The 72,089-nt window shown below is 45.2% G+C and overlaps 1 protein-coding gene across 2 annotated transcripts; it reads left to right on the forward strand.

The window, feature by feature from the left end:
- Positions 1-8,710: 8,710 nt before the first annotated feature.
- On the forward strand, positions 8,711-57,601 carry NPFFR2 (neuropeptide FF receptor 2). 2 transcript variants are annotated; one of them, XM_081877045.1, is made up of 4 exons: positions 8,711-9,226; positions 51,617-51,956; positions 53,112-53,211; positions 56,222-57,601. In XM_081877045.1, exons 2-4 carry the CDS (start codon positions 51,629-51,631, stop codon positions 57,066-57,068), a joined length of 1,275 nt encoding a protein of 424 aa, XP_081733171.1. In that variant the 5' UTR covers positions 8,711-9,226; positions 51,617-51,628; the 3' UTR covers positions 57,069-57,601. The 2 variants fall into 2 exon arrangements, with proteins under 2 accessions (XP_081733171.1, XP_081733170.1); XM_081877044.1 differs by having other exon boundaries at positions 8,712-9,222; positions 51,612-51,956.
- Positions 57,602-72,089: the final 14,488 nt, after the last annotated feature.

The following is a 72,089-nucleotide window of genomic DNA, read 5'->3' on the forward strand; positions in this document are numbered from 1 at the left end:
TGATTTTTCTTAACGGGTCTCCGCTTTGCCGCAGCGGACGACCCTTTTTCGCGGAGCCCCTCTTCACAGAGTAAAGAGGACCACCATTGCCATTTTGCGCCGCCTCCGGAAGTCTCTTAACCTGAAACTGTTCTTAACCTGAAGCACCAATTTAGCTAATGGGGCTTCCCGCTGCCGCCGCGCCACCAGAGCACGATTTCTGTTCGCATCTTGAAGCAAAGTTCTTAACCCTAGGTAATATTTCTGGGTTAGCAGAGTCTGTAACCTGAAGCGTATGTAACCTGATGCGAATGTAACCCGAAGCGTATGTAACCTGAGGTACCACTGTACATTCATGTCCATACAACCTTGACTGTAGTGCAGAGATGCACATGGCTTTGATATTTTCCAAAGACCGAATCTGATCTTTTGGAAAATGGATAGCTCCCTCTGGGGGCAACATTTTGGTGGCAGCCCTGTAAGGCAGTTTTTTAACCCCTGTGCTATGACCCCTACTCACCCCCCATCTCCTGCTGCCCTCAAGGGCTGTGTGTTCTGAATATTTAGGATAGCGTTGTGCCCAGTTCTGCCCTTCAGTCTGTGGAAAGTTTCCTCCACCGTGGAAGTGGCTTCCATTTTTGTGCATCATTCCCAGGGGACTTCAGAATTCCTTCAAGGGTGGTGGGTTATTGAGCTGCCCTTATCGTTGCAAGGTGAGGCAATGTGGTGTGTGCGCTTTTTTCTTTCCTGCAACCCTTTCTGCAATCTGGAAAGGCCACAAGGAGGGACTGCCTCATGATGCCTTCCCTGGGACTTTGAGCTGAAGTGTGAGCACCCAGGAAGGCTGCAGAGTGCAGACCGCTGGTGAGTTAATGTGAAAAAATGAATGGGGGGAAAAGACACTCACAAACACCCCATGGCCACCCCAAAGGGAAACTAAGTACAACAAAACTCCAGTACTCCACCTGTAAGAATTTCACTGAAAATTACTTTCCCTATTGATCATTTTCAAATGCAATTTCTTTTCTCATTAACTGATGGGGAATTGTAAAATAAATATGGGAGAAAAGCAATTATTTAGGATACCGTGTTTATGACTTTTGTTTTGGTCCATTGAGTTTTCTTGGCAGGGATACTGCAGTGGCTTGCCGGTTCCTGCTCCAGGTGGATCACGTTTAGTCAAAACTCTCCACTATGACCTGTCCATCTTGGGTGGCCCTGCACGGCATAGCTCATAGCTTCTCTGAGTTATTCAAGCCCCTTTGCCACAACAAGGCAGTGGTCCATGAAGGAGTTTATTACTGCTTTTAACTCTCTCTCTCTCTGCTTTGACAATCTCTTTTAAAAGATATTTGTGTCCTGACTGTGCTGTGCTGTGCTGTTTTAAGACTTTTTCTTATTTCATATTTAGTGTAGCCGTTTTATTATTTCAAGCTGATTTGCTCCATAAGGTGCCTTGCTAGTTTTCAAAGTCTATGCCTCAGATGATTGGCAACTTTTCAAATGCCCTCTGTGACTGCTCTTTTAAACTTCATTAAGCACAAAGGCCATGGATTCTGAGACTTGGTGTGAGCCTACAGCAGTGTCTGTCTGTCTGTCTGTCTGTCTGTGTGTGTCTGGTAAATTTTGGTTTATGGCAAAGATTGCTGTATGATTATTTTCAGTTCACATGCAGTCCCTCAATCCCTGGCTGCTCCTGTGGTGGTGGTGGTGAGGAAATCATTGTCAGTGTGCTAGAAGGCAAAGTACAGGTCAGGTCACATTTGTGTAAATGGGAATTGATTGCATTGGGCTGGATAAGTGCTGATTAAATACAAAGTACAGGGCAGAGGAGACAGAGAACTTTAAACTCCCCAAATGGCAGCACTAGAAATTCATTGAAGGCTATAGAATGGGAGGATGTGAATGAGACAAGCATTTATAATTAAGTTACAGAGCATTAAGGGTAAAGGTAAAGGGACCCCTGACCGTTAGGTCCAGTCACGGACAACTCTGGGGTTGCGGCGCTCATCTTGTTTTACTGGCCGAGGGAGCCGGCATACAGCTTCTGGGTCATGTGGCCAGCATGACTAAGCCGCTTCTGGCGAACCAGAGCAGCGCACGGAAACGCCGTTTACCTTCCCGCCAGAGTGGTACCTGTTTATCTACTTGCACTTTGATGTGCTTTCGAACTTCTAGGTTGGCAGGAGCAGGGACCGAGCAATGGGAGCTCACCTTGTCACGGGGATTCAAACCGCCAACCTTCTGATCGGCAAGTCCTAGGCTCTGTGGTTTAGACCACAGCGCCACCTGGTTCCCTTTAAATGAGCCTTTTTAGTTTGGAGGAAAGGCAAGTAAGAGACAGCATGGTGGAAGTGGGCAAAAATCTGCACGGCATAGAGGAAGTGCATAGGGAAAAGTTTGTTTGTTTGTTTGTTTTATAATAATTTTTTATTGATTTTCCAACACAAATTAAAAACAAAACAACACACACGCATAGACAAACAAAAACATATAAACATGTATAACTTCAAAACCTCTTTTTCATAAACCTTGTTTCCCAGACTTCCCCTTACCTCCCCTTTTCTGCATCCCTGTTTTAAACTTTTTTTTAACAACCCCTCCGCCAATCAATTAATAACATCTTATTTTAGTTTCTTCTCATACTTAATCAGTTAGAGCTGTAATTCTATATTTTCCTTTCCCTTGACATTTTAGCACTCATTAATTTTACAGTTCTTAAGATATACTTTAAATTTCTTCCAGTCTTCTTCCACCGTCTCTTTTTCTTGGTCACGGATTCTGCCAGTCATCTCCGCCAATCCCATGTAGTCGATCACCTTCGTCTGCCATTCTTCCAGCGTAGGTAGTTCTTGTGTCTTCCAATACTTTGCTGAAAGAATCCTTGCTGCTGTGGTAGCATACATAAAAAAGTCCTATCCTTCCTTGGCACCAATTGGCCGACCATGCCCAGGAGAAATGCCTCTGGTTTCTTGTGAAAAGTACATTTAAATACCTTCTTAATTTCATTGTAAATCATTTCCCAGAAGGCCTTAATCCTCGGGCAAGTCCACCAAAGGTGGTAGAAGGTACCTTCAGTCGCATTACATTTCCAACATTTGTTATTGGGCAGATGATAAATTTTTGCAAGCTTGACTGGGGTCATGTACCACCTGTAAATCATTTTCATAATATTTTCTCTTAAGGCATTACATGCCGTAAATTTTATACCGGTGGTCCATAACTGTTCCCAGTCAGCAAACATAATGTCATGACCAATGTCTTGTGCCCACTTAATCATAACTGATTTAACTGTCTCATCTAGTGTGTTCCACTTCAACAGCAGGTTATACATTCTTGATAGGTTCTTAGTATTGGGTTCTAACAGTTCTGTTTCTAGTTTTGATCTCTCCATCCGGAAGCCAATTTTCCTGTCTTGTTTAAACACCTCCATTATTTGCATAGGGAAAAGTTTGTCTCCCTCTCCCATAACTCCAGAACTCATGGACATCCAATGAGGCTGAACGATGGAAGAATCAGGAATGGCAGATGCAACTGATAGACTACATGGAACTAGCGGAGATGACCGGCAGAATCCGAGACCTGGGAGAAGAGACGATAGAAGAAGACTGGAAAAAATTTAAGATTTATTTGCAAAAATATTATAAATTGTATGAATGCTAAATAGGATGCTTGATTACAATTAACTTGGCACCACTTAAATAGATGAAGTGTTGTATGAAGATAAGTTAAATTTAAGAAAAAACAAACTTTTAGATAATGATTAGGCTAAAACTAAATTTTCCTTTTAAGGATTGAAACAAATTGTTTCTAAAATTTGAGAGATAATAATGGAAAACCTGATAGAAAGAATGGAGACAAGGGGATAAATTGCTGGTTTAATGCTTATAACTTGGAACGCAGGAGCGGGAGATGCGGGGAAGTCTAAAGGAATTAAGAAAATATGTGATGACATGTAACACTTTTGTTTGTTCATTTATATTGTATTTGAAAAACCTTGAATAAATATTTTTTTTAAAAAATGAATGATGGAAGAATCAGGACAGGCAAAAAAGGGACTTCTCCACACAGTGCACAGTTAAACTATGGCACTCGCCCCCGAAGTGAAGGCCACCAACCTGGGTAGCTTTAAACGAGCTTGCCATGATGGCTAGGCTCTGCCTCCACAATCGGAGGCAGGAATGCTTCTGAATACCAGTTGCTGGAAACCAGAGGAAGGGGGAGGGCTTTAAAAAAAATATTATTTTTCTTAAAAAAGATTTTATTAAAGTTTTCTTGGTTTACAAATGTATGCGCAACGTCTCTTTTTTCACGTTACATTTTCCATAGGTCTGTTTCATTTGTTGAGACATTCGGTTTACATTAGGAAGAAAAAAGGGGAGAAGAGGTGGAGGGGGCCATGGTGGGTGGGGTTGGGAGGCAATATTTCTATTTTGCTTAATGTATGTGTGGGTTTTTGTGTCGTCGTTTGTGCAGGTTCTCTTTGCTATTCACTTGTGTTCCTTTGGTGGTGAGAGAAATTGTGGTTTGCCTAGGGTGCAGTTGCTCGTTTGTGACTGGCTGTGTTGAGCTTTATTTTCATGTGTGAGTGGGGTGTGTGTGTGTGTTTGAATCATGTTAGCCATATTGATTCACATGCTGTTGGTGGATTCTTGTTGTTGTCTTGTTGGGTTGTGTATGTGATGAAGGGGAGCCAAACCAGGGTGAAGGTATCGTCTTCTATTTGTCCCTGTGTCAGTTTCAATTTATTGGTTAATTTTTCTACTAGGGCTGTTTCCCATACTATTTGGTACCATTGGTCCATGCTTACTCTTGACAGGTCTCTCCAGTGTCTGGCTATGATGTTTCTAGTTGCTGAGAGTAGGTGGGTTATGAGTTCTTTGTGATATGAGTGGGCATTATTGTCTTGGAATATGTTTAGTAGGGCCAGTTCTGGGGTGATTTTGAATACTTAGTTATTTTACATATTTCTTGTATGGCTGTTGTCCAGAATAGTTGTACTTTGGGGCATTGCCACCACATGTGTATATATGTTCCTGTGGAGGTGCACCCTCTCCAGCATTTTGGTTTGGTTGCTGGGCATATTAGCGCTCGTTTCCTTGGTGTTAGGTACCACCTGTAGGTGAGTTTCAGAGTGAGTTCTCTCCATCTCATTGATATGGATTTAAAGAGGGGTTTAGACCACATTCTGGTCCACTGAGTGGGGTTAATCTCATAGCCTATGGCTTTTGTGCTCGGGTCCTGCTTGAGGGTCCCCCACGGGAATCTGGTTGATCACTGTGAGAACAGGATGCTGGAATAGATGGCCCATTGGCCTGACCCAGCAGGCTCTTCTTATTTTCTGATGAAAGCCATTTGCTCCTCTTTTTCTGGCGCAAACTTGCTTACATCAATAGCTGAGATGTCCCAGAGTTGAATTCAGCAAAGCTATTTCCCTTCTGGCTGTGCAATATTTATTTATGCATAGCATTTATTAATCGCTTCCCGCAGCGTATCCCAAAGCGATGTGCAGCACAATGACTTGTATAAACTAGTTAGGTATAATATGAAAGCAGTTAAAAACAACTGCATATGAAACAATCTAAAATAATGACAGCAAAGATATATAAAGAAAAGCAGTTTAAAACAATGACACATACAGAAAAGCAATTCAGATCAGGGAAGGAAAGCAAGCAGGATAAAGTTTTAGAAGGCTTGCTAAGCTGAGGAATATGTTATTGCCCCAGATCCATATTGCCCCTCCCCCAGCAACAATCCTCTAAATCTACTCTTCTCTTCTTTACCACCCACTTAACCAGTGGGAATACGACCAGCCGCCGCCTTGGAAAGCAGCCTTCTTGGGGGAAAGTACATTTCTCAGGCCACTGCAGCACCAGACAGGTAAGTGGTTGGGCTTGAATATCATTGAGATAGAGCAGGGGTCAGCAAACTTTTCAGCAGGAGGCCAGTCCACTGTCCCTCTGGCTTTGTGAGGAGCTGGATTATATTTTTTTTGGGGGGGGGGATGAATGAATTCCTATGCCCCACCAATAGCCCAGAGATGCATTTTAAATAAAAGCACACATTCTACTCATGTAAAAACTCCAGGCAGGTCCCATAAATAACCTAGAGATGCATTTTAAATAAAAGCACACATTCTACTCATGTAAAAACTCCAGGCAGGCCCCATAAATAACCTAGAGATGCATTTTAAATAAAAGCACACATTCTACTCGTGTAAAAACACACTGATTCCTGGACCATCTGCGGGCTGGATTTAGAAGGCGATTGGGCCAGATCTAGCCCCTGGACCTTAGTTTGCCTACCCCTGCTCCAGAGGAAGCAAAAACAAGCTTGTTCCCTCTTTCATGTGACAGCCCTTTAGATATTTGAAGATGGCTATCATATCTCCTCTAAGTCTCCTCTTTTCCAGGATAAACATACACAGCTCCTTCAACCATTCCTCATAAGGCTTGGTTTCCAGACCTTTGATAGAGAGGCAACCTAAGGCCCGTGGGCCGGATGCAGCCCAATCACCTTCTCAATCCGGCCCACGGACAGTCCGGGAATCAGTGTGTTTTTACATGAGTAGAATGTGTCCTTTTATTTTAAATGCATCTTTGGGTTATTTGTGGGGCCTGCCTGGTGTTTTGACATGAGTAGAATGTGTCCTTTTATTTAAAATGCATCTCTGGGTTATTTTGGGGGCATAGGAATTCATTCATTTTTTTCCTCTTCAAAATATAGTCTGGCCCACCACATGGTCTGAGGGATGGTGGACTGGCCCACGGCTGAAAAAGGTTTCTGACCCCTGAGATAGAGGGATGGTGTTTGGGAGTAGGCAGCAAGACTGAAAGGTTCTCCAGGCAGAGCGAGTGGTGGGGAAAAGAAATAATATACGGCTTGCTGGAGGCCTTCTAGTGTAACCTTCCAATGAGAACCAGTGTGGTGTAGGGCTAGGAGACTCTGGTTTTAGTCACTGCCTCTTAGCCTAACTTACTTCACAGGGTTGTTGTGGGGTTCAAATTAGGAGGGCAAGACACATGTATGTCATCTTGCACACCTTGGAGTAAAAGGTGAGATCTAAATGCAACAAAGAAACAAACAACATCCAGATCAGTGCAGAATAGCCAAAGCTACAGCATCTCCCAACAAATTACCGTCCAGCCTTTGCAGACCTTCAGTGAGGGGGTTGGATTTCTTCTCTGGCTCACATTAAAATATAATCCAGAGAAGAATCTGAGAGTCATAAGGCTCAAGTTTTAAACTATGGCTCAGAGGGGCAAGTTGCTCTTGCCAGAGGTCTGAACTGATTGCTTCCAGAGAAGGCTTTAGAAACTTTGTCAATGACTGCATTGGATATATCCAAGGTTACAGGTTGCCCAGCCCTGATATATAGTGATGGTGTTGGTGATAAATATAGGAATTCAACAAGTGAAGGTTCTAATTACTGGAGTCCACATCTGGTAAAGCAACCTCTCTATGTCTGCAGAGACACAAGATTAATCTTGGATCCAGAAAATACACAGTCCTCTGTGTTTCTTAAGGCTGCAGCCATAAACACACATTGAAAAGAGTCTCCCTTTCCATGGGATTTACTTCTGAGTAAAATGGTTAGGATGGGACAGTAATAGTGTGATGTTATCCATGGTTGCTCCGAAGCAAATCCCACTAAGTTCCATAGGGCTCATCCCTTATTCACAGCATATAGAATTGCAACAACCAGCAACCCACCTATCCTATTGAATTTTGTAGGGCCTACTTCTGAGTAAACACAGGCAGGGTTGCAAGCACCAACCCAATCTTGTGTGATGTTCACCCATTATGCTTAGCTATGCATAGGACCAGGTTTTAACAAAGCTATGCATATCTACTCATAAGAAGTTGCTACCAAAAAATGATAATCGATGGGACTTACTCCTAGGTAACTGGGTACAGGATTGCAACCTAAGTCTACAGAGCCGAGGCAAGTGAGGGAACACCGGCAGGCAGGCTGCTTACCCTTCCTTTGATCGAACTGAATTAAATCCAGTGAGATTTACAGAATCCGAGACCTGGGAGAAGAGAGGATTGAGGAAGACTGGAAGAAATTTAAGGAATTGAGGATTGAGGAAGACTGGAAGAAATTTAAGACGTATTTACAAAAACATTGTAATTTGGTTGAATGTTAAGAAGGATGCTAGATTATAAAAAATTGGCCACCACTAAATCAGATTTGAATTTGATGATAAGTGAGATTAAAGAAAACATAATTTTTTTGGAGAATTGCTAGATTATATTTAAATGAGTGGATATAAGATCGTAAACAAGTTGATAATTTGCTTGGAAAAACCTTTTAACGATGTAAATGGGAGCGGGAGACGTGAGGGAGTCCAAAGAAATGATGAAATCACGTTATGATATAAGTAAGGTTGTTTATTATTTGTGCATTTGTATTCAAAAACTTTTATATATATATATATATATATATATATATATAAAAATCCAGTGAGATTTACGTCCGAGTAAGCATGTACAGGATTGGAAGGCAATCTTACTCGGCTACGAGTGATCCCCAAAGAAGAAGACAGGATTGGGTTGCGCTCGGCACCGCGAATCCTGCGCGATCCACACACCTGATCACACAGGTGTCAAACGTTTTCTCTCTTTCCTCATAACCAAGGCAGCTGGCTACTCTTTTCAAGTAGGTTCGACGGTCTTTCGCTTTTGGATCAAGAACGCGCGCGTCTCCATCCCCCTCCGACCCGATGCAAGCCAGGCGCGTATTTGGAGAGGCGACAGCGGACCCGGGCGCTCAGATCAAGCTACCTCCGCCTCTCTTCTCCTTCGCCTTGACCCGACGATCAGGATAATAGGAGGGCGGGGCAGGGCTTCTCCTCTCCTCCTCCTGGCGTGCCTCTTCGGCTGGGGGAGGCTCCGGACTCCACCCAGACCCGCCCCTCTCACAAGATGCTAAAAAATGCCACCGAGAGTGGGCAGAGCGCAGAGCGCACAGCTGTCGCGTGGCTGACTCCGTCGTGCCGCTGAAGCCTGCTCGCTTGCAGCAGTAGGAGCCGCGGGGAAGACAGAGAGAGACGCGCCTTCGACTAAACCGCCAGGGGCAAGGAGGCCACGAGAGGCTCCGAGGTCCGGACATGGGACACGTGGAACATGAACCGCCGGAGGGCGGGGGATCTTGGCGGAACTGCGCGTCCAGCAGGGGGAACTTGGAGGACCTCTGCCTACGCAGCGTCCCGCTTCCGTAGGGAGCTTTGCCTTAACCCGGTGAGTGGATCTAAAGAAGGGTGGGAAAGTTGAGTGGTTCCCCTTTTCCGGGGTGATCCCGGGAGAGCAAACCGTTTGGAGTTGTCGTCGGATTTGGATTGGGAATTGGGATTCTGGCTTGGGTGGAGAGAGATCAGGAACCAACTCAGACCTTAATTTCTCACGCCGTTCTTGAGTTCTAAAAACGGAGAGGTTCCGGGGCTGATGGTTCCCTGTATCGCTTATCTAAACGTTTCCTCTTGTCCAGGCTCCCGCATCATAGAATTGCAGAGTTGAACGGGACTTCGGGGGTCGTGTCGTCCAACTCCCTGCAATGCAGGAATCTTTTGCCCAGCTTGGGGCTCGTGCCGTACCGACTGAGCTATCCCAGACGCCTGGTTGTGAATGGCTGTGGCTAGCGGGAAGGGAATTCTGTGCATGCACCAAAGCATTACTGTACTGTTGTTTTTATTTATTTATTTCCAGAGACTCTGTGCTGAGAGGTCAGGCTTTGAGGGTGGGGTTGTTCTATTTCAAGCATTCACACTACCCCAAACACCCTACACTCTTAAACGCTTACAAAGTAAAAATTAAAAAATCTCAATGGGGATAGTCAAAACATGATAAAGCAACAATGGAATTAGATAAAATAACAGCCTTTCCCCCTAACATACTAGATAAGCCCTGGCTTGCTTTGAAAGCCTTACCTTCTGTTTACTTGGGAGTAGGCCACACCCAGTACTCTAGGAGTTATAGTTACAGATAGGTAGCCGTGTTGGTCTGCCATAGTCAAAACAAAAAAATTCCTTCCAGTAGCACCTTAAAGACCAACTAAGTCAGTTCTTGGTATGAGCTTTCGTGTGCATGCACACTTCTTCAGATACATGTGTATCTGAAGAAGTGTGCATGCACACGAAAGCTCATACCAAGAACTGACTTAGTTGGTCTTTAAGGTGCTACTGGAAGGAATTTTTTTGTTTTGTCTAGGAGTTATAAACTTTCAAATCAAGATGGATGAGATTATCATTCCCCTATGTTTTGAGGGCATACATGGAATCCCCTTTTGAAGTACAGGGAGGGTACGATGGCAGTACAACGGTTAATAAAACTGTGTGCTCAAAAGAACGCAGAGGAAATAAACCTGACTCTGTGGAGGGAGGTCTTACAGGAGGCAAGAAGGTGTCAGATGCTGATTGAGGTGTTGAACACTTCCAATACAGCCTCAAGCAGTGGCTCCCAATTAGCTAAGTACTGCAGACACCATGTTCTGCAAAAGCGAAGCCATGGACCCCTCTGTTGAAAATTCTGGTAGTTATTGTTATGTGAATGGTGCTGCGGACCCCTAGGGGTCTTTGGACCACCAGTTGGGAACTGCTGGGCTAGAGGATGAAGGAAACCCTTTGCAAGGCTAGGATCCATGAGTTGGTGAAACCTCAAAGTTCATCGGGTTTAACCTGTTGTGTTCAATGGGACAAAACTGCTTTTGACAAAAAAGGGTTCCTGCTTAAGTAGCATGAGGACCAGGAGGTGGAGAAGATATTTCCATACTCTGCATGGATGAGCACTTTTCTCCAACCATCCCATTTTACTTGGATGAAAGTCCCACAGGTGTTTGATGGGACCTATGTGCATCTTTGGGGAAATGTGGTCCTTCAGAGGATGCTGAACTACAGCTCCCATCATTCCTGCCCATTGGCCATGCCAGGTAGGGCTGATGGGAGTTGCAGTTCAGCAACACCTGGAGGGCCAAAGCCTTCCTACTTCTGTGTTGCAGGCACAGGAGCCCTTCTTGGGGAAGGAGGTATTGAATAACCACATTTTCATTGATCGTAGGCTGTTGATATTCCTGATGCATCTGAAAATCCCCTTAACTCTGTCCCCAAATCTCCCTAGCCATTGCCAGTTACCATTGCATATGATTATGTCACCATCATTTTATGAGGTTCTTTTAAAAGCAACGTAAGAATGAAGGTGGGTCTCTGCCCCAAGGAGCCTACAAACTGAATTTCAGGTGTGGAGAAAACAAAGAGGCTGAGGAGGAAGGGAAAGGCAGGGGTGAGAAGAAGTGAGCCTGAAAAACAGAATGAATCAGAATCGATGTACACAGGCAACTCACACCATAAGGGTGTGAAATAGCTTTTCCTTTCAAAGATGCTTCTCTTTCAGTAATGGGACCCGTTTTTCTGGGGACATTTGCTGCTCGAAAGATCTCGCTTGATTTTGTTTTGTACTGAAAACATGTCCACTGAAGGTGGTTGGAAATCGAGAAAAATCTGTTTTAGGTGAAGCAAAAAAACCTCTGCTGGGTGAACCTCGGTTAGCTGTGTGAGCTTCTGAGCGATTGTTTTGGGTAAAGAGATGTGGTGTTCACAAGTTTGTGCTGCGTTATTCTAGGGAGAAAACTGGCGTAGACATGCCTAAGATTGAAGAAGGGGTGCACCTCATTGGTAGAGAAGCTTCATTCCCGCATTTAATTCTGGCATCTCCAGGCAGGATTGGAAATGTCTCCTTCCTGAAACCTTGGTGAGATGCTGCCTGTCAGTGCTGTCAGTACTGACAATACTGAGCTGGAGAGACCAATGGTCTGATTGGGTAAAGGGCAACTGGCAGAGCTGTAGCTCATTGGTAGAGCATCTGTAGAAGGTCCCATGTTCAATTCCTGGTGTCTCCAGGCAGGACTGGGACAGAACCTTGTCTGAAATCCTGGAGAGCTGCTGCCAGCCAGTGTAGACAGTATTGAGATAGATGGACTGATGGTCTCACTTGGCATAGAATCATAGAACTGTGGAGATGGCAAGGACACTGAGGGCCATCTCATTCAACCCCTGCAATGAAGGAATCTCAACTAGATCATCCATGATAGATGCCCATCCAACCTCTGCTTAAAAACCTCCAGGAAATGAGTCAACCACTCTCGTGGGAGTCTGTTCCACTGTCACACAGCTCTTACTCTCAGAAAGTTCTTCCTGATGTTTCGTTGGAACCTCCTTTCTTGAAGCCATAGGTTTGAGTCCTACCCTCTGGAGCAGGAGAAAACAATCTTGCTCTATTTTCCTTGCGACAGCCCTTTAGATGTCTGAAGATGGCTATCATATATTTTCTCAGTCTCCTCTTATTCAGGCTAAACACATCAATTCCTTCAACTGCTCCTCATAAGGCTTGTTTTCCAGACCCTTGGTCATCTTGATCGCCTTCCTCTGCACACATCCCACTTTGTCAATATCCTTCTTAAATTGTAGCTCCCAAAGCTGGGCACATTACTCAAGGTAAAACAGAGCAGGACTATTATTTTCCTTGGAACACTATACTTCTGTTGATGCAGCCTAGAATAGCATTAGCTTTTTTTGCTGCTGCATCACACTGTTGACTCATGTTACGCTAGTGACCTGCTAAGATCCCGAGATCCTTATCACATGTACTACTGGCAAGCCAGGTGTTCCCCCCATCTTATATTTGTGCAGCTAGTTTTTCCAACCTAAGTGCAAAACCTTACATTTGCCCCTATTGAAATTATTTTTTTGTTAGGTTGGACCCAGTTCTCCAATTTGTTAAGGTCCTTTTGAACCCCAATTCAATATTCCTGTGTCCCATTCCCTATTGCTTTCTTCTCTATCCAGAAAATTTGTTTTGCATTCCAGCACTCAATGCATTAAGCTAGATCTCTCCACCTGTGGTCTGAAAGATCAGTTGCTCATTTTAGACAGTGCTACTAAGCTAGATGGGCCACTGAATTGACTTGGTGTAGAAGAGCTTCCTATGTAAAATGTCAGGCAATCAGATTCCGAAGCCTGTCTGTTAGAAAACGAGTTTGTGCACATTTCCATTAGGACAGAGTTAATGTTTTCAATGCAAATAAGACATTTCCTTCATTTATAATCAGAGTTGCTCTGTGCTTGAGAGATTTAGCTGGGTTTTCATTTGTCTGAGCAGTCTAGCCTGAAAAGTGCATATGTTTTCGGAGAGAGTGTTTTACAATGGCAGTTAGTAAGCCATGAGCTAGAGAGAGAACAAGAACAACATTTGAGAGCAATGGGTTGGTTTGTATATATGTGTAAATAAACTAGATATCGCAAAGACACCACGGTCTCTGCTGTGCCTCATTTTTCTAAAAGGAAACACACACCCTGCATAAGAGCCTGGAACCTCATGCTGAATGTAATAGTATTGTATTATATTATATTCTGTATGGCTCCTTTGTGGAAAAGCTCCCTACCTATAAGTAGAAAATCCACACACCAGGAAGCAGGTTGATTTGGCCACTTCCATCTTTCAGCTTGGAGTTTGCCTTCTTTTGGACCCTTTGTGTGAGAACTTTTAAGCCTCATTCTTTGAGCTTGTAATTCCAGACAACCTGCCTCCTTCTTTCCTTTCTGCATTTGTTTTGTTGTTGCTGTTGTTTTGCACCTTTGTGTTTTGTTACTTTATACATAAGGGGAAAAATGCTTTCCTTTTTCTTTGATTGTAAGGAAACACAAACGTCTTTCTGCTTGGGTGGCACTTTTGACTTTCTTTTCCTCACCTGACACCTGAAGGGCAGGTAATACATTTTATTGCCATCAAGGGCACCACCTAGGGCACCCAATTTTCAAAGAGTGGGCTGGGCCCCCTCAAAATTTTGCAGCACACGCCCACGATGCACCAGCACATTGCACGGCATGTGTGAGTGACACCAGCACGTTGTGCAACAGGTGCACACACCATGCGGCACTGACCCCCCTCCATTGCAGGGGCAAGCCGGTGTGCTTGTTCGCCATCATCTTGGCATGCCTGGATGGGCACTTTTGGCACTTTGCCCTCAAATGCCAGCAGTGTGTGCCCAGGACATAGAGCTGGGGAGAGGTTTTCCTCCCTTTCTCATCATGTTAGAACTTGGGGGCATTCAATGAAGTTGAATGCTGGAGGCTTCCATGCGGACAAAAGAAAGTCGTCCTTGACACAGCACATAGTTAAATCCATGGAATTTGCTCCTACCAGAAGTGGGATGGCTTCAAAAGAGAATTAGGCAAAGCCATGGAGCATAAGGCTATTGCAGCCATACTTTGGGTTACAGACGCTTCAGATTGTGTTTTTTCGGGTTGCGGACCACCGAAATCCAGAAGTACCGGAACGGGTTACTTCCGGGTTTCGGAGGTCGTGCATGCGCAGAAGCACTAAATTGCACTTTGCACATGCACAGAAGTGCTAAATCATGCTTTGTGCATGCACAGAAGCCCCGAATTGCGCAGACACGGGTTATGAATGCTGCGAGTTGTGAATGTGCCTCTCGCACGGATCACATTTGCAACCTGAGCGTCCATTGTAATGCATTTTATGCACAGAATCAGTGCTATTTTCTGGGGGGACGCAGGGCAACACATTCCCTTAAAAATTTTGTGACTCTAAGTTGGGCTTCATTGAGGGCCAGTATTGAGGGGAAAATGAGAGTACCTTGGTTTACAACCATAATCTGTTCCGGAGGTCCTGTTGTAGTCCAAAACAGGTTGTAACCCAAGGCATGCTTTTGCCAATGGGGCCTCCCCCCAAAAATGGGTTGTAATCCCAGAAAAATGGGTTGTAATCCAAAAAAAGGGACATGCACTTCTGGGTTTGACATGGTTGTAATCCAAAACGGTTGTAATCCAAAGCGGTTGCAAACCAAGGTACCACTGTACCCCTAAACATTTTTTTAAAATAAAAAAGCACTGCATAGAATTATAGAATTGTAGAGTTGGAACGAACCTTGAGGATCATCTGGTCCAACCCCCTGCAGTGCAGGAATATGCAGCTGTCCCATATGGGGACGAATCCTGCAAACTTGGCATTATCAGCACCATGCTCTAGCCAGCTAGGCTAAGATCTGTTCGAGACGGTATGTCCCTGAATACCAGTTTCAGGGTAGCACTAGTGGGTCAAGAGCTGCTTGAGGGGGGCTTGTAGAAAAGGTCTTCCATATGGAATTTCCCAGAGACGTTTGGGAATTAACCACCGATTTCGGGAAATCTGCAAAATGTCTGGGATATTAAGGTTTATTGCTCAACAACATTGAGTTTCATTTCCTCAACAAAGTTTGTGTCTTGAATCTTCTAGGAATATGGCAACAGGACAACGTGGGATCACATCCATACCGTCCAACATTCCTCAGATGAAAATAGGGACATTTTCATCTGAGGAATGTTGGAGGGTATGCAGGATATCTCACCCCTCCCACAACAGACCCTCCTCAACCCCCTATTTCCCCCTGTCCAGCAAAGCATTTCCTACCAGAAGAAGGGCATGTGCCACCACAACCACAACACATCACACCACACACACCCTCCGCATCCTGAGAAAAGGCTTTACAGTACCTCGGGTTAAGTACTTAATTCGTTCCGGAGGTCTGTTCTTAACCTGAAACTGTTCTTAACCTGAAGCACCACTTTAGCTAATGGGGCCTCCTGCTGCCGCCAGAGCATGATTTCTGTTCTCATCCTGAAGCAAAGTTCTTAACCCAAGGTTCTATTTCTGGGTTAGCGGAGTCTGTAACCTGAAGTGTATGTAAACTGAAGTGTATGTAACCTGAGGTACCACTGTAATGCCCAAGCGAGGAGGCTGGCAGCAGCGGTCATGGAGAGGCAATGGGAAGTTCCTTTGCAGCAGCCACTACAGGCACTCAGAACAAGCGCTGGCTCATCCTCCTCCAGGGCTGCACTGGCAAGGGAACCAGATACATTCTGGGATCAAAGCAGAAGCCAGGATGGCTTTTGTAATGCCAGGACTGTCCCTGGAAAACCAGGACACTTGGAGGCTATTCACATTCAGACCCTTGGTCTGAGTTTCTCTACCCCTGCATTAGAAGATGTCTTTGGTTAATGATTCTCCCCAGCAACTGAAAAACTGTCTTCTCCTGCTTGAACCCCCAGAGAACCCTGGTGTTTAGGAGAGACTTGTTTCATGACTGTGAGGCGAGGAAGACAATGAAATGAGTCTGGGCTTTCTTGGTAGCAGTGCCCAGTGTTAGAAACTCAAATGTTCTCGGACGAAATCCGTTGCAGAAGCCCATTCGCCTTCCGAAACGTTTGAAAACCAAGGCGCAGCTTCCCTTTGGTTGCAACAGCTTCTTCAACTCAGCAGAAGCTGCATCACACATTCAGGTTCCAAAAAACATTTGAAAAACAGAAGCATTTACTTCCGGGTTTTCGGAGTGCGAGAACCGAAATGTACGACAACAGAGGTTTTCGGGAACCGAGGTTCCACTGTATAAGCTAATCTCCAAATGGCACCTTAAACCTAGGTTACGGTTGCCACAGTGGAATATTTAGGCACCTCCCCCCCCAATGAGATTTATTATTATTACTTCTATTCATTTTTTTAAAGAAACAAAATCTTCATAATAATAATAATAATAATAATAATAATAATAATAATAATAATAATAAATTTTATTTATACCCCACCCTCCCAGGCCAGAGCCAGGCTCAGGGCTGCTAAGACCAATAAAATCACAGTAAAAACATAATAGGGGGAAAAGAGGTGGGGGGGGGGAAGAAAAAACCCCAATATAAAATACAGGTTAAAATGCAATTTAAAATGCAGCCTCATTTTAAAGTAGCTGATAAATCATGCGGTTTTACAGCACATTAAAACATCAAATAAAACAATCCAGAATAAAACGAATTCAGTCTTCAAGGAAAATACTTCAGATTCTTCTATAAGTGACATTTTGCTTTCCCCGTATTTATTTAGCTACTTAATTTATAGAGCTTCCCCGTAGCAGAAGGACTTGAGGAAGTCAGGGTGGTGTAGTGGTTAGAGTGTTGGACTAGGACCTGGGAGATCAGGGTTCAAATCCCCACTCAGTCATGACGCTCACTGGGTGACTTTGGGCCAATTACAGCCTTTTAAGCTACCCCACAGAGTCATAGTAGGGATTAACTGAGGAAGTGGGGAACAACGCACTCCTTGAAGAAAAAGGAGTGACATGCAATAAATAAGCTCTTTTCCTTACCTGTTTTAGAAAGCTGGAGGGGCCAGTCAGATGGAGCTGTCAATTACCAACCTGTCATTCAGAGATCTCAACATGGTCACAATTGGAGTCACAAAACATGCTTGGTGGTTACCTAATTTTAAACCCTGGCAGTGCCTAGACTGAGGAACTTACTGCCCCCTAGGAGATCCATCAGCTTGCACATGCAAGAGATATCTCAGGATGGCTTTCTTAAAGCAATTTCTCTCTCTTTTATCGTCGTGTTTCTGGTTTCTTGACCTACGGCTGCTGAGCTTGTGTGTAGCTAGAGTTGCCGCTGGATCTGCCTTGACCTATCAAGTGGTTTTTCTTCAAGATATCTATTGCTTTAATATTGTTCTCCGGTTTGAAATACGGCTTTAAAGCTGTTCCGGGTGCCCTACTTGGGGCAGAAGAAGCCCGATATAAATTGTCATGATGTGTTTTGGAGGGCTCTCTCTATAGCCGGTGCCATCAGGGTGACAGGAGCCTATAAAATAATCAGCAGCTTGTGGAAATGTTGTAGCTTTGGGCTAAGTGGTTCACCTCTATCCCACTCTTCAATAAGCACAGCCTGTTGATGGTACTCACCATGGCAGCGCCACATAAGAGTGCATTAGTCTTCTCGCCACATGCTTACAAGGATATGATTGTTAGCTGCTATTATGTCCGATTTGGAGATCTAGTGTGAAAGCCTATCTTGCCAGTTGGAGGGCACATTTTGGTTCGTGTTTACGTTTGGGATGTGTGAATTAAAATGAAAACCTCACCAAATTTCTCTACCTTACCGAGGGCCATGCTTCAGATGCCATTAAATGTGACATTAGTAGAAACTGTGTCAATCTTTCTTTCTTTCTTTTTTAAAAATGTTAATAACAGGCACCGAGGGGGTGAATTTTAATTGGAAATGCAGCATGCGAAGAAGAGAGGTTTTCCCCTTCCCTCACCAGCTGTGATACCAACTAAATTCATTTCCTGCGCTGCTGCTAACCTTTGAGTGAGTGGATGACTCTCCTATTTACGGCAAAGGAGGGAAGCTCCTGGCTTTTCAGTCTCTGGCTTTTGGGGGTTCTCTGTTCCCTTCCTTGCTTAGGTGTTTGTGCTAAAAGCTGCTGCTGTGCTGCCCCACGGTCTCCAACTTCTCCCTTATGTGAAGCCAACAAAGGATGCTTAAATGGTCTTTCATCCTCCCCTACACGTTGGCTGACTCTGCTGACTCCTCCCTATTCTAGATGCAGTTATTAGATTCTTGGGTAAGGAAAGTGCTGGCTCAGGAAGGGCAGGGCTGCTCCTATCATGAAGCAGAGTGAGCCAGCTGCCTCAGGTGGCAAATTCCAAGGGGCGGAGAGCTTACAGAGATGTGTGCCACAGTCTGCTTTGCACACCCTTAGCCGGCGTTTCCCAAACTTTGGTCTCCAGGTGTTTTGGGGCTACGATTCCTGTCGTTCCCGGTCACTGGTCCTGGTATCTAGGGATGATGGGGGTTGGAGACCCAAGTTTGAGAAACCCTGCCCTAGGCTAACGTGCTGTCTCTTTTCCATATCTTAGTGGAGAAGGGCCTTCTGGCGGTTCCCTCATTGCGAGAAGTGAGGTTATAGGGAACCAGGCAGAGGGCCTTCTCAGTGGTGGCACCCACCCTGTGGAATTTCCTCCCATCAGATGTCAAGGAGATAAAGAACTGCACAACTTTTAGACAATATCTGAAGGCAGCCCTGTACAGGGAACTTTTTAATGTTTGATGTTTTATTATGTTTCTGTATGTTATGGAAGCCTCCTAGAGTGGCTGAGGCAACCCATTCAGATGGGCAGGTATAATAATAATAATAATAATAATAGAAAAATAGCTCAGTAGTACAACATCTTCCTTGCATGCAGAAGGTTCTAGGTTCAGCCACTGGCATCTCCAGGTAGTACAGGTAGTACAGGTGGTGCTGTGGTCTAAACCACTGAGCCTCTTGGGCTTGCCGAACAGCAGGTCAGTGGTTCAAATCCCCATGATGGGGTGCACTTCCATTGCTCTGTCTCAGCTGCTGCCAACCTAACAGTTCGAAAGCACACCAGTGCAAGGAGATAAATAGGTACCACTGCGGCAGGAAGCTAAACAGCATTTCCGTGCACTCTGGCTTCCTTCACGGTGTCCTGTTGTGCCAGAAGCGGTTTAGTCCTGCCAGCCACATGACCTGGAAAGCTGTCTGTGGACAAACGCCGGCTCCCTCAGCCTGAAAATGAGATGAGCGCCGCAACCCCATAGTTGCCTTTGACTGGACTTAACCATCCAGGGGTCCTTTACCTTTTACCTTACAGGAGATGTCTGAAACCTTACAGAGACCCTGCCAGCCAGCCAGCATAGACAGTGGTGTAGCGTGGGGGGTGCAGGGGGGGGCGGCTGCACCAGGCGCAACATCTTGGGGGGGGGGCGCTCGCCGCCTCCGGAGTCACCAAAGAGTCTCGGGCGCAGGCTGTAGCAGAGCCCCATGTCTCGCGGAACCGACGAGCTGTGCGTGCGTTCGGGCTGAAGGCGTCCGGCAGGCAGCGGCTCTCAGTGCTCACCGCGGTCCCCGCGCGTCAGGGCCGCGGAGGGCGCGCCAGGCAGCCCCTCCTCACAGCCCCGCCGCTGCCGCTGCAGCAGCTGCTGCTGCGGCAGCTGCTGGGCCATGTTGCATTTTCCTCGCATCTCTGCCCTCCTCCTCCGGGCAAGCGGCGTCGTTTGGGCGGCAGCGCCAGCGGCAACTCACCTCAGATCACCTGACACGGACCCGCTGCCGCCGCCGTGGCTACCTTACTGTAAATACCCCAGCCCAGGCAGCAGCAAGAAGAAGCTGGCAGTGGCGGCAGGTTAGGGGTTAGGGGCACAAATTACTTGCCATGCCCCGGGTTAGGGGGCGCAAATTACTTGCCATGCCCCGGGTTAGGGGGCGCAAATTACTTGCCTTGCCCCAGGTGCTGACAACCCACGCTACGCCGCTGAGCATAGACATGATTTAAGGCAGCTTCTTATCATTCAACGAACCTTCCTGTGTCTATCTTAACTTTTCCCCCGAGATGTCTTTGTCCCAGGTGTTCTTTGGGCAGTCTGGGGCAGGTTTTGGGACAAAGGTGCAGCTGGTGTGGGACACTCAGATTTCCCTCATGGCACCTAGATGAGACACCCCACTGAAGCTGATTCCCACAGACCTTTGGGCAGCCACCATGAGAAAAGGATGCCGGTCTAGATTGGCCATTGGCCTGATCCAGCCTCCTACTCTTATGTTTTTACTTTCTTGTGGCAAAAACATGCAAAAGTGGTGCAGGCTATAAATAGACTAATTTGTCCTTCCCCGGCCCAGAGAGGTACCACTGGGGTACCCAGATACACTGGGATTTGCAAATAAATTAAAAACTTTGACTTCCACCCCTCCCTCACCAGAAAAAAATGTTGTTTTGTGTTTTTCATCTGAAAATCTGCGATGATCATTCTACCCACATGTGCTTCATGGCTTTGAGTTTTATAAGAAACTTTACGAATATCAAATTTTGATGCACAAATGGCATCTCTTCTTGTTTCAGCACTAGCTATGATCAGTCTTGTGATGCGCATATATATACGTGTATATATATATACATATATACATATATACATATATATATACATATATATATATGCTTTCGTAGATTTTCACGGGTACAGGAATGCAGGTTTTGGTGTCCTCGGGTGTTCCAGTAACAAGAAGCCGAAAGCACCAGCCTGAAGATGACGAGTGAGACCTCGTCGAAACGTCGCCTAGACACCCGAGGACACCAAAACCTGCATATATATATATATATATATACATATATATATATGCAGGTTTTGGTGTCCTCGGGTGTCTTCCCGTGTAAAAGTTGGGGTGTCTAGGCGACGTTTCGACGAGGTCTCACTCGTCATCTTCAGGCTGGTGCTTTCGGCTTCTTGTTACTGGAACAGAGCAGGATCTCAGTGTTTGAGTTCCTATAAATACTGTAGAGGGGGTGTGGTGTATAGCCTCCAATGTTCTGGGCAGAGAGGAAGTTCCCAGGCTAGTGTGCCTTTTCTTCTTTTGTTCCTTAATTACTTGAGAGATATCTTGAGTGATTTCTTGAGTGATATCCTGAGTACCACTTAGGTGGGTCATTAGGTGTGGATTAGTTGTTAAAGTCTTTGTGTCTTGACCTCTTGAACTTTGTGAAGAGTTTTCCTGAGAAGATGGCTGTACTGTACTTAGTTGTGCTCTGGCTTGGCTTCGTGTATAGGGGCGAGCTGTGGTTTTGTGGCTTGTGTCAGCCAGATCTGTGTAGGGATTGCAGGGGGGTGCAGCATCCGGAGGTGCCACCATGGATTGGCTACTGGATGGTGTCTGTAATTCATCTGTGGAGAGGGTCTGGGTTTGGGTCTGGTGTGGTTGATTGGTGTTGGCGTTCTGTGTGCCTCTGGATCTGGTGTCAGTTTTTGTGGGGAGGGCTAATTTCCAGATGTCTGGCAAGCGGGATGTGTCGTCACGCTTGTTCATGTTGTGAGGGTGTTTCTCTATCTCGATGGCTTCCATGATTATTCTCTTGTGGTGATGTTCCGTGTTAAAGAGCAATTTGGAATCTGCAAAATTAATTTCGTGTCCTGTTTCTTTCATGTGTTGGAAAAGAGAGGAAGTTTTTTCTTCTTTTTTGACGGCATTCTTGTGTTCTGCGATACGTGCATTTATTCGTCTGTTTGTTTGTCCAATGTACGTGGCTGGGCAGACTTTGCAGGGTATTTCATAGATCCCTTGGTTTTCCAACTGGAAAACCGGATTACGAAGCTAATCCAAAAGGAAACACCCCCCAAAAACCAAGACACAGAAGAAAACAATGGCATGGCCCTCCTTCCTTATATCAAGGGCACTACAGATAAAATTAGCAAAATCCTCCATAAACACAATATCAAAACAGCCTTTTGCACCAACCAAAAAATAGCCAATATCCTCAGAAACCCCAAGGATAAAATCCAGTTGGAAATAAAATCTACAGTATTTATAGGAACTCAAACACTGAGATCCTGCTCTGTTCCAGTAACAAGAAGCCGAAAGCACCAGCCTGAAGATGACGAGTGAGACCTCGTCGAAACGTCGCCTAGACACCCCAACTTTTACACGGGAAGACACCCGAGGACACCAAAACCTGCATATATATATATATATATATATATATATATATATACACACACACACACATATATATATATATATACACACACACATACATACTGTGTGTGTGTGTATATACACACACACACACACACACACACACACACACTGGTACCTCGGGTTACAAATGCTTCAGGTTGCAAACACTTCAGGTTACAAAACTCTGCTAACCCAGAAATAATACCTCGGGTTAAGAACTTTGCTTCAGGGTGAGAACAGAAATTGTGCTCCAGTGGCGCGGCAGCAGCAGGAGGCCCCATTAGCTAAAGTGGTGCTTCAGGTTAAGAACAGTTTCAGGTTAAGAAAGGACCTCCAGAATGAATTAAGTTCTTAACCCAAGGTACCACTGTGTGTGTGTGTGTGTGTGTGTGTGTGTGTGTGTGTGTGTGTATAATAATAATAATAATTTCTGGCTGCCACACCAATGCCATAATTACATTTTAATTTAGCTGTCAGAGTATTCTGATAACAATTTGTGATAATGCCATTTTTTAAAAGGGTTGTTATCTGAAAACAGCAAAGTGGAAAGCAAATCAACAGATTGGAATATAGTGCTTGGCCTAGTTTCATATCATTAAATCAACATGAAATAAATAGAGATGTGTTTTTCTTTGACAAAATTAGATTACCTTGTCTCTCTTAATTTTAATTAAGCCTTAACATGGGCTTAATTAATTCCAACTTGTTCTAACGTAGCGCTGATAACTTTCTTAGCTGTAAATTTCGACTTAGAAGCAAAAGTCATGAATGTTGGCCGACTAATATTTTCCACATTATTAGTTTTTATGAGTCCTTTTGCAAATGACTTTATGAAATATAGAAAGGATGTAATGGTATGCTGTATCTTACAATTTTCTTGTACAGTTGTAATGCTAACCTATAATACTGACTCTTCTCACAATACCATGAGAGCATACATCAAGCTCATTCTTAGCTTTCCCCTAATTTGGGCACACGCTTTTCTGTGAGGCTGATGTTTTTTGGAAATATCTGCATAAAAACCCTGGGGGGGGAAAAAACCTTCCACCAGAGTGGCACCAATAGAGAATGCTGGTCCCTGTTTAAAAATGCCCATTATAAAGTTATTTCCGTTCCCAGGTATTTTCACGTGAAAATTATGTCCATTTCAATGAAACATAGTATACACAAAAAGTATCAGGTGTAATAACAATTATTATTTGCGTGCTGAGGTCCCCAGGACACCCCTACCCCAATAACTCACACATCACACTTATTTTTTGTTTAAGGTTTTTGGCATAATTTTGGCCACAACTTTATTATCATACAAGATTGTGAGTGGTTGCTTAGGCATTGGTTATGACTAGCTGTCCCCGCCCCCTTGGGGGACAGCACTGACTCCCGTGAGTCAGTGTGGAGGAACAAGATCAGGGATAACTGGGGCTGCGACACAGACCCTCAGCTACTCCCCGCATGCTCCTTGGGAACTTACATGGCCCGCACCCTGCTCCAAGGGTTTGGACGAGGGGATGCTAAGCCCCAGAATTCCTTTAACGGAATTCCCATGCAGCAGCAGCATTGGAGGGGTAGGCACAGCCAATCCACACCCCTCCACCAACCAATTTAACCAATGCCTAACCGCCAACCTTACAAGTTGTGACTATTTGCTACGCAGTAGGCAAAACCCAATTGGCACGCACTAATCAGCCAAAAGGAAAAATTCCTACCGGGCCCCCGCACCAATGCGAACGACCCCATGACAGGCATAGCAAGGTCAGAGCGAAGCCCAATCAAGGGAGGGCGGGCGGGTGATCCGGTGTCCACAGCGAAAGAGAAAGGAAAGAGCAGTGGACCTTACTTAAATAACCTCTGGTCCCACCCCTAAATTGGCAACATTAAATTTGCCCCGGTAACTCCAACCTCCAATCTGATTCAAGGCTCTTGAATCTATCCTGCCTGACAACTATGGGGTGTCCTGTTAGCCCCATCCGCAACCCGTGCTCTCCTTTAATGAGAACATGCTATAACAAACCAACACCACCAAAAACTGGCTTATGAATATAAAGGACAATTTTACTAGAATAGATATATAAACTCATAAACCTACTAAACAGTAAGCAAACTAAAGTGCAATGTGCATAGCCAATCCTGGAGAGACTAATAAACATAGAATGAACTAATCTCTCTCTCTTTACTATCCTGGTTGTGTATGCAGTAAGTACAGTCATACCTTGGGTTACAGACGCTTTGGGTTGTGTGATTTCGTGTTGCGCACCGCACTGAACCCGGAAGTACCGGAATGGGTGGCTTCCAGGTTTCAGCACTTGCACATGAACAGAAGCGCCGAATAGCGATCTGTGCATGTGCAGACGCGCAGGTCACAGGTTGCGAATGCTGCAGGTTGCGAACGTGCCTTCCGCATGGATCACGTTCGCAACCCGAGCGTCCACTGTATTACATTACACGACTGGAGCAAACATCTCGTTCTTCAAATAGTTGTTCACTGGAAGCACAAAGCCACTTATGTAGGAGCGGTTGCAAGAAAGCGTTCTTCAAATAGTCATTTGCTGGAAGCGCTAAGCGATATATGTATGCACGGTTGCGGAAAAACAACTCCTCATGGCTCCCACGGTGAAAATGGTGTAAATAGTCAAATGAAGCCAAATAGAGACCTGTTCTCCGGATATTATCCAGGTTTCGCAGCAAGCTTCATCAGTCAGTAGTGTTAAATAATACAAAATGGCAACACCTTCCATCTGGTTTTTATCATTTATGTACCACTTATTAGATTTAAACCACATACCTTCCTCCAAAGGAACCAAGTACAGCTCTGCACCAAAGGATTGCAGGGTAGGGCCATAGTCATACCATACATAACAGTCATGGGTTCCCCCAAAGAATTCTGGGAGTTGTAGTTTGTTAAGGGTGCTGAGAGTTGTTTAGGAGACCCCCTATTCCCACTGCAGAGCCATAGTTCCCAGAGTGGTTTAATCAGTGCTTTTTTCTGGGGGTACTAAAGGGTATGCAGTACGGGCATTTTTTTTTTTAGAAGAAGAGAAACACTGGTTTAAACTGCTACTTACTGTAGCAACTTCACGGTGTGTAATGGCACCTCTTTTTCTAGAAGAAAAGCACTGTGTTTAATTATCAGTCCCTCTTCACTGGGAGCTTTGGGAATTGTAGCTCTGTAAGGGGAACAGGGGTCTCCTAATAACACTCAGCTCCATTAACAAACTACAATTCTCAGAATTTTGGGGGGAGAAATCCATGACTATTTAAAGTAGTACCATAGTGCTTTGAATGTACGGTGTGAATGTGGTCTAGGATGCTAATATTGCTATTAATCCAAGTGCCCTTTTCTCTAGGCTTTTGTTAACTGATGGCTGAATATTTTTCCTCCATGGGAACCACTTAGTCCTGTGCCAAAACCCCATCCTCCAATTTCTCAAAAGTTTTCTTCGCCTACAAAAGATTTCTTCATTTTCTTCTGCCTCATTCTCATGGCACTTGAGAATTTTGTTGGATGTGGGGCTTTGAGCTTACTATGCCATTGCAAGGGTTAAATTATTCTAAAAATGCATGTAATTTTTCTATACAGTAAACCTTTCCTCCCTTAACTTGCAGCCTCCCTAGCTGCCTGCACCTCTGCAAAAGCCCAGCGGCAACTTCTGGATTTCGATTGCCACATAGGCACCTAGGAAGGCTGCAGAGCATGGGGCACTTTGCAAGATTGTTTGTAGAATCAAGGAAAGGACACTTGCAAACACATCTCAGCTACCTCAAAAGTAATGTTAGTGAGACAGAAGGCTGTGTAGCCTACTCATGAGAATATCACCAACATTTTTCCCTCTTCACAATTTTTAATGCAATTTATTTCTCATCAGTGGAAGGGGAAGGGTTAAAAAAGTGGGAGAAATGTTCAGCACACTGTCATCTCTAAGAGCTAGAAGATGTTTTGTTTTGGGTTGATGGCTGTAGTTGACTAGCCAGTGGGCAGAGGATAGGAGCCGAGACAGTTGCTCGCTTTCCATTTTGTGAGGCCAGGGAGAAATCGTTTGGGTTGTAGCCAGTGAATGAGATGTCTATCTGTGAGGCTGCAAGCATACGCTGTTTGCCTTTTGGAAATTGTGCTAGGTTTAAAAAACGCAGCATCAATCTGTCTAGCTGCTTTTCTGTGAACAACCTGTCCGCTTACAAATAAACACATATAGCTGAAATACTAAAAGTTGAATATTTCTTTTGGCTTCAGGAACCTGTTTACAGAAAATAATACAAAAGCTGGCTAGTTTTGATCCAAATCTTCTTCAGGCTTGATTTTCCACTGTGAAAGAAATTATGGCGGTGGGCAACTCCTGTGAAAAACTGAATTTCTTTTCTATTCTGCTTTTGGCAGTCTAGAACTGTTTACAACTGCTCTTTCCCCCACTGCATCCCACTCTGCTGTGCCCCTCCACACAGCCTCCTGTTGCATTTCCTTTGAGCTCCCCAGTTCAAGAGTTCTGGAAGTCTGTGACCTCACAACACAGTGTCAGTTGGAGATGGCTGCTATGAGATGCTGCCATCAGCAATGGCCAAATGATTCCCACTACAGATGCAGCAGGCTGGACCAAGCTCCCTATGACCCTCCCCTGCCCCTGATTGGAAAGCTGGAAGAGTGATGGTGCCCCATCCCATCCATCTTACTGACCACCACGGTCGTACCTCGGAAGTCGAACAGAATCCGTTCCAGAAGTCCATTCAACTTCCAAAACGTTGAGAAACCAAGCTCCTGTAGCCAATCAGAAGCCCGGAAGTCGCATCAACCATTTGGCTTCCAAAGAATGTTCGCAAACTGCAATGCACACTTCTGGGTTTGTGGTGTTTGGAAGGCAAAATGTTTGACTCGCAAGGCGTTCGACTTCCGAGGTATGACTGTACTGAGAAAGATCTGTGTGCCCTGAGGGAAAACAGAAGCCCCAGCCAGAGACCACAGAGCCATCAGTAGCGCAAGAGAATTATTGGGGCATCCTCTCTCCAGCAGCAGAGCATGTTTTCATGGCGCCCAGGGATGCGCACGCATGCTGGCGGTCAGGGCACATGGCATGGAGGGCCGGTCAACAATAGAAAGTCTCCTTTCATACTGCATCATGGTGTGGTATGCTGGTTTGACATCAACTGATAGGAAGTGCCTACAGAGGGTGGTGAATACAGCACAAGATATTATGGGCTGTCCCATGAATCCGCTGGATGAAATAGCAGAAGAACGTTGCCTTAGGAGAGTGAGGAAAATTCTCAGGGATGATTCACACCCTGGCCGGCACTTCATTGATCTCCTGCCCTCGGGCAGAAGATATAGAAGCATGATTAGTCGCACCAACAGGGTAAAGAACAGCTTCTATCCATGGGCTGTTAGCCTGCTGAATGAAAAGATAACAACAGGGCAACTGACTTTCGGGTTTGCTGGGTGTGCATCAGTAAACGAGGGGAATTAAGACTAAGAGAGCAGAATGGGGGGGGGGGGGCTCGTGTAATCTCACTGTATACAAGTTGTGCAAGTGACAAAGTATTTCAATTCAATTAAATGAAGTTTGAATGATCCCAGCCTCGCAAAGCAGCACAGGGCCCTGCATCTTGGGGAGGGCTGTGTGAGAAGTATACCATGCATCCTTCAATCCCAGCCTCACCCTCAAGGGGCTGGGATCAAAGGGCACATAACTGTTGCGTCCTCCTCATGCTGTTCTCCCTGAGCCAGCCCTGTGCCGCTTTGCAAGGCTGAGATCTGATCAGGGAAGGTGGTGTGAATACCGTGCCACCCCAGAAAAATGTGCCTGGGACAATCGCCCCAACAGCCCCCCTACACTACATCCCTGCCTCTCTCCCACCTCCGGCTAGGACTTCTTGAGACCCCTGCTTCCTGAGGAAAGGTGGGAGTCACTGAAGAGACCATGGGTTGGCCTGGCAGGACCATTTGTTTGTGTTAGCATTTTGAAATTGTAAATAGCCTTGGATGCCTTGGCAACCAATAAATGCAATGCAATAGTCAAGAGGCTTCGGATCATGTTGCATTTGGACCTGAGTTGTCACAAATTGCTTGTCTGGTGCTGTTATGTTCCCACTTTGTGGTCCCTGTGTCCTCTGCCAAGACTTCCCTTGTCTGCAGATGCGCCATCTGCATTCCCCTTGTATTCCATGTGTGGTTTTTGACCCTTGTGAGCCCATGCAATTTATAGGCTCTCTGGTCTGGATTTGATGAAGGGATACCAGCCAAATTTGCCCAACTTAAATGTCCGAGTGGTTGAGCAGAACAGATGGAGGGAAATTGCCAGGTGACAGATCTGGTAATGAGTTAGACTCATACAAGGCAGTGCCAGGACCATGTAACACTGGTCCTAAAGAACCTACATTGGCTCTCAGTATGTTTCTGAGCACAATTCAAAGTGTTGGTGCTAACTTTTAAAGCCCTAAACAGCTTTGGCTCTGTAGACCTGAAGGAGCATTGCCACCCCTATTGTCCAGCCCAGACACTGAGATCCAGCTCCAAGGGCCTCCTAGCAGTTCCCTCTCTGTGAGAAGTGAGCTTGCAGGGACCCGGCAGAGGGCCTTCTCGGTAGTCCTGCCCACCCTGTGAAACACTCTCTCATTAGATGTCAAGGAGATAAGAACATTTAGAAGACATCTGAAGTGAACCCTGTATAGGGAAGTTTTAAATGTTTGATGTCTTACTGTTTTAATGTGTTTGGAAGCCATGCAGAGTGGCTGGGGCAACCCAGTGAGATGGGTGGCATAGAAATTATTATTATTATTAGCCTCTATGAAAAATGACAAGCCATGCACGGAGCAGAAACAAGGGCTGGCTTAGATCATTGGATCCTTTAGTCAAGTGAGTGGCAATCACAAAATAGAAATCCTTTGTTCCTGTAAAATCACCAAAGTCAATGTCCTTTGTGTTCTCACTAAATGAAAAATGCAAGGTTGTTGGTGTACAACCATATGTCAGGAGTGTTTTGATGGTGTTTCCTGCTTGGCAGGGGGTTGGACTCGATGGCCCTTGTGGTCTCTTCCAACTCTATGATTCTATGAAGGTGGGAAACAGATTCAAAGCCTCTGGCACATTTTTTCCCCACTGACTTTCAGCGACCAAGAAGACACGAGGGCCCAGCCAGGGAGGCAAACGGTTTGGTCCGTTGCAATTTAAGTGCTCATTTGTTCTTCCGTGTGGTCCCAGGCCCTTAGGAAAGCCATTATGCATTCAGTGGTCAGGAAATCCTAGACCTTTTTTAACCTGGCCTGCAGCCTCCAGAGCTCAGCAGATATTTAAAGATCAAAGGGCAACCAGAGGATAAAGCCATCTGGAATCAAGACAGGTGGAGCAGCAGATGGGAATGAATGATAATAAAAATTGTATTTTTTAAAAAAAGCCCTTTCAGAGCTACTATTCTTTTGGGCAATGGCTTGCCACTAAGAACATAAGAGCTCTGATTGCAGTGGCATGTGGTGAAACTTTTCATGGGATTCCTGGGCTTTGAGAAGGAGGTGTCAGGGCTCTGATAGGATGTTGGGGCCCTCCTGCCTCCTTCCCTAAGCTGGGTGCATTTGGGGAAGGTGGTGGGAGAGCTCTTGGACCCATTGCAATTCCCTCCCCACGCCCAGGAAGCTTCTGCCTGGAGGGAGGCGAGATGCTCCCATATGCAATGTAAGCCCCTGGCTATCGGCCACTTGTGACCTAGTGAAGAAGCCCAGGCCCCAGGATGGTGCCTGATATCTCCACCATCTGGAGGTGCAAGCCTGGAGATCCTTGGATCGTGACTGTTTTCACACACTAGCAGCACATCCTGTAGAATTCCAGCCATGCTATTTTATCTGCACAATCAGAATGAATTTCAGGAACCAAAAAGTCATACTGAAAAATACGACTTTTGAGCTGTTTGGCCCCCAAATGGCAACTAGACATTCCGTTTCGGCACCTGGGACCCTGGTTCAAAGAAGCAATTTGGCACCTAGCTTATATATCTGAGTTTCTAACATTGGTGACCTGTATCAGTGAGGTAGCAGATTCACAATATAAGACAAAACATAGGCTTGTATCCAGAATAGTGCTAAGTTTGTGTGTGTATGTGCATGTGTATGTGCATGTGCAAGAATTTACCCTTGTGCAATGGAGCTTTCTGCCCCTCTCATCCTCTCACACATTCTGTGTCCAGGGCATCTGTTTACGAGCTCCATCTGGTATGCAGGCTGAGATCCTACTTGCCCACAGACTGTCTCGCCAGAGTGGTGCATGTTCTGGTTATCTCCTGCTTGGAGTACTGCAATGTGCTCTACATGGGGCTACCTTTGAAGGGGACCTGGAAACTGCAGCTAATCCAGAATGCGGCAGCTAGACTGGTGACTGGGGGTGGCTGGTCCTGAAAGACCTACATTGCCTCCCAGTACATTTCTGAGCACAATTCAAAGTGTTGGTGTTGACCTTTAAAACCCTAAATGGCCTCAGCCCAGGAGCGTCTCCACCGCCACTGTTCATCTCCGAGGTCCAGCTCCGAGGACCTTCTGGCGGTTCCCTTCCTGGGAGAAGTGAGGTTATCTGTTGGGAGCAGCCCAGATGGGAGGAGTATAAATTATTTATTTATTTATTTATCCCCTAAATCTGTTCTGGGGGGTTCTCCCAACTCTGAAACAGACTTGGGGAAGGTGTGAATTATGTATGGGAGGGAAAAGGGGAGGGGAGGAAGTTACATTGCACAAATCTAAATCCTTGCTCTAATGGGACATCCTTGTGCTAATGGATACTGCCCATAGCATACTTCAGTTGCCTCTTACTTATTTTCTCTATCTAATTAGCCAGCCAGCCATCTCCAAAATGAATATTTCTTGGTTACCCATTCAGTGAAAGGAACTGCACTGCTTTTTATTTTTTTAAATAATATATTCCCTTTCAAATTGTTTAGAACGAATTACCTGTTGGCTTCTCTGTCAGGCTACTGACACTACTTGGAGGCCTTAAAAAAAAAAAAATCAAAGCGAATTTTCTGTTGGCTGCTTCAGCCCTGTTAATTAGCTAAACTTGTATGGAGACTAACTACAAATAACATTGACAAATGTTTTCAATGATAAGCAAAGAAGGAACAGTGGCCTTGAATTTTGCCGTAAAATGAGTTGAATCACTATTGAAACGTGGGAAGATACGATGCACAAAGCCTTTTTTAATTAGAAGAATCAGCACAAGACACATCACTGTTTGTCTTCTTGAAGCCCTTAGAGCCACACCAACCCCGAAGGAAGCTTCAGTTCTCTCTGTTGGGGATGTATGCCTGTGTTATAATTAGTAGATGTCATATAAAGCTTGTTGGGGGAGAATGGCAGTGCAAAAAGGGAAAGTAGAAAGCTCTGCTGCCTAAGGTAGGTTTCTACAGGAAGTGCTTAAAAATGAATGTTTAATTTTAAAGTTGCCTGCCTTGCTATATCCTCTGCAGCAGAAAACAGTATTTTATGGTATAAGGTAGAAATCTTACACATCACTTGGTAAGACAGGTGAATTAATATCAGTGTACTGGATAAAGCAAAGATCCCCAGTGTTGAAGCAATGGATTTTCAACATCAACTTCATTGGACTGGTTATCTTGTTTGGATGCCTGATGATTGTTTTCCGAAGCAACGACTCTATTCCGAACTTTAAAATGGAAAGCGTAATGCTGGTGGTCAACAAAAGAGGTTTAAAGACTCTCTCAAGGCAAATCTAAAAAAATGTAGTATAAACACTGGCAACTGGGAAACACTGGCCTGTGAGCGTTCCAGTTGGAGAACAGCCATTACCAAAGGTGTCATGGGCTTTGGTATCTGAAGAAGTGTGCATGCACACGAAAGCTCATACCTAGAACTAACTTAGTTGGTCTTTAAGGTGCTACTGGAAGGAATTTTTTTTATTTTGTTTTGACTATGGCAGACCAGCACGGCTACCTATCTATAAATGGGCTTTGAAGACACTCGAACTCAGAACGCAAGGGAGAAATGTGCTAAGAGGAAGGTACGCCTGGCAAATCCACACTGTGATCAACTCCCGCCCGGGAACCAATGCCCCCGCTGTGGAAGGACGTGTGGATCCAGAATTGGCCTCCACAGTCACTTATGGACTCATTGTTAATACCGTGTTTATGGAAGACCATGTTACTCGGCTACGAGTGATCGCCAAAGAAGAAGAAGATAAGGTAGACTCAGTCAGCTAACTCCTCATGTAGCTTAGCAAGGCTCATGATGATCTGTGCTCTATAAATCAGGAGGGTGTTGGATCTTATTTGTAGAATCTCGAAAAAGAAATAATCTGTAGATTGCTGGTGATAGCTACCAAGCCAGATACAGTGGTACCTCGGGTTAAGTACTTAATTCGTTCTGGAAATCCGTTCTTAGCCTGAAACTGTTCTTAACCTGAAGCACCACTTTAGCTAATGGGGCCTCGTGCTGCCGCCGTGCAATTTCTGTTCTCATCCTGAAGCAAAATTCTTAACCTGAGGTATTATTTCTGGGTTAGCGGAGTCTGTAACCTGAAGCGTCTGTAACCTGAAGCGTATGTAATCCGAGGTACCACTGTAGTTTTAAAAGAAGGCTAGACAAATTCGTGAGGAGTGTGGCTATGTTCCACAATGGGAAATAATAAATGCTTCTGAACACCAGTTGCTTCAAACCACAGGAGGGGAGAGGGTTCTTGTGCTTCTATCCTGTTTGTGGGTTCCCCTTGCTTGCACCCCTACCCTAAAAAGAGAGCAACAATATCCCTAAAATGTGGTCAACTCCTGTAGAGAAGCCGGTGAACATTTTAGCTCAGTTCTTGTAAAAATAGGCTCTGGAAGGTGTGGCTAATGACTGGTTGCAGGCTTGGTACTGTATGTAGCTCACAGCAGCTCAATAAGCTTATCCTAAACTGGGGGGGAAACAAGCAGTTTTCCACTAATATATGCAAGCTACAAATTTTGCTGTTCTCAGCATGGAATCTGCTGATGGGTGGCTGTTGCCATGAAACACAAATTGGTGGCTCTGCTTGGATCTCAGAGCATCCTACGTGCCGGCCGGTCTCTTTCTCTGAACATTTCTCTGCCTCTTTTCTATCAACCCCTAAAAACATAAGACAAGCTTCTGTTATAAAAGAACAAAAACCCAGGTGAAATCCACCAGCAGCTTTGGTTAGGTTGAGTCGTCTAGGGGAAAATCCAGGGCACAGGTTGATGGCAGCCCTCTCATTCAGGTGTTCAAAATAATAATAAAAATAAATTTTTATTTGTACCCCACCCACTCCAGCCGGAGCCGGACTCAGGGCAGCTAACATCATAAAACTAACATAGTGTACAAAGAACATAAGAACATAAAAACAGGCAATCAATTAATTAAAATACATCTTAAAATTAGCTCAGAGCAAATTATAATTTGGACAGATGGCAGTCTACAGGTAAAATTGAGAAAGGTTCATATTCTCCAGGGCCAGCTGTCTTATAAAGGATCTGTGAGCAGGCTAGGAGGCCTCTTTAATGCTTGTTCTTATAAAGAAAGAAAAGAATCAGACTGAACCCCGACCAAAGGCCTGGCGGAGCAGCTCCATCTTGCAGGCCCTGCGGAAAGATGTCAAATCCTGCAGGGCCCTGGTCTCTTGTGAGAGAGCGTTCCACCAGGACGGGGCCATGGCCGAAAAGGCCCTGGCTCTGATCAAGGCCAGTCTAATCTCCCTGGGGCCTGGGATCGTCAAGGTGTTATTATCTGCAGACCTTAAGGTCTTCCATGGAGCATAGCAGGAGAGGCGGTCCCGTAGGTACAAGGGTCCTAGGCCGTATAGGGCTTTAAAGGTTAAAACCAGCACCTTAAACCTGCTCCTGTACTCCACTGGGAGCCAGTGCAGCTGGTATAGCAACAGATAAATGTGCTCCTGCAGCGAGGACCCCATGAGGAGTCTCGCTGCGGCATTCTGTACCCGCTGGAGTTTCTGGGTCAGTTTCAAGGGCAGCCCCATGTAGAGTGAGTTACAATAATCAAGCCTGGAGGTGACTCTCACATGGATCACAGTGGTGAGGTCAGGGCAAGAGAGAGAAGGGACCAACTGCTTAGCTTGGCGGAGATGAAAAAAATCCCGCCTTTGTTGTAGCTGTAACCTGCACCTCCATAGAAAGGGAGGCATCGAAGATTACACCGAAACTCTTGATGGAAGGTGCTGGCACTAATTGTGCCCCTGCAAGGGATGCGAGTTGTCCCCCCAATCCCATATCGTCCCGACCCAGCCAAAGGACCTCTGTCTTCGCAGGAGACAAAACAGGGGGGTAGGGGTCTGGGGTCATGAGGAGTTGAGGAATTGTTACTGTTTTTGTGGCAGGGTCCTAGTAGGGTCTTCAGCATCCTAGATATGCCCAATGAGCATGAAAGGGGAGATTTTAAGCCACTGAGAATAAGTCTTCTCACTGTTTGACCCAATCAAAGTGAAAGGAGATTAGTCAACCACTGAGGATATACTCCTGGGGTCATTCTGGAGAAGGTGTCCAGGAAGAATGCCGAGCAAGAGCTGTTCTGTATGTTCAAAAGCTAACCATCTGGGAACAATGTAAAAACAAGCTGATTCTGTTTCAAGAGAATGGTGCTCAGGTACTGTTATATTCGATGGGATTTTGGGGAAAACACAGCATACTATAAGTCCCTCCAAAATAATACATTGGAGCACTCCAAATCATCTGCCTCTGTAAATGCACAGAAAACAGTGTATATGGATAAAAAAGGAACACAGGGAGCTCTGCATTGATTGCTGCAAGGTATACCTAATTATTGGACGTGGGTGGTGCTGTGGTCTAAACCACAGAGCCTAGGACTTACCAATCAGAAGGTCAGCGGTTCTAATCCCTGCGACAGGGTGAGCTCCTGTTGCTCAGTCCCTGCTCCTGCCAACCTAGCAGTTCAAAAGCACATCAAAATGCAAGTAGATAAATAGGTACCGCTCCAGCTGGAAGGTAAACAATGTTTCCGTGCACTGCTCTGGTTTCACCAGAAGCGGCTTAGTCAAGCTGGCCACATGACCTGGAATCTGTATGCCGGCTCCCTCAGCCAATAAAGCGAGATGAGTGCCACAGCCCCAGAGTCAGTCACGACTGGACCTAATGGTCAGGGGTCGCTTTACCTTTACCTTATACCTAATTATTACTACTACTATATAATTATAAGATTATTGTATTAGAAGGTTGTGAGAGTGTGGCTGTGACTTATCATGAAGGAACTCTGCACTTCTGAATTTGCCACTACACTACTGGTTCCAAGTCAGAGTGTGAAGAGGGCAGTGAGGCACACGGGAAATGGAACTGAGGAAACAGAACAAAAAAGGAGAAATACACAGATTTTGTTTTTCTTACTTCAGGTCATGTACATATCAGAGAAACATTCAGCCAAATAGAGGAAAGACAAGGAAAAACTACCACAGAGCTACAGAGCCAATGCACTCACTACCCCACCAAACATCACGCCAACCAGCTTGGTTGCTAAGCAGCAGCACCTCCCCACACCTACTTGGTTAGTTGGCTTATTGATAACTACATTACAAACTGAATGATCTCTGCTGTTGCAGTTCCTATACAAGTGATTTCCTCCTTGTTGCTGCTTTGGCTCCTGGGAGAAGAAGGCTGTAGCCTTCAAAATTCTGGGAATGACACCAAATAACAACTTTCCAGAGGACTAGAATATGTGGATTAATTAAGAAAACTGGAGATCCGTGGAAGGAGCAACAATTTTGATGTATTTGAGTATCTAGTGAATTTATACCTGCCTCTTGAGCTTGGAAGACAGATGGTTTGACTCACCTTGGATTCATCACACATATACCTTTAATTTTTGTGCTGCTGAGGATAACCAGCCAGCTTGAAAAGAAATTGGCAGTCCCCAAAAAATGTCTGGTAGCTGAGGCTGTCATTTGTTTACAAACTGTTAGGAGTTGTACATGGATGTACATGGAGTTTTACTTGGATGTTTTTAGTAAAATGATAAAAGTGTAGCAATGTAGCACTAGAGATGCAGGCTGAATACTTTCAAGCTGTTTTCATCTTAATGACATTTTATTTCTTTATTAAATTTATATCCCACCCTTCCTCTTAAAAAAAAAGTTTATTAAAGGAGCCCAAGGTGGCAAACCCACAAGCAATAAACAACAAGAGCATCTCAAAACAGTTTGAACATAGATGCATATTAGGAAAATATCTCTAGTTAAAAAGTTTGTTGCAAGAGGAGGGTCTTCTCCTGAAGAGCCAGTGTGGTGTAGTGGTTAAGAGCGGTAGTCATGTAATCTGGTGAACCGGGTTCGCTTCCCTGCTCCTCCACCTGCAGCTGCTGGGTGACCTTGGGCCAGTCACACTTCTCTCAAGTCTCTCAGCCCCACTCACCTCACAGAGTGTTTGTTGTGGGGGAAGAAGGGAAAGGAGAATGTTAGCCGCTTTGAGACTCCTTAAAGGGAGTGAAAGGTGGGATATCAAATCCAAACTACTACTACTACTACTGCTACTTTTTCTGTTGGCACCAAGAAGAGAACAGAGACAGTGCCTGTCTAATATTCATGGGAAGAGAATTTGAAAGGGTAGGTTGGTGCCATAGTGTTAAAGGTCTAATGCAGTGCAGAAGTGACCTCCAGATAAGATGCCATGTTTAGGAGGCCCTCAGCTGCAGAACACATCGGCTGACTGGATATATAAGGGGCAAGATGATATTTCAAGTATAAAGCAATAGAATCATAGAACTGTAGAGTTGTTAGGGACGCTGAGGATCATCTAGACCAGGGATGTCCAACTGGTCTATCAGGATTGACAGGTAGATCCCTGGATGCTCCCTGTCGATTGCGGTCGATTTCGTGATCCCTCCTGATCGGTGGATGAAAAAAATCATTGGGCTGAAAGTCTCCACCCCCCACTGCCCTTGCTCGGTCCCTCCCTCATGTCTAATGGACATTCTTTTTCCATTTCTTTGACCTCCCCCCCTAAAAAAGGCCCCCCCTTGAATGTCCATGGGTAGATCACTGCCAGCTATTTTATACTGGAAGTAGACCAACTTCCTGCAATGCAGAGAGGAGGTGGGTTCTCCTTTCTTGGAGGTTTCAAAGCAGAGGTTAGATGGCCATCTGTCATGGATGCTTCAGCTAAGATTTCTGCATTGCGGGGGTAGGACTGGATGACCCTCGGGGGTTCCTTCCAACTCTACAGTTCTATGGTTCTGTGATTCTATGCAGCTATCCCATATGGAGATGAAACCCACAACCTTGGTGTTATCAGCACCATGCTCTAACCAACTGAGCTATCCACTGGCAAAATTGTATTCAGTTGATAATACATTTTAAATGAAATTTTAGTAGTATATTGTGATTTTTTTAGACTGCACTCCCATGGCCATAGGGAGGGCATCCCAAGCACCACAGGATTTAGCAAATCTTTCTGACATTGAAGATGGAGATTTGATGTCCCATTTCCTCACTTCAGGCTGCTGCAGAAACCCCTGACCCCCTGGCCTCACTGCAATCAATAGATCTGATATCAATAAGAGCAAAAATGTAAGGGTGTGCTGGGCCATATCTGCGGAAGAGCATGAAAGGCTTCTGCCCAAAAGATCTCCATTGGATATTGCTTACACTCATTTGGTTGGATCTAGAGTTACGTAAAAAGGTAAAGGACTCCTGACAGTTAAGTCCAGTTGCAAATGACTCTGGGGTTGCGGCGCTCATTTTGCTTTATTGGTCGAGGGAGCCGACGTTTGTCCACAGACAGTTTTTCTGGGTCATTTGGCCAGCATGACTAAGCTGCTTCTGGTGAACAAGAGCAGCGCATGGAAATGCCGTTTACCTTCCCGCCGGAGCGGTACCTATTTATCTACTTGCACTTTTTATGTGCTTTTGAACTGCTAGGTTGGCAGGAGCAGGGACCAAGCAACGGGAGCTCACTCCATCGTGGGGATTTGAACCGCGGACCTTCTGATCCGCAAGCCCTAGGCTCAGTGGTTTAGACCACAGCGCCACCCACGTTCACCTAGAGTTAAGTATCTTGGCCTTATTTCCCACTGAAATCAACAGAGCATGTTGGCCATGACTTAAGTCCCATTGGTTTCAATGGGAAATGAATTCAACAAAGATAACAGATGATCACAGGCAGTTTTTTTTGTTTTAGGTTTTTTGTATACATGGTGGCATGGGTGCTTTTGCCAGATACAGTTGAGTGGGACCAAGTTTGTCCATAGCTAACAAACTAAATAGAGGCAGGGAGGAAGTTTCCAGAATTATGAATGGGCAAGGGTTGTGACTTAGTGGTGGAGTCTCTGGTTTTCTTTAGTTTCAAAAGAGGGAGTGGGCAGCAGCTGATATGAAAGACCACATCTTGAGACCCCTGTCAGTGCAGATCATATTGGGCTGGATTGAGAAATGCTGTAACCTTGTCTAAGGTAGCTTTCATCTGATTCAGCAAGCATTCCACTTACAAGTATGTTGTTGTTTTTCTGCTGTGCTGAGGACCCCTGAACTTCTTCCTTGCCTGAAGAATGATGGGGAGGCATGTTGACTTCAAAGCACTTAACAATAGTACGGTCTCCTCCAGTTGCTGTAGTGATTCTTGGAAACACCTGAAAAGCCACAGGGTTTCTTGCTCCTTTCTGAGCATCTGAGGCTTAATGCAATAGTTCTCATCTCTATCCTCTGGGAGGAGAGCCGGTCAGCTCCCTAATAATAATAATAACAATAATAATAAATTTTTATTTATACCCCGCCCTTCCCGGTTCAGAAAACTGGGCTCAGGGCGGCTAACAACAAATTTAAAACACTTAATTGGTGCAACAAAAAACAGCATAAAATACAGTATAAAACATGAATAACAATAAATTCAGAATTAAAAAATCAATTTAGGGGGGAAATCCATCCAATAAACATTAGATGATCACCAGGGTTAGCTGGCTAAATTAGTCCTATTTGGGCCAGTGAGGAGACCAGGGGAGAATTAGCTGTGCGATCCCAGAGTGGGTAATCTTCATAAAAGGGGGAGGGGGAGGGAAGGAAGGGGAATAAAAGATCAGGCTAAGTTCAAATTGAAAGCCAGGCGGAATAGCTCTGTTTTACAGGCCCTGCGGAAGGAAGTTAAATCCTGCAGGGCCCTGGTCTCATGGGACAGAGCATTCCACCCTGCCACTGTGCTGCATCTTGAGGTCGGCATAACATCAGAATGCCTCCCCCCCTTCCCAATGTATAGGTGGTGGATCAGGAGAACAAATTGTGGGTTTCAACCAAGCCCTTGATAATTGGCTTCAAGAAAGGCTTGCTGATTTTTGAGCACAGTGGTGAACTGTAGAGAAATCTAGTGGTGTTGCTGCTTGTGAATAGCACATGTTTCAGTTGTATATTTATGAATGCATGTGATAAGCATTGCTTGCAGTGGTAGATGCTAGGCAAACTCTCCTCATTGGTATTTCTCATTTTTCTGGAATTAGCCACTTATTGCTGAATGAATTCTGAATTTTATATAATGTGGAGAAGGTTGTCAGGTGTCAGTGCACTGGGGGAGATGGACCTTTGAGGCATGAAGACCACCAACCAAAATGTAACAAAACATGAAAAACTTAACTTCATTGGGATAGAAAACACCCTGCTGCTTCCTTCATTGCAAATTTTGCCATCCCCAGAAAGAGACTGAGAAGTGCTGAGCAAAGTTCAAGTTAAGTGCAACAGCGATCCTTTAACACTTCAGTTTCTTTTATTCATACCATTTTTATGACTCTCTCCCTCTCATTCTGTTTCCTTGGTGTGCTATTTATAGCTCGCATTTCCTACTTCACAGAAATGATATGGATGTCCAATTTGTTTCTCTTACTCTTGACAACTTCCTTTTCATCAAAGAAGAAAGCACAGTGTTCTGAGAACCAATTAAGAGCCCTACAATCTCCAATAGTCCTAACAATTCTGGGAAACTGGTTAAGAAAAAAAGGAGACACACTCCCTGCTTTCCTTTTTCTGTAAATTCATTTCCCTCTGCAGTTGTACTAAGGCAATTGGTAAGGTCATTGGAAGAAACGATAGACTACAGGACCTTTGCCATGAGAAAACAACTCAGTTCACACTTCTCATAGAAATATCTGTGACATGCATTTGTACTATACATTTAAAATATCCTGGGAATTGTAGAACTTGTTAACAGTGTTCATATTCTTTTATTATATAATTTATTAATGGTGCCTAGAATTGTTAGGAGATCCTTATTCCCCTCACAGAGCTGTAAATCCCAGAATGGTTTAACCATCAGAGAATAAGAGAATTGTAGAGATTGGCTCCAGCAAGTTTTTATATCTGTCCCAAACTGTATATAGAGATTTTCGAATTATATGATTTAACCCCCCCATGTACTTTCATGTTATTGTAGCCTAGGTATGCATGCCACCCATATCTGTTGTCCCATCCGTCTGTGTCCAGTATATCCGTAATTTTCAGAGTCATCCATTCTTTTAGCCAACACAGACATGAGGCCTCATAATAAAGCTTTAGATCCGGCAAGGTTGCCAGATCGAGTCTTGGAGATATTTGAAGATGGCTATCATATCTCCTCTTAGTCTCCTCTTTCCCAGGCCAAACATACTCAGCTCCTTCAACCGTTCCTCATAAGGCTTGGTTTCCAGACCCTTGATCATCTTGGTCACCCCCCCTCTGCACACATTCCAACTTGTCAATATCCTTAAATCGTGGTGCCCAGAACTGGACACAGTATTCCAGGTGTGGTCTGACCAGGGCAGAATAGAGCAGAGCTGTGACTTCCCTTGGTGGCACCGTTAGCAGTTTCTCCCACTCACATCTGCCTCACTCTGAGGGACGGCACAGGGGATCCTTCCTTAGAGCAAGGCATTCTGGGTGACATGGCTGGGACAGTGTCTGCACTGCTGCTGCTGTAGTAGCTAGAAAGCTTGTTTAAAACATAGCAAAATTTTTAAAGTTACTTTGCTAAGTTTCAACAGCCTTTCTAGCCTCTGCTCTTATTGCAGCCTCATGCAGTATTCCTCATGAAAGAGAAGGGAGACTAGGAGAAGGGCTGGCTGAGAGCTGGACAGTTGAACAGCCAGTGTTGGTGGCAGGAAGGAAGCACTCCCTGGGACTGTCCGCAAGCCTCACCTTGCCTCATTATAGCACCTGTATTGATCAATCTTATGCTCTTTGAGCCAAGCTGCTCGACAACATGACGTACCAGCAAATGAAACAAATTGCACAAAGGCAGCCTTTGTGCATGTTAATACATGTAAACTGCTGCGTACAAATGTGAAAGTCTTTGGTTTGGAGGAATAATAGGGGGTGAATCACATATTTTGTTTTCCTAGTTATTCTTTATTAATTTAAAAAACACCCCCTTCTACTCACATATGCAATTTCCTCATGGAAAAAAGCAGCAGAAACAATCTGAGGGAAGATTTAACCTCTCCTCTCATACGCTGTGTTTCTTTTAGAGTGGCAAATGAAATATTTCTTAAAGCAGTGCTTTAAAACTGTATTATTATAGCCAGTTATCGTGGCTGGAAGGCTCCTAGATTCAAAGGCACTAATAGTCATGATAGCATGGTTACTTCATCTGCCTTAGTATGCAAGCACTCCAGCAATCTACGAAATGCTTCAGCCCAGGTTGCAAAGGGGCATGACTTTAGGGGCAGCTGTTACCCCTGGCTTTGTGGATGGCTTCAGGATTATGCTGAAAGTTTTCCCAAAGGCATCTGGGTGGCCACTGTCAGAACAGGATGTCGGACTAGATGGGCCTGATCCAGCAAGCTCTTCTTCTGCTTAACATGCAGCATCTTCAAGTGTTTAGTCCAAATCAGGCACTTGCCAAGCACATGGTTCTTTGATGTGGTGGTAGTTGTTTTGCACAATACAGCATCTTTTCTCTTTTGCTTGCTACTGACCTCATGCTCCAGCAGCTTCCGCACAGAGTCTAATGAGATGCAAAAGAGCTTGGCATGTAAGCCAGCTGTGCCCTGCTTGCAGACCCTCACTGTGGTCTGATAGGTAACGCTCACAGAGTAATGCTCACAGGGCTTGGTCACTGGTCAGCACTTGCACTCTACTGTCCCATCTTCTGAAGACAAAAATAAGAAATCTTTAAACATCAGAAGAACTAGTCCAGCATTGCATTTTCACAATGGCCAACCATTGTAGTCTCCTCTGTCACACGGCCTTCCTCTGGGCCCCGGCTTGCTCTCTTGGAGTGCTAGCTGCCGTGGAGAAGGCTCGGATCGGGCCTGGATTCGGCCACGTGTCCTTGCCCTCCCAGTGCTCTCCTACCTCTCCTCCTCAGCGGCAGCGGCGCGGTAAGGTCGGGGCACCCCTCTTTTTTCTCCTTCCTCTTTCTCTCTCTTCCTTCTCCCTCTCCTCTCCTCCTTCTCCCTGCATTGGCTCTGGGGTTTTTCCTGGCCCTGGAGTGCTGCTGGGCAGTCGGCTGGATGGCCAGGCACTCTCGCTCCCGGCTCGATTTGGGTGGTGGCAGCCCAGAGCCAGCCTGGTAGCGCAGTTGGCTCTGTCTGGCTTCAGGAGCTGCTCGCTGCCGTGGCACCTGCCATTTTGCCTCACCGGAAGCCCCCGTATGATGTGTCTTGTGCCATTGAACCAATCAAACATTCATTCCCTACTAATAAATCTAGGTAAAGGTAAAGGTACCCCTGCCCGTTCGGGCCAGTCTTACCAGACTCCAGGGTTGTGCGCTCATCTCACTCTAGAGGCCGGGAGCCAGCGCTGTCCGCAGACACTTCCGGGTCACATGGCCAGCGTGACAAGCTGCATCTGGCGAGCCAGCGCAGCACACGGAACGCCGTTTACCTTCCCGCTGGTAAGCGGTCCCTATTTATCTACTTGCACCCGGGGGTGCTTTCGAACTGCTAGGTTGGCAGGTGCTGGGACCAAATGATGGGAGCGCACCCCACCACGGGGATTCGAACCGCCGACCTTTCGATCGGAAGTCCTAGGCGCTGAGGTTTTACCCACAGTGCCACCCACGTCCCTCGCTAATAAATCTACAACACTTAAAATATAAATCCAGGGACATTAAATGAAATCCGGGGACATTCCGGGGACGGATTTTGTCCAGGGACAGATTTGTAAATCCGGGGACTGTCCCTGGAAAACGGGGACATCTGGTAACCATAACTTAGTTCTTTTCCCTATCTTATCCTCACAACAACCCTATGAAGTGGGTAAAGAGCAATCTCCACTCTGTGTACATTGGGCTGGGAGTGCATTGGATCAGGCAGAAGCATCCCTCTGTCCAGCTGAGGGTGAAGGTGGCCTTTTGCCAGCTACTATGCAGGTGAGCAGGATGCTATCAGCAGAATCTGTGCTGTTGCTATCCACCAGAAGGCTCCTAAATGGGGCTTTCTATAGGTGGGAGGAGCTGAGCTGGTCCAGGGTTAATCGGACCCTAGGCTGGTTTCACTGCTCTCATGCAACAGCATCAAGCCAAATTGCTGCACCAGCGCCAGACTGGAGTAGTGATATTCTGCCTCCCACCTTCCTACTTGGCCATGAGTGGCAGGACCATGAATGCAGTGGTAGTCCTGGCACTACAAACAAATTGCTTGGGGCTTTGTAAATGAGTGCAAAAATCTTAAATCTGGCTCAATAGCAGATGAGCAGTCAGTGCAGATGTTTCAACCATGTTGGCATAGGTTATTGGCTGTCTGCCCCATCTGTCACAATCTGCACCAGCTGGAACTTCTAATTACCTGAGGCCTTTAGTGTGTGCCAACTGTGGGTTATGAATAGTTATGAGTGCCCTGGATATTAACTTTTTCTATCATGAGGAAACACTGTTCTTCCCAGTAACTATCTGACGCACCTTTGATAAGTAAAAACACAGCAGGAAGAACTGTCAGAAGTGTGTCTACTTGTGGGGCAGAGGGCTCAAGTGGCTCTCCTTGCTACAAGAAGTCTTCAAAAGTTCTGGTTGCTGCAATCGCCATGGTGATTCTGCCAACCTGTTTTGGCGAGTGTGATGAGCAACGAGCCTCCCTTGCTATGTTGGAGTTGCAGAGGTGAGGTGGGGAATTGTCTTGTTAGTTGCACCATGATCCTCACCCCCTTCCATAATTCTGAGCTTGGGAGTTGTTTGGGTGCTCAGAGATGGGACAGCAAGCAGTCACCAGAACCTGGAAGCTGTCAAAACCTCACCAGCCTTTCCCATAAGGGTGGCCAGCTGGGTTCTTGAGCTTCTTAATGTCTTCAATATCTAGTTCACAGTATTGTCTTCACAGAGTGCTGTATTTACATCCCCTTTGACCAAAATGTTTTCATGTGTGTCATGGGAACAGTTTTCAAAGTCAGCATGGAGCTGCTGAATACCAAATTAGAGCTGGTCCCAAGGGATTTCCTTGTGAGAGTAGGTTTTAAATGATATCTTCTGATATTTCCTGTTCTCTGGAAAGGCTAGTGGCAACTGAGGAATTCTCACACTATGGTTCTTAATGTTATAAAACGCAAAGCTCATCTAAGATAGCTTCTTTGTATACTGCAGGGGGCGGTATATAAATCTAAAAAATCTAATAAATAATAATAATAATAGCAATCTGGACACATGACACCTACAATGCCTTACCTTGTGGTTGCTCAACCTTGTGAATCACAATTGCTGGCTTAGCCTAGAAATCCCAGCCAAAAATGGGAGATCACTGACTGTAGGAGTACGGACCCTTATTTTCATCCATTGAAACAAATGTGGAGGCTATGCAGTTCCACAAGGAAAAAGACATGAGAGCTTCATGGTTAATATTACATTCCCAGTCATTAAGTACAAGAGAGAGGTACTGTTTAGTTGCAACCCGCTATACTTTCGTGATTGTAAACACCGTTTGATATGCAGGAACACTTCTTCAGGATATAAATGGCCTGCAAAACAGGAAACCTGATTTACATTCACTTAGCGAAACAGGTCTTTATTTAATGTGATTCAAATTACCTTAATTCAAATGAGCCAACGCCTGAGCCCTTGCATGTTGTTGGTGTAGAACCGTGTTGATTTGCATCCACACAAAGCAGTGTTGCAACTTTCCTTTTCCCTCTTCTCCTCTGCCCTTGGCAGTGAATGATGAAATTCAACAGACGTCCTCATCAAAAATGCACATTACAATATGCATTTTTATCCACATCAACAAGGTTATAGATATTTATGGCATGGTTCCATTTTCCATCTCCTTCGTAACATGTGCTTTTGCGCTCTGCAACCCTGTCAGTTCTGAGTCTTGTTTTCAGCCAATATCTATCTATCATCTATCTATCTATCTATCTATCTATCTATCTATCTATCTATCTAATCATCTATCTATCATCTATCTATCTATCTATCTATCATCTATCTATCTATCCTATTAACTCTAGCAAGCATGGTCAATGGTTAGGGATGGTGAGAGTTGCTGTCCAGTAACATTTAGCAATTTAGCAATATTCATTTCTGTGCAGGAAACTCCCAATTTACATGGGGGTTACGTTCCAAGGCACCATACATTTAAGCGAAATCATGTATAACTGAAAAAAACCCCATTGATAACACCTGCAAACACCACATTCTGCCCTTGCTCCACCCTTTTTTTGTGATGTTTTAGGGTCATTTCTGGGTTCAGAGCAATGCATGTGCGCACAAACCCACATGTATCAGATGCGCCTAAAACGGTCGCTGCCTGTACTGATCTAGCAGCACCTTGAAGAACCTGGGTTCCTGATGTTCTCCTGAACTATTTATTTATTTTAATAATGCTACATAGTTTTATGGTCCATGTGCTCTCTCTGCTTTACTGTTTTTTAAATCTTGCCACATAGTGAGGAAATGACATTCTCAGGGGAAAAAACAGCAATTTGGCTCTGAAAAGAATTGTGCTTCTTTCTTTCCTTCTCCTTTCTAACCTCTACTTAGGTTACAAAATGTGCTATGTGCTTTTGACACCATATAATCAATCAGCACAGATGCACACCAAGACATCATCTTCAGATTATCCCAATACTATGCTTTTTATATTTCTCCCTCTTTTCTTTTCAACTCCCTTTTTGACCTCTGCTGACGAAAGCAAGAATGCATATTTATCTTTCTGATTCTCTCTTTCAGGGTAGAAAACACAAACAGCACAATAATTGCACTTTGGAACAAAGCATTTAGCAACTAGGGACGGACAAATCAATCGACTTCAGTTCTCTCCATTTTTCATATTTCCAAACTTAAGTTCCATTCATTGCATCAGTTTGTTTCTTTGCTTGCTTGGTTTTTTTTTTTAATCGCTCATTAAAATGTTTATTATGATAACCTTTCTTTATTAAATTTGTATACCACCCTTCATCCGAAGATCTCAGGGTGCTTCACAGCATAAAAATATGAGATAAAAACACAAAAAACCATAATAAACACAAGGAAACAATGCTCGCCTCCCACAGCACATTTAAAAGGGCATCAGATGTCAATCAGCCAAAGGCCTATTTGAAGACGAATATTTTCTCCTGGCATCTAAAGGTGCGTAATGAAAGCACCAGACGAGTCTCCCTGGGGAGAGCATTCGACAAATATGAAGCCACTGCAGAAAAGGCACAGTCTCATGTTGCCACCCTCTGGACCTCTTGTGGAGGAGGAAGGGCCTCTGAAGATGATTGCAGGATCTGGGTTTGTTCATATGAGGAGAAGCAGTTCTTGAGGTATTACAGTCCTGAGCCATTTACAGATTTTTAAGTTAAAACCAGCACTTTGAATTGGGCTCAGAAACTGGCAAGTCAGGCCAAGATCAGTGTAATATGCTCAAACCATTTTGCCCCAGTGAGCAACCAAACCGTCTTCAGAGGCAGTCCTACAAATACAGTGGTGCCCCGCAAGACGAACGCCTCGCAAGACGGAAAACCCGCTAGACGAAAGGGTTTTCCATTTTGGAGGTGCTTCACAAGACGAATTTCCCTATGGGCTTGCTTCACAAGACGAAAATGTCTTGTGAGTTTTTCTGACTTTTTTCCCCTCCCCCCCTTTTCTAAGCCGCTTATCCGCTAAGCCACTAATAGCCGCTAAGCCGCTAATACCGCTAAGCCGCTAAGCCGCTAATGGGCTTGCTTCACAAGACAAAAGAAACGCGAGGCACCACTGTAACATGTTGTAATCTAACCTAGAGGTTACCAGAGCATAGACAACAAAAGTCCCTGTTCAGATAGGAGCAAACTTGGGCCACTAGTCAAAGCTGACTGGGTGCCACTGAGGCCACCAGAAACTCAAGGATCCAGGAGCGCCCCCAAATACTCACTCCTTTATGGGGAATATAACCCCATTAAGAGCAGGCAATCTCTTAGCCATCTGATCTAGGGAACCGCCCATTAACAGTGCCTCAGTCTTATCTGTATTGATCTGCAGTTTGTTGGCTCTCTTCCAGTCCATTGCTGAGGCAAAACATCGGTCCAGCACATCCACTGCCTCACCTGCAGATGTAAAGGAGAAGTAGTGTTGTGTGTCATCAGCATATTGCTGACAACACACTCCAAAACTCTGGATGACTCTGCTCAGCAGTTTCATGTGGATATAAAATCAAACCCTGAGGGGGCCAAAGAGAACTTCCCAAGCATCCATCTCTGGAAACTGTTGGGATACTGCCAGGGAGACAAAGGCCATCATGCCTGCACGTCGTCTCCGGACGATCCATCAATCTCCCGTAGAAACGCAGTATCAGTCAATTAGCGACACAAGCCTCAGAAACGGCTGTCCACATTCCAGACTCGTGCACGCTCTTTCAGCAGAGTTCGCACAACGAAAGATGCACTCAGGAGAGCATATTTACAACTTTTATTCAGCATTGGTCAGAACAAAGAAAAAAAACATGACTGCCTGCCTGCGTGTCGAGGCACAGAGAGATACAACAGCTATATACAAAAACAGAAACTTCCTGTGAGCAGGAAATACGTAGGCTGTGACTCACAACAGCCTGTCCCCTTTTTAAGGTGGAACGGAAATATCCTAACAGAAACAACCACCTGATTTGGACCAGAACCACTTCAAAGCAGTGCCACCCTCCCCTAACTTGGGCAGCCACTCTAGAAGGATACCATAGTCCATATCAAAAGCTGCTGAGAGGTTGAGGAGAACTAACAAGGACAGTTAATTCCTCTCCTGACAGAAGTGTTCCTACAAGGCGCCCAAAGCAGTTTCTGTGACAAAACTGGGCTTAAACCCAGATTGAAATTGATCTAGAAAATCAGTTTCCTCCAGCAGCACCTGGATCAGGTCAGAGAACCTTGCCCAAGATGTCTGTTCAGGTGTTCCATTGCTAGAATGCTCATCCCTGTTCTCTGTATGTGAGCCCATTCACACGAGAATGGAAACACCCCCATGAGAGAAAAAATATACTTTTTGCCAGGGCGGGCGGGCGGGCAGGCAGGCAGGCAGGCAGGTAGTATTATGGATTATTATGGAGAGAATTGGCAGATGGGCAAACTCACATAGTCACATAAATTATCTAGCCTCAACCTTTGCATAATTTGTACAGCAAGGTTTCAGCTGGCAGTTTTCCATTTTTAGACTGTTTCAAGATGCTGAATGGGTTCATTAATCACTAAGCATAGCAATGAATCGCTATACTAATCACACTAATGGCTCCCCACATACACACAAACATATCCATGATTTTTGAACTGAGAGCCAGTGTGATGTAGTGGTTAAGAGCGATAGACTTGTAATCTGGGGAACCGGGTTCGCGTCTCCGCTCCTCCACATGCAGCTGCTGGGTGACCTTGGGCTAGTCACACTTCTTTGAAGTCTCTCAGCCCCACTCACCTCACAGAGTATTTGTTGTGGGGGAGGAAGGGAAAGGAGAATGTTAGCTGCTCTGAGACTCCTTCGGGTAGTGATAAAGCAGGATATCAAATCCAAACTCTTCTGACAAAATACAGCATATTGGGCAAAGTCATCATGGATGTCTGCCTGATATTACACTGATTGTGCAGACAAGCCTTTGCATCTGTTTAATTCTTAATTAACTAGACACTTCAATGATGATTAGCTGATGGCCACTGCCTCAGATGGCTTTAAAAAAGGATTAGGCATTCAGTCGATTGCAGTGGGGTTTGTTTGTATGTGTGACAGGTGGGTGGAGGGAATTGTTGGGTCAGGTTAGCCATATTGATTCATATACTTTTGGGGGGATAGATCATTGTCTTGTTGTGCTGTATATATGATAAAGGAGAGCCATACCAGGGTGAAGGAGCCCTTCTTTGCTTGTCTCCATGCTAGTTTAAGTTTGTTGATTAACTTTTCTAGTAGGGCGGTTTTGTCAGTACGCCTTTCAACCGATGTGCAGCGACTGGGCTCAATAACTGGTTCTGCCCCGACTGGGCTAGGTGACTGGAGCACTTTCGGAGACCTTCCAATCCTGGAGAACAGGTCCAGTGCACTGGACTCACAACTGTGCATTGTGAGCACCAGACTCATGCAGAGTATAAATAATGTGGAAGCTAGCTGTGAAGCATAACTCCTTTTATTTCTAATTGCTACTACAAACTAAAGAACTACTGGCTTGCATGGGTGTTACAGCTCCCACTCAGCCATCTAGTCACTACATAGATAAGACTCTCTTCACACACAGAGTCAGGCAGTCAGGCAGGAGTGGAAGAGTAGAAGAGCAGTTTCTGCCCCCTCCTTTCTCAAAACATCAGATCAGGAGATTCTTGCAATGGGAGGGGTGAAAATATCAACAGGTTTTCCATACATTTTGGTACCAGTGGTCTATGTTTGTTCCTGATAGGTCTTTTCATGTGCATGTGTGTTGTTTTCCTGGAGCATATTTAATAGGGCTAGTTCTGCAATTGCTTCTATTACCTGTTTTGTTATTCTGGAGATTTCCTGCAACACTGATACCCAACAGGAATGAACTTTGGGGCATTCCCATCACATTTGGAGGTATGTACCTATGGAGGTGCTGCCTCTTCAGCATTTAGCTGAGGTTGCTGGATGTATCAGTGCCAGCTTCCATGGTGTTAGGTACCATCTATAGATAAGTAGATATCTATAGATATAGATATAGATATATAGAAAGGGACTCTGTGGGTTGAACCACAGAGCCTAGGACTTGCTGATCAGAAGGTTGGCAGTTTGAATCCCTGCAACGGGGTGAGCTCCCGTTGCTCGGTCCCTGCTCCTGCCAACCTAGCAGTTCGAAAGCACGTCAAAGTGCAAGTAGATAAATAGGTACCGCTCTGGCAGGAAGGTAAATGGTGTTTCCGTGCGCTGCTCTGGTTCGCCAGAAGCGGCTTAGTCATGCTGGCCACATGACCTGGAAGCTGTACACCGGCTCCCTCAGCCAAAAAAGCGAGATGAGCGCTGCAACCCCAGAGTCGGTCATGACTGGACCCGATGGTCAGGGGTCCCTTTACCCTTTACCTTTATAGATAAGTTACAGAGAGAATTCTCTTCTTTTGGCTGAGATAGACTTAAATGGTAGTTTGAAACACATTTTTGACCATTGGACAGAATTTATTTTGTATCCTATGTCATGCTCCCATTGATCTTTAATCATGGTTTGTGTGGGGGGTTGTACTGTCTTGAAGTAGTATTTTGTATAATGTAGATACCACTCCTTTGCTCTGTTCCTCTGCTGTTAGGAGGAGTTTTTCAAAGTTAGTCAATGGCCTGATGTTGCTGGGTTGTCAAAGAAGGCTTGTACAGTGGTACCTCTGGATGCAAACGGGATCCGGAGCCCCGTTCGCATCCTGAGTAGAACGTAACACGCGGCTGTGCGTCTGCAGGTCGCGTTTTGCCGCTTCCGCGCATACATGTGACATCATTTTGAGTGTCTGCACATGTGCGAGCGGCGAAACCCAGAAGTAACACGTTCCATTACTTCCGGGTCGCTGCGGAGCGTAACCTAAAAATGCTCAAGCTGAAGCATATTTAACCCAAGGTATGACTGTACAGTAGTTGGTGGTGGATCAGCCAGTGTATTGGAGTGTCCCGTAGTTTGTCTTGCATTTCCCATGTTACACTATATGTACTTTTTCTTGTTTGTTTTGTAACACAAGTAAATTGTTAATAAAAACCAATTTTTAAAAAAGAGGATTAGGCAAATTCAAAGAGGCTACCACTATCAATGGCTATTGGCCAAAATGGAGGCTATGCTGCACCTCCAAGAACCTCCATGGGTTTCCCATAGGCATCTTGTTGGCCGCTGAGGGAACAGAAATCTGGACTAGATGGGCTATTGGCTTGACCCAGCAGAGTTCATCTTATCTTCTAGTTTTCTGATATTTTATAGGGTATACTATCTTATCATACTAGGTACAAGACACATTTTAGAGTTCCAAGATGCATTCCCTTTCCTCACTGACTCCATTTTTCATTTTTCTGCAGTCAAGCACACTTTTAACATGGGCAAGAACCTGGACTCCAGTCCATCTGTCAGCGGACCTCCCGTGAGAAATTGCAGTGGACATATAAGCAGCTGCAACATGGAGACCAACATTTCCTATGTGGGTTTCTACCTCCATCAGCCGCTCGTGGCTGCAGTCTTCATCATCTCCTACCTTCTCATCTTCCTCCTGTGCATGATTGGCAATGGAGTGGTGTGTTTTATCGTGCTGAGAAGCAAACATATGCGCACTGTCACCAACCTCTTCATCCTGAACCTTGCTGTCAGTGACCTGCTAGTGGGGATATTTTGCATGCCCACTACCTTAGTGGACAACATCATATCAGGTAAATCTTGTCTCTAGCTTGTGTCCAATGAAGTCATGGGAGAGGAACCACCACTGATCATTGGCCATGCTGGCTAGGGCTGATGGGGGTTGGGACTCCAGCAATATCTGTAGGACCATAGATTCCCATCCATGGACAACATCATACTCAGATCCATCCCTGACCATTGGCCATTCTGGCCGGGAATGATGGGAGTTGGAGTCCAGCAACATCTGGAGGTCCATAACTTTCCCACCATGAACAGCGTCATACTCATAGCAGACCACGACCAGCATTCCAAACCTAGGTCAGGGTGAGGATTGTGTTGCCCTCCAGGTTTTGCTGGATTCCCATTCCCATCATCACTGACCACTGGCCATGCCAGCTAGGGCTGTTGGGAATTGGAGTCCAACAACATCTGGAGGGCCACAGATTCCCCATCCCTGAACTAAGTCATACTTAAAACAGACTCTTGAAAACAGTCCCACAAACTAGTCATGACTTAATGCATAGTAGATCCATTGAAAGTAATGTATCTGACACAGGCTGCATTTAGACAGCACTTTATTTCATTTTCCTGGCATTTCCTTACCTGGTAATTTCCATTTTTTATGTGCTCTTTCACACAGCATAAAAGACACCTCTGGAAAACTAGTGGAAATTTAGCATTCGTTTTTGTATTATTTATTTCCATGAAAAAACCCATTTGCAGCCCCATTCACCTGGAAAATCATGTGAGTTCTGCAGTGTAATTTCACATGATGAATAAAAAAATTTCCAGTAGTATTCCAGCATAGAGTTCTTTCCCACTATTTAAAATCTAATGCAGCATGATGGTATATTAATCAAAAAGCCATGCTTTTGTAATCCATCAGGTCTTGCAGTGTAAAAAGTATGTTAGAATCCAGGATAGAAGCACTAGGACTTCAACTAGGAGAACTAATGCAATAATCCACAAGTTGGGTTCATTAATTTCTGTGGTTCATAATAAAGTTTTGTTGAATACCACCCATTGATTTTAGTGGGAACTAAAAGACCCTCTCACACTCCACTTCATACTGTGTATGTTTAAACATACCTGACAAGCACCCTGTTTAGCCCCAATGTGTCCTTTCCTTTTGATATGCTATGAAAGCAGTTTCAATATCTGAAAACCATTTTCTTTTCAAACTCCAGGATGGCCCTTTGGGAATATTGCCTGCAAAATGAACGGAATGGTCCAGGGAATATCTGTCTCGGCTTCTGTCTTCACTTTAGTGGCAATTGCAGTCGACAGGTATGTCTCTGTAACAGCCTGGAAATGGATATAGAACACATAAAATGTCAGTCATACCAATTGTCCAAGGTTGCTTTCTTTGTAAGCCTCTTCAGTTATTGTGCAATTATGCGCTTGTGCAGTAGCGTCAGGAAGAAATCTGGTGGGACAAGACAGCACAATTATGCAGTGGTGAGCTTATTGCTCTGTGAAGGAGCTTTTCAGAACATGTGGGGTTTGTGGCCTTCTTTTGACTGATGTGAGAGACTTCCTCCGCAAACCTATTGTGATTCAAGCTTTACAGGAAAAGAGGCAGAGAGAGAGAAGAGGTGGGGATTCCAGGCGTATCAGGGTAAATGCACAGTTTAGCAGGACGCAGAGTTTATGACTAAGAAGCCTTAGCATCATGATGGAGCTCATGAGGTCTTAGGCTCCACCTGCGACATTTCTACATCGGAACATAGGAAGTTGCCTTATACTGAATCAGACCATTGTTCCATGCTGGTTGGCATCCTCAAGGTTTCAGGCAGAGGACATTCCCAGGCCTAACTGGAGATGCTGGGGATTAAACTGGGACCTTCTTTATGTGAGCCTGATGTGCCATCACAGTTCTTCCTCTAGTCAAAACAAAATAAAAAAATTCCTTCCAGTAGCACCTTAAAGACCAACTAAGTTAGTTCTAGGTATGAGCTTTCGTATGCATGCACACTTCTTCAGATACCTGAAGGTATCTGTGCATGCATACGAAAGCTCATACCTAGAACTAACTTAGTTGGTCTTTAAGGTGCTACTGGAAGGAATTTTTTTATTTTGTTTTGACTATGGCAGACCAACACGGCTACCTATCTATAACTGTAAATATGGAAAGCTCTTCCTCTAATCACATACCAGCTTGGAAAGACACGTATCCAAGAGCAAGGCTGAGAGGAGGGGTGAGAAAGAAATTTGATAAATAAATAAACCAGCCATGGTAGCTTGTCCAATCAGAGCAGAAAGTTCTGGGCTAGATGGTCCAATGGTCTGAGTCTGTTTCTCATCTTTGATGTAGTGCTAAACCCAGGCCAGCCAATACGATGTCCTTCAGAAGTTGTGAGACTTCAACTCCCACATTGTTGTTTAGTCGTTTAGTCATTTCCGACTCTTCATGACCCCATGGACCAGAGCACGCCAGGCACTCCTGTCTTCCACTGCCTCCTGCAGTTTGGTCAAACTCATGTTTGTAGCTTCGATAACACTGTCCAACCATCTCGTCCTCTGTCGTCCCCTTCTCCTTGTGCCCTCCATCTTTCCCAACATCATGGTCTTTTCCAGGGAGACTTCTCTTCTCATGAGGTGGCCAAAGTATTGGAGCCTCAGCTTCAGCATCTGTCCTTCCGGTGAGCACCCTGGGCTGATTTCCTTAAGAATGGATAGGTTTGATCTTCTTGCAGTCCATGGGACTCTCAAGAGTCTTCTCCAGCATCATAATTCAAAAGCTTCAATTCTTCTGCGATCAGCCTTCTTTATGGTCCAGCTCTCACTTCCATACATCACTACAGGGAAAACCATAGCTTTTACCATACGGACCTTTGTTGGCAAGGTGATGTCTCTGCTTTTTAAGATGCTGTCTAGGTTTGTCATTGCTTTTCTCCCAAGAAGCAGACGTATTTTAATTTTGTGACTGCTGTCGCCATCTGCAACGAAGCCAAGAAAGTAAAATCTCTCAATTCCTCCATTTCTTCCCCTTCTATTTGCCAGGAGGTGATGGGACCAGTGGCCATGATCTTAGTTTTTTTGATGCTGAGCTTCTGACCATATTTTGCGCTCTCCTTTTTCACCCTCATTAAGACACGAAAAGGCAGTTATCCATTAAGGAGACGACTCCCACATAGTTTCTGGCAATTGGCCATGTTGGCTGAGATGGGTGGGTGCTATAGTCCAACAACCTCTGAAGAGTACCATATTGGCCACCCATGCACAAAACCATAGTTTAGCACTGTGTTAAGAAGAAGTCTGGCTTTTTCACACCCCTCTCTTCCTCTGGTTTTTGTATTTGTTGAAAGCAGAGCCCACTCCAATTTCCCTCACATCAACCTGAATAATTTTCAGTACTGGCCACAATAACAGTTATTATTAATATTTTCCAGGTTCTGTTAACTTCATAGCATCTTCTTTTATTCTCCCCCCCCCATAAAAATCTGCCATTTTAGTGATCATTGTTTATGATCATAGGCTAATGGCCCTGGAAATGCATAGGCAGAATACAAATGCCCCAAAATAAATAAGTGGGAATAACCCATGTGATCAACCTCCTGCTCAAGGGCGGATTCCTAGGACTGGATTCAACTAATGGGTCCTGCTAGTGGAAGCTCACTTCCTGTTTTCCCTTCTCTCCTTCCCCGGTACCCCATTCCCTTCAACTGGCGGTGGTCAGCAGAACTCACAGAACAGTGGATGGCGGAAGGAGGAGAGGAGCAATTGTGCACTGTCAGAACTTTTGTAACAGGGTGGCATTGAATTCCTTCCTTGATGTTTGGGATTCCACACAAACACATGCGGCCTGAACCTCGCTTTCAACTGAAAGATGTTCCTTTGGAAAATAGCTAGAATGCTTCAGTGAATTCTTCTTTCTGCAGCCTAAAAAGTACCCAGTGTATGAGATAATACTGTTCTTACTGGCTGGGTACAGTACAGAGTCTTCAACATCATGGAACACTCTGGTAGGTGGAGAGGACCTGCACCGATCACTGTCCCGCTCCTCCTTTTTGCTGCCAGAATAAGGGAAGGACTCTAATTCACTGCTAAAGCATCTGTTTTGCATTCAGAAGTTCCTAGATTCAATTCCTGGCATCTCCAGGTAAGGCTGAGAATGTCCCCTATTTGTCCGAAATCCCAGAGAGACACTGTCGGTGTAGACAGTACCAAACTAGGTGCATCAATATATGGCAACTTCCTATTTTCCACTGAGGAGACACGTTGAGAATATGAGACATGCAGAACGGAAAAGCTGTCTGTTTATGGACTTAGAGGTGTTTTTATCTCTTCCTCGCAGGTTCCGCTCCATTGTTTACCCTTTCAAGCAGAAGCTCACCATTTGGACAGCGGTTGTCATCATAGTTGTCATCTGGGTCCTGGCCATTGCCATCATGTGCCCGTCTGCCGTGATGTTGAAGGTGGAAGAATCCCGGCATTTCCAAGTGTTGCTTGGTTACGGCAACAGAACCAGCCCCATATACTGGTGCCGGGAGGACTGGCCGAACCAGGACATGAGGAAGATCTATACAACCGTGCTCTTTGCCAACATCTACCTGGCCCCTCTGTCCCTCATTGTCATCATGTATGCCCGGATTGGGATCACGCTCTTCAACACCTCGTTGCCTGCCTCTGGGAAGCAGGGCCAGGAGCGCCACTCTGTCTGCAGGAAGAAGCTGAAGGTCATCAAGATGCTCATCATCGTGGCATTGCTTTTCATCCTCTCCTGGCTGCCCTTGTGGACCTTGGCGATGCTCTCTGACTACGCTGACCTGAATGAGGAACAGCTGCAGGTCATCAACATCTACATCTACCCATTCGCTCACTGGCTGGCCTTCTTCAACAGTAGCATCAACCCCATCATCTATGGCTTTTTCAACGAGAACTTCCGGCGAGGCTTCCAGGCAGCTTTCCGGCTTCAGCTCTGCTCTGGGGATGGGATGCCCAGGGAAACCTACTCCCAGCGGGGACAGAGCAATGCCATTTTGCCAGCAGCTGATCCACAGGAGCCGGAGCATAGCCTTACATCAGCGATGATGGGGAAGTCAACTCAGAAAGGGAACTGGATGGACAAGACACAGGTTTTAATGATGGAGAACCTCGAACAGGTTTCCAACAACAATGGTGTTAAGCAGGACCTGCTATAAACTACCTCAGCCGTTTGGTTTTGCCAAAAGAGCCATGATATTCAAGCCCTATCTGGCAAAAACATCTGCAGCTGTTTTAGGACTTTCTTGCTTGTACAGTGTATATACGTTTTTGTAATTACATCTGATGGTTAGGGGGTCAGGGGGCAAAGTGGTTTCCTATGCCAGTAAAAACCAGGAATGTTTATATCATAAGCTAGAAATGATATTTGGACCATCTCACTGGAGTAGTCTCAAAGTCCTGACTCTAAGGGAGCTCTGGATCTTAGCAGGATGCAGCCTGTTGCAAAACCTATCAGTGTAAGCTTGACCAGCTTTTATCTAAGACATACTGTCAGTTAGAAGGCCAACACTCTTCAGACTGGGAAATATTTCCTGTTGAAAAGACAATGCTGGGTCACTCAAAACAATCAAAACTCCTGGATATGCCCTAACACTCCATGGCCTTAACATAAACATTTGCCTCTTTTATTAATTATTTTAGAATATATAATTTAGGTCACTTACATGGAAGGTATCATCACCCTGAGAATTCCCTTAGCTCAGGGATGTCCCTTAGTCCATGGCCCTCTGAATGTTGTGAAGACTACAAATCCCAGCATTCCTGACCATTGTGCTGGCTGGGACTGATGGGAGTTGAACAACATCTGGAGGGGGACAGGCTCCCCAGTCTTGCCTTAGCTGGGACTGGGATCTTGCTGCTGACAAAGATGGAAGCGAGGACACTTATTACTGAATAACATTAAAGCTCTCTCTCTCTCTCTCTCTCTCTCTCACACACACACACACACACACACGTGCTTGCACATGGATGCTTGTATTCATATTTGAGTTGCTATCCTGAATGTTCAGGTTGGGTAACACCAGTGGCATAGTGTGGGTTGCCAGTGCCCAGGGCCATGCGGAAGGCTGGGTGGGTGGGAGGGAAACAAGCGGAGTACACATGCACATTCAACTGCCCAGTGGCGTCCACCTCACCCAGGAGATCGCAGCTGTAGAGATAAGAAAAGAGGAGTCGTTACGTTGTCTGGAGTAGACACTTCTTGGTTTGCATGGAGAAGCTGTTTTCAATGGAGCTCAGCAATGGAAGCACACAACTGTACTGAGGCAGTACCGGGTGTTGAAATTTTGCACCCAGGACAAGTGCACTTGTGGGGCCTCCCCCCCCCACGCTGTGCCACTGGTTAACACCTGTTAATGGGAACAACTGGGTCATTGAAATTAAGCAATCTGTCATTTGCTTAACTGTGGCTACCAGCTTACCTCTGTGTAGCTATCACAGTAACTTATTGCAGTACATCAAATATGCCGGTTTCAGAACAAAGGGGGGGGGGAATTAAAACCCACCTTGGCATTTGAGAAGATCCAACACAGTTCTAGGTATTTACGGTCCCTCTCTTCCATATGAGTGATCTAAACCTCCAGAAAGGAAGATTGATAGATCTCTGTTCTAAGCTCATTATGGTCTGATTGAGAAGGCACTAACAGTGCAATCCTGCATGTGCCTACTTACAAATAACCCCCACTAAGTTCTCTGGTCGCGGGACGTGGGTGGCGCTGTGGGTTAAACCACAAAGCCTAGGACTTGCCCATCAGAAGGTCAGCGGTCCGAATCCCCGCGACGGGGTGAGCTCCCGTTGCTCGGTCCCAGCTCCTGCCAACCTAGCAGTTCGAAAGCACGTCAAAGTGCAAGTAGATAAATAGGTATCGCTCCAGTGGGAAGGTAAACAGCATTTCCATGTGCTGCTCTGGTTCGCCAGAAGCAGCTTAGTCATGCTGGCCACATGACTCGGAAGCTCTATGCCGGCTCCCTCGGCCAATAAAGCAAGATGAGCTCCGCAACCCCAGAGTCAGCCACGACTGGACCTAATGATCAGGGGTCCCTTTACCTTTAAGTTCTCTGGTAAGTGGTCATATAGTAGGGATATGGAATGTGGTGCCCTCCTGATGCTGCTAGACTCCAACTCCTATCAGTCCCAGCCAGCATGGGTAATGGTCAGGGATGCTGGGAGTTTGGATCCAACAACTTTGAGGGCCAAAGCTTCAGTATCTCTGGGTATAGGTGTGCAGCCTCAGACCATGTTAAGAACATCATGTACAGGAAAAAGGCAGGTCCCTTGGGTGTGTGGTGTCTCAATTGCTTAAGGCAGCCTTCCCTACCCTGGTGTCAGGTGTTTTATTCTTCACCTCCCTGAATCAGCATAGCTTATGGTCAGGAAGGATGGAAGGGCACCAGACTGGGAAAAGCTGGCTTAAGTCTTTGAGACAAGTACCAGTGTGTTTTACTACTTCTCTAAATTGGGTACCACAAGCTTTTATGCTTTGGAATTGCAGTTCTCACCTCAAGATATGGTGTCCCATATCTTGAGCATCCTTTATAGGTATTTGAGGCAGCAGTTCAATAAATACTGAAAGCATCCTGTGCCTCTGATGTTTACCTTGCTTGCATGCAATTAATATCTACCTATCCCCTTTTGTAAAGGTGATGTATTCCAAACTACAGGTGGTGCACGTCCTTCCTATTCCTTTCTGATATTTGGGAAAGGTTTTCCCTAAGCCGTGACTGGAAAAACAGAACAGTTTTAAATGTTAAGGGTTTATAAAATCACAAAATTTGAAAATAATAATGACTATACTGCTTTCAATTGAGTATATTTGAAGGATTTTAATTTGCATACATATATATTTTCCACAGTTGTATTATGATTTCTCAGAGTTCTGTGGAAGCCTCAAACTAGCTAAAGCCAGTTGTGACTACAGCTACTTTCTTTGCAAACTTACCTGGGAATATGCCCCACTTAACAGAACGGGTGATATACAATTTCTGGACCATTGGGAACCCTGTGCTGGCATCTGTCTGTCTTGGGAGACAAAGGAGGAGTGTACTTTTGGGGGTGAGGTCAAGCTGTTGGAAGTTTGCAGTGCCTGCTGTGGCTGTAGAGACTGATGCTGGAGAGACATGTTTTGTTGCAGCTGGGGCAGATGAAGGCGTCCAGTTGTGCTGCTGCAAATGCAGATACACCAAGGCATTTCTTCTCTGTTTGCTCCTCCCAGCGGTCATTCCTCCTCTGGTCACTGCTATGGATACACAACTCATCTGCCTGTCTCCAGGTGCTGCGATCATCTGCAAGGGTTTCCCACATATGGGAGCATTGATGTTGCCAGCCTTCATGTCACAGGTGCAGAAATCTTTGTAACACAGAGTTGGTCTGCCAACTGGCCTGGTGCCGGACACTGACTTGATCATTGTGAACCCTACAAAACAAATTTCCTGGAGCTGCTGGGGGCTCTCAGAAGCAGGAGAAATAGGCCAACAAAAAATCCCCTTTTCCATGAAGAAAGCCCTCCCACTGGATGAAAAGCCCTTGCTTTGCTGCAAGGACATCAATAGGTTATTGCCTAGTGTGACATGTTTCTGAGTTAACGTGCATAACATGTACTACCAGTATGGTGCCCTCTGGAAGTTCCCATCATCCCTGGCCTTTGACCACCCTGGTTGAGTGTTAAGAGTCTGACATCACCTAGAGGGCACCATGTTGCCAATCTCTGGTGTATGTCAGAAAAGCAACTTCATTCAACAATTAGCAAAGGGGAGAGAAGAAATCAGGGAAATTCTTGTTTGGCTTTTTATTGCTTTCCTTCATTCTACAAATTATCTCCCTGGTAAGTTGGCATTTTGCAGGCAGCCGCCTTAGATGCCCATATTTCCCTCAAGCCCCAGCACTTGATGCCAGGTCTGTGATATTTTGTTCGGAGCTGCCTTCAGCATGCAGCTGTCCAGGGTCTTCCCCCTGTCCTGTTTACACAGATCCTTCAACATGAAAGTCTGTGGATTTAAGCTTCTACATCCAAATCATATACTCGGAAGCAGGGGTGCAGAACCTTTGAAGTTCCACATGCCAGAGGGCTTTTTATGTGAGGCAGCTCCTCTCTTGCACATGCACACTCAGCCACTGGGCATATTAACACTTCTTGGCCCAAACTACCTTGTCACCATGGGGCATTTGTGCTTGTAGAATGTGGGCATGCTCTAACCCTGATCCTGTTGAAGTTATCGGTTACTAAGTCCCATGGATCTCAACGGAACAACTTAGTTATGACATCAGGGAACAACAGTGGGAGAGGGCTGGTGTCTTCATGCCCCGTTTGTGGCCTTCCTGACCAATAATGAAGCATGGACCTGTGGTCTGATCAAACAGGATTCTTGTGTTCATATCCCTGCCAAATAATTTTCAGTGCTGTGGCAAAACTGCAGTCCTCACAGTGCTTTGTGGGAATCAGAACTTTTTCCAAACTGGTTTCAATGTGATTTAAAAAGGGGAGGGGGCAGAGACATTCTCTCTAATTGGCCTTCTTTTCAATCTTACGTTACAATTCTTCACCATTAACTGCCAACTGCTCTTGAAAATTATGCTTTGAATATGGGCTCTAGACCACACTGTCTATCTCTGGAGGTCTTTAACTGAACCAGCTTCCATTGCCAGTAGCCCTAGAGATAGACTTGCCTAATAAAAGCTGGCGTCGTTTTTGGCCAGTCACCAGCCAAATAGGCAATTTGCGATTTGGGTGGCTCCTTCTTGGGTAACATTGCATTCTATTTCCTTCAGGCTTGGCTTTCTTTGAACCAGCATATGGTAAATATTTTCTAGACTTCCCTTTTCTTTGTATTGATTCCCCCCTCTCAAGCATCCCTTTGTTACTTTTGTGCTGTGCTGTCTCGCTTCTGAGTAAATCCGTCCCTCCGTTTAAGGACTTTATTTTTTAAAAAAAGAAAAAAAGAATTGAGGATCTGAGAAATAAAAAGAAAAGAAAAGAACTTTTGTGCCACTTTTGTTTGAATGTACAAAGACATTACTTTCCACCCACATAAGCACAAGCATTAGCTTTCACAACATGATTGACAGTGTCAGGTCATAGTTTCCATTTAAAATGTGGTACACAGTGCTGGCAATGCCATTTCTAAAGGGGTATTCATACGGCTTTAAAGGTTACAGAAAAGCAGTGCCACAATAATCGATGGATCAGAGCATCTTCCTGACATGGACAGTTTAAAGTAAGTGAAAAGATAGACCTTTATTGAAATACAATAAGGAGGCTGCAAAGAACCATATAGGATCGAATGAAAATGGAATCATCCAAATGACACAGTTTTGTAAAATTATTGTTTTCTCCAGCATTCCCTATTTTTTCTCCCTTTTGAAATTAAGTTTCCAGATTCATTTTAACATGGTACCTTCTTTTAGGCAGAATAATATTTGTTACTCATACAGGAGGAAATACAATGGTACCTCGGTTTTCAAATGTCATCTCTTCTGGAAGACCGCTTGACTTCTGAAACGTTCAGAAACCAAGGCACAAAGGGCAGTCTGCAAATATAATTGAGAAAATTGAGAAACACTCAGCAGAAGCAGTTTGACTTCCGAGGTGTGTTCAGAAATGGAAGCATTTACTTCTGGGTTTTCGGCGTTTGAAAACCAAAACGTCCAACTTCCAAGACATTTGAAAACCGAGGTACCACTGTAATTGTGTGCCAATGCCCCGTGACCTGTAGTTCCCTAGTAGATGATAAACACATGTGCACAAGTATTTTGGTTTATGGGTTCAAATAGGCCACAACTTTATTGGTTACAGATGTGAGCAGTTTGGCTTAGGCAATGGGTGAAGCCAGGCTATATCCTGACTCCTGCCCATCTGCAGGGAGTCCAACTAAGGTGAAACCACCAATAGGGGGAGCCCTATGATTTACATCAAATAGGGGCACCCTGAGGTGTCCCGGTTGGGGTCGTAGCATGGCCCTAGCCCATGTCTGGGCATCAGACAGAATCCACACCCCTGAATCCCTTTAACAGGATACCTTTAATGAGGAGGGACAGGGAGAGGCTACAACCTCCCCTCCATCCAAACAAAGGCTTACCCAAGGAGGAACTACCTACCCTACATAGCAAGTACCACTCAAATATGCGGACAGTAGTCAGACTCACTCTATGTATATTAACCTGTTAACACTGTCCAGCTTGTAGCAATTGTATCAGAGCTGGACAACATGGAATTGCCATCCTGAAAAGGATATAAAGGGTCATATGCAGGGCCATCTTACCCAGAGGTGCTAGGGGTGCGGGGCACCCGGGTGTCAGGCTTTCAGGGGCGCGAGGCCGAGAGCCCAGGGTCCGAGAGTTGAGTCCGGGGAAGAGCCCGCCCATGAGCTCTGCTGCAGGTGGCTCTCCACCCCAACTCCCCACCCTCCTGCCCGGCATCTGACGGCAGAGTCGTCATCAAAATCTTAAGGTGCCGCGTTGCTGTGGGACCAAAGCGAGTGGGTGCTCCAAGTCGAGCTGCCCGTGGAAGAAGGCTTGCCACTTGGGTGCCCGGCGGCTGCCAGCCTTAACTTTCCTCCTTGCCTTTCTCTGCCTCCCAAATTTTAGACAACTTGCTGAATACAGAGGGCAACACGTGAGCAGGGAGGGCAACGCAGGCGACAAAGAAATCGGCTTGGCGGAGTCCCTGGCCATTTGATTTGATTTGTAACCCCCCTCCCTGTCTCCAACACCCGGTATCCAACCAAGCTCTGGCTGCAACAGCTCCGTCCAGAAGGCAGGGGGAGGTGCTGGGTGGATTTTTGCACCCTGGCATCACACATGCTTACGACAGCCCTGGTCATATGCTTGATTTCTGGGTGGTATTTACAGTGATTTTATTAAAATTACAATTTAAAGATAATATTTGGGTTTAACCCAGGGATGCAACTTGCGCATCGGTCAGAGTTTACCTTTCTTTGACTGGTGTAATTAACAAAACCAAGAAATTATTGTGCGTTGCGTGGTAGCTATTGGTCCTTCCAACCAGCCTGAGAAAAAAGAGCTAAAATGAAAAGAAGCCTTCCAGAACCAACACCACATTTCAGGCGAATGAAAGATCCTCCTGGTACCACACAGGCTACATGCACTTGAAGGCAAAACCCATCAAACAGGAGGATTTGATGGCAGAGCTGCTTCTGTAGGAAATGGACCCTTTGCCCAAAGATGATAAACTTGATGAGAGAGTAAGGAAACAGATCTTTGGGATATTGAATGAAGGTTTTGGTGCAGTTCTCCCTTTGCAAGAATGTATTAAGCTGATCCTGCTTGCCCAGGCAAGGGAAACAGCTGAGATCCCAAGCTTCCCAGAAGAAGACTTAGAAGACAGTCTGATCTGGTTTACAAAATCATCTTACTATAACAGAACCCATTTCCTTAAATTGAAGGATCCAAAACAAATTGCCAGGTGTAGGACGAACTGAGACATAGACCGTTCATTTCCTCTTTGAACATAGTCAATAGGTACCTCAATAAGGGCTCATTATAGCCTTTTTAAGGGTTATTTTGTGCTGGTGCCCATTTTCACTGAAGAATGGCAGGATAAAATAATTTGGCAGATATCAATTTACTGTCCCCCTTGAATCACTTATAATAATTGCAGGTGCTACTGTTCTTATTTCTGGAACTTAGTCACTGCCAGATGTCGAATGTTAATCCTAGCCAGCATAGAGTTAATGAACAGCAGAAGTTTTCTTGTCAGCCTTCCAACAGCATTTGTTTCCTACAAATTAATGGCCAAAAACAATCCCAGACAGAGAATGAGGAAAACAAATATTCTGGATACTCTCCACCTTTTATATTCTCTCGGGCTTTCAAGCTTAACAGGTTACAAATGATTTTTGAGAGAACATACATGCACTTAGCAAACACCTGAGGAGGGAAACATCTTCCAGCTTTTATAAGGTCGCTATGATCTTAAACCTTATTTAAACCTTGGTCCTTTTCCAGTAGGAAGCCAAACTTTTTCAACTTGCTTACAGTCTTAACATGTTTACAAATTTCTCAAATCCTTTAAACCAATCTAACCAGTTTACCTTGCCGACAAAGGTCCGTATAGTTAAAGCCATGGTTTTCCCAGTAGTGATGTATGGAAGTGAGAGCTGGACCATAAAGAAGGCTGATCACCGAAGAATTGATGCTTTTGAATTCTGGTGCTGGAGGAGACTCTTGAGAGTCCCATGGACTGCTAGAAGATCAAACCTATCCATTCTGAAGGAAATCTGCCCTGAGTGCTCACTGGAAGGACACATCGTGAAGCTGAGGCTCCAATACTTTGGCCACCTCATGAGAAGAGAAGACTCCCTGGAAAAGACCCTGATGTTGGGAAAGATGGAGGGCACAAGGAGAAGGGGACAACAGAGGATGAGATGGTGGGACAGTGTTCTCGAAGCTACCAACATGAGTTTGACCAAACTGTGGGAGGCAGTGGAAGACAGGAGTGCCTGGCGTGCTCTGGTCCATGGGGTCATGAAGAGTCAGACATGACTAAACGACTAAACAACAACAACAACATCCACAGCAGTGATCAGAGGAAGAATGACCATTGACAACAGCAAACCAGTTTATGGTAAATATTTTCTTTAAAAAACTGATAGCTCAGTTGGTGTGTGGAGTGTGGCGCTGATAATGCCAAGGTTTCAGGTTTGATCCATGAAAGGGACAGGTGCATATTCCTGCATTGCAGGGGGTTGGACTAGATGATCCTCAGGGTCCCTTCCAATTTGATGATTCTATGCTTCTGTATGCAACTTGGAATGGAATCAAATAATTGAACAACTTTGCTGGGTGTGTGCCAGATTGATCAGGTCTAAAACACACAACCTGGTTTTAGCAGAAATGATATAAAGGATTAGGTAAAAATGGATTTGTTAATTGGTGAAAGACGAGAATGTAAAATTACAGTATATTAAGATAAATTAATAGGATAAAAACAAAGCTGGAAAGGATTTGCTGAAATATCTAATTGAACTAGAATACAAAAAAGGGAGGTGTGAGGAGGTCAAGGTAATAAGCAAAGGAAAGAAAGTTATGTAAAGGTTTGATCTGTGTTTGTTTTTTTAAAAATTGCTTGTATTTTTTCTGTCCTTTTTATTTTCTGTTTTTTGTTTTTTGTTTTTTCTCTTTGTAATCTTTAAAAGTTGAATAAATATTATTTAAAAATAAAAAATAAAAAATAAAACACACAACCTGAACTCTCTACCCCCCCTTTAAAAATAGACAAACTAAAGCCAAAAAAATGCATTGCATAATTTGAGATAATTAACAGTAAATAATGTTCCGATCTTCCTCGGATCTCTGGCTTGGGGAATGGTTTTGAGTGTTAGGGATTGAAACACATAGAAAAAGAAAATTAAGAAGGAGACTGAGAGGGAAATTCAGGAGGTAGGGTATAGATACGGAATAAAACAGCAATAACTGGGCAGATTTCATATTCTTCTCATTGCTTCTTCAGTTTCTCTAGAGGATTTTCTTTACTGGTCATGACACTCATTTTTGATGGGGAAATCTGACCGGGATCAAACTTTGAACCCTGATTTTCCATAAACTCACAACACAAAACATCACAACAAAATAAAACAACACACAAACAGCTGATTAACAAAAGACGACTTCATAAATAGAGCTACTGTTCCAGGTGTGAAGGAGGGGGTGTCAAAACCAGCTAAACTCACAGGTAAATGGCGCAGGACAGCTGCTGTTCCTTAAAGGGCGTAGTCAGTGCTTTTTTTGACTCAAGTAAATCACTATTTTATAGTTCAAATTGGGGAAAATATATACAGTAAATGCAATGAAACTGACCAGTCACCATCCTAGATTCCAACTTCTACTTCACACATTAAACGCTCGCTTCCATCTGAGACTCAGGAAACACCATGACAGGAAATGAGGTTGCCATCGGAGGTAGCAACAGAAGTGATGATTCACCATGCTAGAGAAGAAACTTTTTTTTTAAAAAAAATAGTTTCTTCTCCCTTTAGATTCACAAAATGTTTAGGGGTATGTGTACCCCTGCATACCCCCCCCCCAAAAAAGCACTGGCTGTAACTGATGAGCTCAGTACAACTTTATTCTTTGAAATGACCTGCCTTAATTCTTTTTGTATAGCAGAAGAACATATGAATTAATATGTGATTAAATGCCTGCTTCTTCAGAGGAATCAGCCTAGCAGGGGTGCACTCGGTTGGGTTTTCTGTCTGTTCCATCTCAAGTACTATTGCTTTCCAATAACGTGATCTCTCACATAACTTTGCACCTTAAAATAAGCCTGAAGACTGGTTTTCTTCCACCCAGGCAGAATTAATACTATCAAAGAAAGACCTTTCTCTCTCCAACTCCCGCCCCCTAACTGAACAGGTAAATAATGCTCAGAAGGATGCGTACAAAGAAATGGATTTTGCAAAGTTCCATTTTGGGCAGGTGAACGTTGTTTTGCATCCAGAGGCAAGAAACCACACCTTTAACTTATTGCAGATTTGAGGCATTTCAGCACATGAGATTTAAAGCATTTCTTAAGCCTAAATCACTTCGCAGTGGGCACCATAAAATGCTACATTGCCCTGAATGCTCTCTCAGATTAGATATGCATTCTGATTCACTATTCTATCTTAATTGGAGATTGTACATTTGCATAATAGTACTAGAGAGGATGAAAGATGGTTTAGGACTCATGCATGAAAAAATGCCTTTGGTGCAAATCCTCATGGCTCCTTTTTATTTTTTTATTCTGTGGGTGTGATGGGTATTGCCGAACTCTTGTGGCATTCACATATTTTTACATTTAGGCTTGAATATTCAAATTGAAGATATAACACCGCCTATGGGGACAAAGACTGAGCATTTGAGGAAAAGGCAAATCAACTTTAAGATGGATTATGGCTTAAAAAAAGGAAAAGAACGAAAGCCATTTTGCGTAATACGAAGTTCATGATTACCATAAGATTGCATTTTGGGGGCATTAATGTACAGTATGATGCATTAGACTGATAAACAACACTGCTTCGAAATTGGCAAATATCCCCAAGTCAAGCTAATGCTTTCTGTAACTCTTTTCTGTACTTCAAGTGCTCGCTCTGGAATGTATGTTGACGTAAGAGGCTGAACATTTTTATAAGGCTTTCGGTGTTGAGAGGATTTCACCAATGGTGCTGTTGTAACTATTAGCAAAGTAAGAACAGAAGACGAAGAACCTTATGGATCAGGCCAGTGGCTCATCAAGTCCAGCGTCCTTTTCGCACAATGACCGGCCAGATATCAGGCTTGAGGAATCTCTCCCTGCCCTCCCGAGGGTTTCAAGGAGACAGGAGAAAACAAGAAGGCTTTTCAGTATGATTTATTCAGTCACTGCCCTTAACAAAGAATTCCAGTCTTTACTCCATGATGGAGTTGTTCACTCTGGCTTCTCCTCCCTTCCCCTTCCCCGGCCCCTATGGAAGCCTCCTGTTGCCAAACACCACTGCATGCATTGCTCTTGTAGCCTCAACGACCGCCGTGTCCTAGGGGACGGAGGATCTTCCACACTGTCTATTGAACAGTTTGCTGGCTCCTCTTTTCCCTCCCTCAATTCTCCCAATTCAGCTTGGCTGCTCACCCATCCCTACCTCACTATCTTCCTCATTGTTTGGCTGCAATTCAAAACTGTCTCTCTCCGCCCTGTCAGCTACAGGAGAAACGGGGGGGGGGGGACAGACCCCCACCATGCCTCTGCCTCTTCATTCCAGTCCCTGACACCAGAAGCCTACGGGAAACACACAAGCAGGACCTGAGCGCAACAGTGTTCTCCCCACCTCTGGTTTCCAGCAGCTGGTATCACATGTCAGCATCACTGGGCATCTGTTGAGACCCATACATCCAAATGGCATCTGCCGAGACCCATTGTCTTGCCAAATGCAAGACAGTTCTTTTAGAATGAGATTCAGAAGTAATACAAAACACAAGTAAGAGAGAAGATTAAATGAAGCCCTCACCAAGAAGTGTACACAGGCAGCCCACCCCATATCCCCACATGCAGAGTAGTTCACTGACAACCTTTCAGTGTATGGCCAGTGACACCCATATGGGTGACAACCCCTTTAAGAGGGGACCCTCAAATCGCTGCCACGGGGGGGGGGTGAGTCACCACTTCAACCCCCCCCCCATTGTAGGGAAGAAAAGACTAAAGGATTCCGCTCAAAGCCTTAAACTGCCAACTTGCTACGGAGAAGACAAAACCTGTCAATGCAGGAAAATTTCTTCCCGGCTCTTCAACAGCAACCAGTCAAAGACTGTAGCAGCGCCCTCTAAACAAGAAGAAAAAGGTTAACCTGTAAACAAGAAATATTAAACAAAGGGAGGTTTGGGTGGGCGCACTGGCAGAGGAAGAGGAGTTCAGGGGGAGCGCACCGCCCCTGGCAGTGCAATCCTGGTGGGGTGCCATGGCAGCTGCCCCCCACCATGGCTGTCAACCGTCCTTTATTTGGTGGGAAAGTCCCCAATCCCAGCACCGTGTCCCACTGCTGCCCCTTACTGATGATGTCCCTTAAATTTCGTGGGTTTCAAAGGAAGCAGCTCCTCTCCCTCCCTCTCTGGCAGCCAGGGAGGAGGAAGGCTCCAACTGTGTTGCTTGGCTGCGTTGCTCATCCAATAAGGAGTCTAAGAACGACTGGAGGGTGGAGCTTGCCTGCCTTGTGCCGATCAAATCGGCTGGGTTGCCTGGGGACTTGCCTTTGCTCAGCACTTCCCAGCGGAGAGGTGACGGTGGTTTTCCTTGCTGCATCCCCTTTGCCGGGTTGCTGTGCTGTGGGAACCACCGCTTGAGGCTTCGTTTGGCTGGTGGCTGGGCTTTCTGTCTTTGGCTTGGAAGGGCTCAGAAGTTGAACATACCTGTGCTTGCAAAATCCCTTATTTTGGCTGCTGATCCCTTATTTTCGAGGTTGCTGGTCCCTTATTTTCAAATCTGTAAGTTGACAGCTATGCTCCCCACCCGCGCTGGGTGCCACACCCCTGTGGGCAATGCGCCATGCCCCCGGGACGTGACCAGCCCTGCCCATCTGCTCTTCGTCCCCCGGTGCCAGAGCATGAATCTCCACCACTGGGTAGGTGAAACTCTTGAGCCGACTTCCTGGCTGCTGCCAGCTCCAGCCCCTATTTATACGACTGGCCCCCAGCAGTGTAACCTGTCTACTTAAGCTGGGCATGAATAACACTGAGAGGCAGGCCAGCCCATACAAACTGGGTCCAAAGCACAGCACACGATCCCACAAAGGGCACCCACAGAGTAAAGTCTGAGTGCTCATTTCTTCAAACGCTTCTGCTAGGCCTGGAAGATATAAGTGACAGCTCAGGTGATAGTCCTTTATGCTTCTGACTTGCATCCAAATGTTTGCTGCAGAATGGAGTTCTGTTCTGTAAGATAACATTAGCAGCAGAGTTGCCATCCATTTCCCCCGCAATCTAAAATGGCATCAGCGGAAAAGCTGCTGCACTTGACAGCCGGGCAAAGCAAGCTGCAGACAAATGGGAAACTTTCAAGAGATGGAAGTGCTGCTGGGAAACTCTGAGCTCCCTTGAGGCCCAGGGAAGATAATGTGCAAATCTCAGATGGTGCTGGGATATGCTTAGTGTGATGGCCTGGGATTCCGATTCAGAGGCTGAACCAGAGGAATCCCAGCCTGCACAGGAGTCCCCGCCTCCAGGGCCGGCTGAGCTGGGGCAGGGCCTTGATTCTGAAGCGCCTGCACCTGTGCCGGATCCTCAGGAGCAGGCACCAGGTGATTCCACTCTGGCTCCAGAGGCGGTTGAGGACTCAGTGCCTGCAGGTGAGTCTCCCCCTGGGCCCAGTAACCCTTCAGCCTCTCCTGAACTGCAGAGGCTCAGGGCAGAGAGGTGAAGGGAACTGGTTTCTCCCAGGAGGAGTGCTCGCCTTGAGGCCAGGAGAGGCGGGTCTCCTGGGGGCCGGGACCGCCCCTGTCCTCAGAGAAGATAAAGGCCAGTCAGCCCGGTCCCAGGTTGCGGGAGCAACGTCGATGAAGAGCTGTTTCGGCCAGCATCCAGTCCTGTTCCTCCAGTGTTCCTGTCCCCGCCCGGCTTCCTGCTTCGGACCTCGCCCCGCTCCTTCGGAACTGTTTCCAGGCTATTGACCCAGGACCGGACTTTGACTACGCCAACAGTAACCTTCCCCCCGGGACCAGCACACTTAGCTTTCAAAGGTGAAGTGATGAGCATGAGAGTCCTTATAAGTCAGTTGAGCCTGAAGGCACCAAGCAGTTGGAGAAAGTGAAGAGAGGGATCATCCCCTGCCTTGGCAAGGGCTACAAATCCATTGTTGTCTGAGGAAATTGATGACACCTTTGTAAGAAAGAAAATAGATAATTTCTTCCCAGGAAGGAAAATGGGGCATGATGACTGGGTGATGTGCCCCTGTTTTTGTTGCATGCGGTCTTAGATGTCATTGTTTCCAGAGGAATAATACCATTGCCAGTAGGAGGCAATAATAATAATAATAATAATAATAATAATAATAATAATAATAATTGTACCCCGCCCATCTGGCTGAGTTTCCCCAGCCACTCTGGGTGGCTTCCAACAAAGATTAAAAAATACATTAAAATGTCACACATTAAAAACTTCCCTGAACAGGGCTGCCTTCAGATGTCTTCTAAAAGTCTGGTAGTTGTTGTTCTCTTTGACATCTGGTGGGAGGGCGTTCCACAGGGTGGGTGCCACTGCTGAGAAGGCCCTCTGCCTGGTTCCCTGTAGCTTTGCTTCTCGCAGTAAGGGAACAGCCAGAAGGCCCTTGGCGCTGGACCTCAGAATAGGGCCTCTTCTCTAATATTGATAATTCTAACCATCTGCAAGAATGCCCAACGTTATCTACTCACTGATCTATCTTTTGCTGATGGCTCCCCTGCTAGTACAGTACTTGTGATTGCTTGCATGACACTGCAACTCATTTATAGCCAGGGCTACACAGACTCCAGAAATTCACTCTCATCCCTTCCCAATCACCCTGCTTCTCTGCAGGCTTCAGCCATGAACAGTAAAATAAAAACATACATCGTATTGTTTCTGTAAGCAAGGCCCTAGTTCTGGTCTTATTTTCAGGGCGTGTCAATCCTCTATCCCCTTCCTTTTTAAATACATAAACTGGCTCTCTGGATGACTGAAAAGCTTGTATTTCTGAGCCCTGGAC

The sequence above is a fragment of the Podarcis erhardii genome, assembly GCF_964252035.2.
Source record: "Podarcis erhardii genome assembly, chromosome: 9".
Lineage (NCBI taxonomy): Eukaryota > Metazoa > Chordata > Lepidosauria > Squamata > Lacertidae > Podarcis > Podarcis erhardii.

Coding starts and splice junctions, on each gene's coding strand:
- NPFFR2 (XM_081877045.1), top strand. CDS start 51,629: ATGGGCAAGAACCTGGACTCCAGTCCATCTGTCAGCGGACCTCCCGTG. Junction 51,957..53,111: donor AGTGGACAACATCATATCAG/GTAAATCTTGTC, acceptor TTCAAACTCCAG/GATGGCCCTTTGGGAATATT. Junction 53,212..56,221: donor GTGGCAATTGCAGTCGACAG/GTATGTCTCTGT, acceptor TCTTCCTCGCAG/GTTCCGCTCCATTGTTTACC.